The sequence below is a fragment of the Notamacropus eugenii genome, chromosome 6 (assembly GCF_028372415.1).
Source record: "Notamacropus eugenii isolate mMacEug1 chromosome 6, mMacEug1.pri_v2, whole genome shotgun sequence".
NCBI classification, from domain to species: domain Eukaryota; kingdom Metazoa; phylum Chordata; class Mammalia; order Diprotodontia; family Macropodidae; genus Notamacropus; species Notamacropus eugenii.
In genome coordinates this window covers 339,326,208-339,398,296 of record NC_092877.1, presented here as the reverse complement: position 1 = coordinate 339,398,296, position 72,089 = coordinate 339,326,208, and the positions used below count along the sequence as shown (strand labels likewise).

At 38.8% G+C, this 72,089-nt stretch overlaps 1 protein-coding gene across 4 annotated transcripts; it reads right to left on the bottom strand.

Annotated features, from left to right (window-relative positions):
- Positions 1-15,230: 15,230 nt before the first annotated feature.
- TSC22D2 (TSC22 domain family member 2) lies at positions 15,231-65,608 on the bottom strand. Of its 4 annotated transcripts, XR_011969059.1 has the most exons (5): positions 63,915-65,608; positions 51,801-51,872; positions 38,655-38,814; positions 18,468-18,519; positions 15,231-16,945 (listed from the first exon to the last, which is right to left on the bottom strand). XR_011969059.1 is itself a non-coding variant. In XM_072618291.1 (4 exons), exons 1-4 carry the CDS (start codon positions 65,606-65,608, stop codon positions 16,685-16,687), a joined length of 2,079 nt encoding a protein of 692 aa, XP_072474392.1. In that variant the 3' UTR covers positions 15,231-16,684. The 4 variants fall into 4 exon arrangements, 2 of the variants coding, with proteins under 2 accessions (XP_072474392.1, XP_072474393.1); XR_011969060.1 differs by lacking the exon at positions 51,801-51,872; XM_072618291.1 differs by lacking the exon at positions 38,655-38,814.
- Positions 65,609-72,089: the final 6,481 nt, after the last annotated feature.

The following is a 72,089-nucleotide window of genomic DNA, read 5'->3' as shown; positions in this document are numbered from 1 at the left end:
GCATGCACCCACACAGAGTATGTCAAAGAGAAATATGATAGAAAATGAGGAGAAAGGGGAGAAGAGAGAGCTCAAAGTGCTCTAAGAATGTTTGAAGAAGGAGAATGCTAACAACCAGGGAAGATTAGGGAAGTCTTCACAGACCCTGAGCTGAACTTCAAAGCAACATAAGGAATCCAAAAGGAGGTGATGAGGAAGGAGTTCACTGTGGCCATGGGGAACAGCTTTACAAATACACAGAGATAAGAGATAAATTTCAGGTTTAACGAACAATTATAAACAATACCACATGATCAGAATGTAGGATATTTAAATGTGAAATAAGACTGAAAAGGTAGGGTCAATCTAGATAGTGGAGGGTCATAAATGTCAGACTTAGGAGCTTACAGTTTATCTTAGAGGCAAAAGGAAAGCCTGAAGGTTTCTGAGCAGTGCATCGAAGTGATTAATCTTGTGCACTAAAGGTTATTTTGGCAGCTATGCAAAGGAGCCCCATTAGAAGACCCATCAACAGTCCAGATGAAAGGATATAAAGACCTTGAATTAGAACAGAGGCCATGCAAGTCAAGAGAAGAGGAAATATGGTGGAATGTGTTCAAGATAAAATCAACAGGACTTGGTGATTGAATACAGAGGCTAAGGAAGAGGGATGAGTCAAAGATGACTCCAAGGTTATGAACATACTTGACTGTAAGGACTGGTGGTGACTTCAGTAGAGATAGGGGAACTCATAGAAGGAAGAATGTAGGGAGAAAGATCATAAGTTCTCTTTTAAATATGTTACGTTTGAGTTGCTAATGAGACAGTTAACTAGAAATGCCTAGCAGGGAGTTGGAATTTAGAAAAGAAATAAGGACTGGATATGGATTTCAGAGTCTTTGGAACAGTGATGGTAATTGAACAGACAGTAGTGAGACCATTCAGGAAAAGAGTGATTGTTTGGAGTAGTTCTTGTGCTTAGTGGGTGAGATGGTAGTAGAAACAGCATCGATCCTGTTCTCAAGGAGCTTACAATCTAATAGGGGAAAGACTTGTGTTAAAAAAAAAATAAGGAAAAATGGAGAATGAACAAAGGAGAAGATTGGGCAAAATGCCATGAAAAAAATTGAGGTTAAGAAAGAAAAAAAGAGCATTAAAAATGTTAATTTTTTTTTAAATACATAGAAGGGCTGCTAGGTGGTGCAGTGAGTAGAGCACCAGCCCTGGAGTTAGGAGGACCTGAGTTCAAATGTGGCCTTAGGCACATGACACACTTACTAGCTGTGTGACCTTGAGCAAGTCACTTAACCTCAATTGCCTTATCTTCCCCCCTCCAAAAGAAAATACATAGAAGAAGAAAATTCAGAAGATGATACAAAGGTAATAATTTTGTAATTACTTTGTTAAATTTAATATACACTTCACTTCCCTACTCTATGTAACAGATGTTTCATATTTCACACAAAATCCTTATTATTGTGTGTGTGTTTGTTGATGACTGTTAAGTTCATAATTTTAAAAAATGGAAGGTTGAAAAAGAGACTACTCATTTGAGAGATGGTTTCACAAGAGAGGTGGCACCTGGAGTGTCTCTGGAAGAAAGGAACCCTAACAGGCAGCTACTGAGGAGGGGAGTCCATCCATTCAAGGCATGGGAGATGGTCTGGATTCCAGAGGGGACAGGATGAGTTTGGGGGTAGGGTGGGTGCAGATAATGTTTTGACTAAAACACAGAGCTCAGGAAGGGGTAAAGATGAGTAGTAAGAGAAAGATAAAATCAAAGAATTCCAGAGGTGGGAGTAACCATCTAGTCCCACACATAACTATATCTGAAATAACTCTATAACATACCCAACATATGGTCATCCAAGACTTCTCTTGAAGAGTTCCAAAGAAGAGAAAAGTGCTATCTCCTAAGGTGGTCTGTTCCTGTTTGAAATAGCTCTAATTATTAGGACATTTTTTTTTTTACACAGAGTAGAAATCTGTCTTTAACTGACATCCATTTGCACAGTTCCTGAGCTTAGCATAGGATGTGATAAATGTGTATGATAAATATGATAAAGGGTATTATTTATCTAAAACCACCAACTAGCATTTTTATTAAGGTGTAGAAACAGTTAAGTGACTTGCTCAGGATTCCACAGCTATGAAGTATCTGAGATTGGATTTGAAATCAGATTTTCCTGACTCCATAACCAGTGCCCTATTCATTGAGCCACCTAGCTGCTTCTGAGGATATATAATATGATGGACCTAGAGAAAAAAGGGACTTCAGAGGCTATCTAGTCCAGGCTCACTTATGTACATGTGTATATAAAAACATTTATATATGTTTTTATATATTTATATGTATATACACACATACTCAAACATGTATGTGTGTTTGTGCATATAAAGAAACTGAGACTCAGGGTGGTTAAGTAGAAATTAACCAACATCTTCCTGTGAGTGTTTCCCAGGTGGGATATAAATCTCAGTATTTGGATTCAAGAACCAATACTTCTCACCATTATACTCCAGCAGCCTCCAAAGCTTTCCAGGGAGACCTTAAATCACAAAGCAGTACTATATATCTGAGAAGGACAATTGAGGACTCTGGAAGAGCTAGCAATCACTGGGATGTGAAAGTGTTGCTCTGATGTCAACTGCAATCTTGGGTTCTTGTGGAAAGGGAGCTTTGGGGCTATTGGGAAAGCTTTGTTTTCAATGTGTTCATTGGATCTGGGACAGGCAGCTACAAATGACCATTTCAATGGGTACAGAAGAACAAAAGAGGGGCATGAATTTTAAAGGATGAAATTCTGTCAAATACAACTTGTATCCCTCCCCTGCTAGCCCACTTTTGACAGCTTTTTTTGGGGGGGTTTAAGTCAAATTTAACATGGTGGTACTTATTTCTATCCCCTATTAAATTTCCTCCTACCTCATTCTCTTTCTTTCTTAGATGATTCATGGATGCTTTTTTTTCTTTTCTTTCTTTTAAAAAAATAACACAATCACCACCATTACCCAATACCACTATCAAATTCTCCCAATTTCACACTCCTCAAAAAAAATAAGAGCCCTCCTTTATAGCAAATGTGGGTGAGGTCTGAAAACGTGGCTCAATCCGGACCTTTGCCAGTGTTTGGTTTTATTTCATATCCTAAAACTTTACTGAAGTTACTAATTATTTACATTAATTGTGGACATTTTTTCTTACATAGAGTGAAAATCTGTCTTCAACTTCCATCCATTAGCACAGATCCACCACTTAGTACAGTGTATGATAAATATGGTAAACATGATAAGTGGTATTATCTATATAAAACCACCAACTAGCATCTAACTCTCTAAGGTAGCATCTTCTGCCAAAAAAAAAAAAATCATTTTTGTTTACTCTTTGCCTGTGCTTATTCTCTCATTCAACTAGGTGGTGCAGGGGATAGAGTGCTGGGTATGGAGCCAGGAAGGTTCATCTACATGAATTCAAACCTGGCCTCAGACCTTACCGGCTATGTGATCCTCGGTAAGTCATTTAATCCTTGTTTGCCTCCGTTCCTCATCTGTAAAATCAGCTGGAGAAAGAAATGGCAAAGCACTCCAGCACCTTTACCAGGAAAACCTCAAATGGGGTCATGACAGAGTTGGATACAACTGAACAACAACAATTCTCTTGATTTTTTTTTCTTTTCTAATTACTTCACTTAGTATTTCTAGAAATACCTCAAATAATAGTGGTGACAACAGTAAACTACTAATAATATTATTCAATGGTCTCTAGTGTTTCTCCATTATATATAATACTATATATAATACTACCTTTGATTTTAGATTGATACTATTTGCTATATACAGGAACAATCCATTTATTCCTATGCTTTAAAATTTTTTTAAATTCTGAATTTTTGTCAAAAGTTCTTGTGCATCTATTGACATGATCATTTGATTTCTTTGCTTTTATGGTTAAAATGATTTTTTATGTTTATAATTTTTCCAATATTCAAAAAGCCTATAGTCATGGCATAATTGAATTTGGTCAGAGTGTATAATCTTTTATAATATGTTGTTTTAACCTTTTCTCATGTTTAATCAAACATTTTTATATTGATATTCATTATGGATACTAAGCTATAGGTTTCTTTTTATATGTTCTCTTCTTGGTATAGGTATAGGAACCATAACTGTTTCATAGAATGAGTTTGCAATGAAATAATTTTACAATTATTCCTTCAGTGTTTGATAGGATATGTTTGTAAATCTATCTGGTACTCAGGTTTTCTCCTTTAGGCATTCCTTTATAGTTTTCTCAATTTCCATTTCAAGCATTAGATTATCTAAATTTTCTATTTCTTGTTCTGCTATATATATATATATGTATATATATATACACATATATATATACATATATATATATTAAAAGTATTCATCCATTTCATTCAAATTATCAGTTTTGTTGACATATGTTTGAGTAAATAGGTTTCTGTTTATTTTTTTCATTTCCCCTTTATTTTTAATGAATTTGAGAAAAAAATTATATTGGTAATTTGATTTTCCTGTCAGATTAACTAATAGTGTCTATTTTATTTATTTTCTTTTGAAACTTCTAATTTTACTTATAAATAAATTTTCTTAAAAATATCATTGATTTTCAAATTATCTGGGTTTTTTTTTGGGGGGGGGGAGGTTATTTCTTGACTTTTTTTAGTTGCATGACCATTTCATTGACTTGCTCTTTCTGTCTTTTGTTGAGGTAAATGTTTAGAGATGTAAATTTTCTTCTAGGTACTGCTTCCACTGTATCTCAAATTTCCATTATGCTTTCTCCTTGTTGTAGTTGTCTTTAATAAAATTTTCAGTTGTTTCTATGATTTCTTCTTTGGCCTGCCAATTTTTTAGGATTCAGTTATTTAGTTTGAACTCTATCTTTAAAGGTCCTTTAGTGATGATACTTTAAAATTTTCATTTATTTAATTCTAGTGAAAAATGCACTTTCTATTTGCTTTTCTGCCTGCAGTTTATGAGGTTTTGATGCCCCTATAGATGATGAGTTTTTGCAAAGGTGCCATCAGAAACATGTATATTCCTTTCCATTCCCATTCAGTAGTCACCAGAGACTTATCCTAAAATTCTGCACAAGTCCTTGACTGTTTTCCCATTGGGCATTTTTGATAGTATTGTCCAGATCCAAAAGGGGCACGCTAAGGTACCAATTATTACGGTTTTGTTGTCTATTTCTCTCTGGAATTTAACTTTTTCTTTAAGTACTCAGATGCCAAATCATTTGGTGTGCATGTGTTTATGTATATATGTATACACACACATATAATTTGGTGTTGGCATGTTTTGGTATGTATACATGTATACACATAAGTATATACACATACATGTATGATATATGTATTACATAAAACACAATTTCATTATCTGTGGTACCTTCAAGCATATTTTCTCTGCCTGTCTTTCTTAACCATATTTTTTAAATGATTGCATTCTCTGATACCAGAATTGATACCCTTACTTTTTAAAAATTTGCCTGAAGCATAATAAATTCTGCTCAGCCCTCTCATTTTAACTTGTGTGAATCTTATAAAGAACATCTTATTAGATTCTGCTTTCTAATCCATTTTGCTACATCTCTTCCTCATCCCCTAAATAGTTTATGAATGAATGCATGTTCTCTGGCAGAACTGTTAATTTGCATTTCCTTTCACTACAATCTGATTCATTTTCCTCCTTTCTTCTGTCCTCCTCTTGGTAAGGAAGAAGATGGAGAAATAGAAAGAAGCTGATAAATACAAACCATATCTAATTGATCTGCTGCTGCTTTTTTGCCCCTCCTCTCTTCAACAAACCCTGACCTTCTTCTCTCCTTACACTTTTTCTCTTACCAGTTAAAGCAGTGAATCACCTCAAGAGAAAGGCAAAATCCTCCCCTTAGATAACAATGGAGACACCCCAGAACTCTGAACCCAGACCTTCAGAATAGCAGATCGGTGCTTCTCAATCTTTTCAGAACCTTTCAACACTTAAAATGATTGGAGATTCCCCTCCTCCTTTGCTGTCAAGTTTTGGGTGATCCTGATTGTGTTCCTTGGTACTTTAATGCTTTCATTCTGGCTACTTGGAAGTATTTTTTTTTTTTTGACCCTGAAGCTCTGGATTTTGGTTATAACATTCCTCTATGTTTTTAGGTTAGGGTTTCTTTCAGATGATTGGTTAATTCTTTTTGATGTCACTTTGCCCACTAATTTAAATGGGTTTGAGCTAGTTTTTTTTTTTTGTTTGTTTGTTTTTTTTACTGTTGCTGGTTAGTGATTTCTCAAAATATAGTGTCTAGCTCTTTTGTATACTCATTGTTTTCAGAGAATCCAATAATTCTTCAACCTATTTTTGAGATTTTTTCGGGGTGATGGGGTGGGGTACATTGATAGCAGGTATTTTACATTTTCTTCCTTTTATAAATCTTTTTATTTCATCCTAATCCTGTTTCTGAAATTATTGAGTTTTCTTCATGTCATTCTAATTTTAAGAGCATCTACTGCTTGGATAATATTTTCCATCTTTTGTCCTAAGTATTTACTATACCACCATTTTTTTTTTCTTCTAGGACTTCTTTTTATCACATGAAATTTCATTTAAAAAATATCTCTTGCTTCATTTATTCCAGCTAATTCTTAGAGTCCTGGCAATCATGCTACTCCCCCAAACTACAGCCCCACTCAGCCCAAGATTACTTGACTTGTGGAATTACTATTTTGTGTTTATTGACTGTTTTTGGTTCCAGTTTTTTAATGTGTCTCCAGTGTTTTCTTCCATTTGTTACTATCTCCAGCTTCAGTTTCTCATTTAGGGTATGGTCCTGGCCTTCTGCTACTGAATTCTACTTCCCTGGGGTATCTGTGTGATTGCCCAACTGTTCTATGGTCTTTCTAGAGAGTATTGCTGCTGGTTTTAAGCCCAAAGTGCTTGCTTTCCTGAAAGAAGCCTTCTTCTACACTTACAGCTTCTAGTTGTCCTGGGATGCAGAGTCCTGGGATGGATGAAAAAGTTTATAGTTGTTTCTTTGGGGATTGATTATCACGTGATATGGCACACTTTGTAGCAGCTGAGCTATTGCCTTCTTAACCAGTATCTGCAACTGCTCTCTATCCCCTTATTTCATCCCACATGTGTAAAGTTGGTAATTTTTAACATAAGCGTAGAAGTCTAGACTTACCTCTATCCAATTTCACTATAATATTCTAACTTCTTAAGACCTTCCTGGATTATGGTTTTCAGTGTGTTAGCTGTTCCTTACTTTGTATCAATTGCAAATTTTAAGAATGTCTTTTGAGGTTTCATCTGCCATTGATAAAAATTCTGAACAGCTCTGAGCCAAAGAAAGGTCTAGGGACTCCACCATAGAATTCCTTCCAAATTTTCATTGATTCATGTATAGCTCCCTTTCTAGTTTTCACCATCTTTTCTTCAAGGATGGCATGAAAGGCACTGTCTAGTCTAGATATTCTTCTGATTTACCAGTTTCATTCCCTCTCATTATTTCTCCTCCAGGATCTATACCTTGCTATTGGATCCATACGGCTCCTGAGAAGAGAATGAAGTTGGTGACTTTGCACAGAACCTGCCTCACTTAAATCCAATTCACTTGCATGTCATGACATTACCTCCCTGATGTCATGGTTCTCTTTGAAAAGAGAACAAGTTGTCCACTTCAGCTTATTTTGTTCATTGGTTTTTAAATTTTCTTTTTCTGTGCTTTTTCTAAAAAGAATTTCTTTTCTTCATTCTTGTCATTGTTTACCATCCCTTTTGGTCTATTCTAGACTTATTCTTTGACTCATGGCCCTTATGCATAATCTTTCATTATTCTCTGTATTCTTCATGGAATTAAAAAAATGCATACTGATTTTGGGTTTCCTCTCTAACTATAGCTTTAGAAATTTGGCGCTCTGGTCCCTTTTTTTTCTGTTGTAGCCTCCTTAGAAAGCAGCGAGTCCCCCATTAAGAGGTCTCCAAGTAGGCTCCAAATTCCTGCATGAGACAGAGAAAGAGAAGTTATTGCTTCTCAGTAGGAATCTTCCTTTATCTTTCATAATGTAATTCATTAATTACCTTTAGCTTCCCCGCCTCAGAATTTGTTTGGAAATCTCTTCCTGGGTCAATACCCTCTCCCTATTTTGAGTGTTATCTTGAGGAGTTCTGATTCCCCTGATCCTGAGGCTGGATGAGTGGTCTCTCTAAGCACCAAATCCCTTGCAGATAGTACCCATTGCAAAGTACCCACCCATCTTCTTTTGTAGACTCTCTTCTCCCATAAGAACATTCATCAGTGGAACTTCCTCCTACCAATGAAGAAAAGATTTCCCCATTGCTTTTCCCCCCAATCCCCCTTCAATCTCTCTCTGCCTCATTCTTTCTCCTGTAGGCTGTCTTCTTCATGAGACATTACAGGAGTCTTTTTTTTCTTCCCCTTTAGCCTTTGACTTAGAGTAGATCACATAGCCTTTCCCCTTTCTTCATCCTCCCCTCCACCCTTTTACATGCCCTCTCATTCCAGAATTTAGTCCCTCCCACCCCTCCATCCCTGCCAAAATCACTGACACACTTCAGTTGACTTATGAGGCTTGGCATACCGTGTCAGGCCTGTTTCTCTACCATCTCTATTTGACTTTTACGTTCACTCTTGTCTCCTCACACACGCTTAGAAAGAAACCTATCAATGGTCTATTATTTTGTTGTGATCGTTGTATTTGTTTTACACTTTTGTATTTCTGTTCTCTGGGGTGTCTGAGAAACAAATGATCTTACCAAGTCTGCTTTTCTTTTTACGGATGCTTCGAACACCCATATTTCATAGTGAATGTGTCTTTTTTCATTTATGGTGAGGCTCCTATTTGCAGGGCATGTCATCATGAACTACCTTTGCCCTTCTGGTATACATTATCCAGTTCCCTCCTGTGGTTTCTAGTGGTGGTGGGGGAAAATAATCTAGTGTTATTCAGATTTCCTTTCCTTTATATTTTGAAGGTCTTTCAGTTACTTGCAGAATTTGAGGGCACTGGAACTGTTAAATTTAACTACTAAGTTATCTTAGAATTTGTAAATATGCATTCACAGAAATCTTGATAGAACCACCTCTGCTTGATCCAGATCTTCCCTATTGGCTTATCTTATGTTCAAGGTTTGAGCATAAAGTTTTCTTCCCATCTGAGATCTGTAGTAATTTTAGCTCCCCCCCCCCCCCCCCTTTCCTTGGTCCCTTCTCTTCAATGGTCATTTCCCTGGAGGTGGGATTTACAAGTCTCAGCCACCTCCCACGCTGGGCAATTCATGATTCACCAGCCTTGGTCCCTGCCCCAAATGACTTCTGGGGGAACAAAACTGGTATTAGCTGGTTGCAGGACATTTCCCCTCAGGTCTGGTGGAGTGTCACATAGTCTTCCACGTCTCCTATCCTCACGGCCTTTATTCCTCTGGCCAAGTGGAACAGAGCCTGAGCAAATTTTTGCCCTTTGGAACTTGGATCTCTGAGGCCCTGGGATGAGGTGGGTGGTTCAAGTACTTGAGTTATGTTGCAAGGGTAGACACCTGTCCTGCCCCTGTCCCCTTCCCTCTGTTCCTCCATTCTCAGGGTTAGCACTGTTGTTCCATAGAGCACTACCAAACTTCTGCCCTTTGGATCTCTGTGTTTGCCCTTCATTGCCGAAGACCATGCCGTCAGAGAAATAATGACATGACTTGCACTTGACTTTGTTTTGCATGAGGGAGAGCTGTGCAGGTCACCAGCCTCCCTTCTCCTCCAGAGCCATCTGAATCCAGTGACCAGATATTCATCATGATGACTGGTGATGACCCAGAATGAGGCAATTGGGTTTAGTGACTTGCCCAATGTTACACAGCTAGTGAGTGCCAAGTGTCTGAGATAAGATTTGAACTCAGGTCCTCCTGATTCTTGCACTGGTGCTCTATCCACTGCACCACCTAGCTGCACCATTGGATGAGTAGGGTGGAGTTGAGGTATAGAGTTGAGTTTTGTTACAAGTGTATGGGTCCCGCCTTGTCAGGAGCATGACGGATAGTAGGAGAGGTGTTGGGTGTGTTTGCTGGGGATCAGAGATTATTGGCCTTATTTACTATTCACATTTTAATCTTATTTGGGTTCTTGGTGTCTTAGATGGTATAGACAGATGAAATTGTTTTAGGGGTGCATACTTTCTATTTTAGAGAGGTCTGAGTGATCGTGAAGATCAGAGGAAATTTGTCAAATATCTTGTTGGTCACATGACCTCACATACACAACTATCCCTTTAATGATTTGTTTCAGAATTTTGGCAGGAATAAAGGTCAAGTTCATTGGCCAGGTACTTTCTAGACTGTACCACCCTGACTTTTTGCTTTTGAAAACTGGAACAACTCTTGGTCTTTCCAGTACTAAGGTACGTACTAAGGTACCTCTCTCATTCTCTCAAGAGCTTCCACAGACCAACAAAAACAGTTCATTGATCACACCTGCCAGCTCTTTCCTGGCAGACACTACCATCAGAGAACCTAATACATATTTATCAAGCAATTACAATCTGCTAGGCACTATGGTGTGTGTGTGGGGGGATTGAGGTGCAAATAAAAAGACAGTTCTTAGCCTCAGAGAACTTACAATCTAATGGGGGAAGCTGAAAAGGTAGGAGGAAGGAGAGGCCACAAATGTGTACCTAGATGTTTGTAGAGTTGAAACCAAATGGAGCTGCTAATGGAAAAAGGACAGCAGACGGGACAAGAACATAGAAAAGACAGAATGGGCAGCCATCTGGATTGCAAGAGGGGAGACTCCAATTGTTGAGATCAGATCCACTTGAGTGTTCAAAATACTTATTGGCAGCTTTGGTTGTCTAGAAGACAAGCTAGTTGAATACCCTAGAACTGAACTAAATTAATGTTAGATCCAGACGCTATGCAGGTGGGGAGATAGAATGAGTCATGAAGTATTATTTCTTGAAAATCTTTAGGACTGCACTTTTTTTGGTCTATGCCTGCTAGGAAGCTCTGGTGATTGGCAACAAGCTACATAACTGAGTTGTTCCAAAGTAGTATGGGAGTCCTCAGGAAGCAGTGGGTTCCCCTGCACACTCATTTGATGAACACACTGCAGAGAGGATTCTTCAGTTGGACTAGATCTCTGTGGAACCTGAGATTCTAAGCTTATTACTTTCCATCAAAACTTACTCCACTTTCTGATTTCTTATTTACCAATGGCACCACCATCCCTTTTGCTTTCCTCAGTGATATTGACATGTCCTTCTCCTTCACTATATGCACATATAAAATCTGTGTACACATGTATGTATATACATGCACATAAATGTGTTTAATTGCCAAATCTTGTTCCATTAACTTCCACCAAACATGTTGGAGGTTTCCTTCTCTTTCTTTCTACTGCCATGACCACAGTACAAGACCTCATTCTTACCTCCCTGGACTATTTTAGTAACTGCCTAATAAGTCTTTCCCATCTTCACTTTCTTCTTTCATCTGACCCTTCTTTCCTCATCAACATAGTTCAGACCCCAACCCTCGGCTTGGATCATTACAACTCTCATGTTTCCTTCCTCATTCCAAGCCATGCTTCCCAGCTGCTAGTGACTTTTTTTAAAGCACAAGTCTCTCACATATCACTCCCCTACTTCATTCCAATGGTTTAATGGCTTCTAGGAACAATGACAAACTCTTGTCATTTGAAGGTGTTCACAACATAGTCCCAAACTTGGAACCACTCTACAATCCAAACTTGCTTTCTTAGAGTTCCTCATAAATAACCACCATTATGGTACCTCTGCCTTCCAGGCCTGGAATGTACTCCTTCCTTATCTATGACTCTCTGAAGAACACCCATGTCCTTGAAGGTTTTATATATAGCAAAAATCTTCAGGGATTACTTATCACCTGCAAAACAGTCCAAACCTCTTTACCTGGGATTCAAGGTCTGACTAAGATCAGTATTGTTCTATTATTTTGTGTGTAAGTCATAACCCAAAATGGGGTGGAGGGAAAGGCCCCAAGGTGGGACTAATGAGGGCAGAGAGGAAGTACGGACAACGGGATGGAGAAGGTTGGTTAAGGTTGTGTTAGGACTGTTTGACAGACATTCTGCAGAATAAGTCTTAACATCCCTTAGGAAGACAGGAATGACTATAAAAGTGCTCCCCTGCTCGTAGAAGCAGACCTTTAATTATGTGTAAGTGCCTGGCTCACCTTCTCCTAGACCATCCTGCACTCTTGAGATCCCTCACTCCAACACTTCAATATACTTCTTACAAGGGTGTTTTTGGGTGGCAGTGTGGATAGAACTCGCACATCAGGGAAATGAGTTTGTGACTTTAAAATAGGCATTTAAGTACCTGCTGGGTGCCAGGCCAAATGTGAAATTCTGAGGATATGATAAAATACTTATTCTACAAAGTGGCTACCAGAAAGACAAGCCACATATCAAAAGGCAGGTGAAGTATTAGGGAGATATTTCTGTATTTATACAATTTCTCAAGAACACATTAAACTGACACGATTTTTAAATGAGATTACCCAGTCTTACCTTATAGGTGCATTATAATCCCTTATTACCTCCCAAATAAATCCAAATCGTTATATAATTTAAATTAGATTTGCTTTTAAATCGGAAGGTAGAGATATAATGGAGAATTAAGTAATTATTTTTGTGAGCGCTTTTTTCAGCATGACAAAGAAAAGACGAGGCAAAACACACAAAAATAAATTCACTCAAGTGACACAATTATATAGATCAAACACCTTCAGAATAATAAAAAGACAAGAGGACATTCTCATTCTTGGTGGGAGGTCCACAAGTGTTCTGTTGTACTTATTCAGATTTTTTTTTCAATGTAACAGTTATGCTGCCTTCTAAACTTTTTAAAAAAAATATTATATAGGATGGCTCTCTGAGAAAGGGGAAGCAGAGAGATAAAGGAAGAAACTGTTTATAATAAAACTTCACCTCAACTGAAGTTGCTTTTATTGCAACAAAATATACCATTTTTGACAGATGGCAAATAAAAATCCTAAAATCCAATTTTCTACTCAAGTATTTTTTTGGTCACATTTCAATTGGCCCAATTACACCTAGCAAGAGTTCTTACAAAGCGTTGTTAATGTGAGAGCCTGCCAGTTCCTCAAGATCAAGCAGTATTCAACTTTCATTTTGAAGATGGAAAAAGGCACAGACTATTGTTATGACTCAAAGTACTAAGATGGTACCTTCTTAGAATGTGAAAGTCAATATATTCAGCACCGTACAAACCTAATCCAGAAGAAAGTGATGAGATATTACCAACTACTGACAATATAGATGCACAGAAAAAAAAGATGTCCCTGTTATGTGGATGATAAACACAATAGCTGATTTCTGTATAGCACTTTAAACATCTTTAATATACAAGCAACATTTTAAAAGATACATTCTCATTGGACGTTCCGTTCCGTGCAGTCCCGGGGATCAGTTGGATAATGCATCCCCTTCATTTTAGTCTTACAATTTCCAGAGGGAGAAGTGAGCACAGGGCCATATGCACTTTGCATACTCAAGCACAAATCATCTGAAATCACAGAAGGCAAGGATTTTCCATTTTAGTCTAATGTTAGAGCAAGCTCTTTCATGGTAGAGATTTTTGACTTTGTATCCCCAGAAACTAGTGCAGTGACATATAAATTAGAGATCTAGTAAATGTTTTCTTGAATGTTGAAAGTTGGACCAAAGTGTTCAGAATACCTGAAATTCTGTTATTTCATGCATAAAAATATTGAATTATTTATCTAACGTTTAACTTTTTTAACAATGCAAACTCAACTAAATGCTTGAATTTCCTAGGGACTACAGGGCTTTTCCCAAGTCTATGCTCTAACAGGGGAGCCAGTATCCTGATCACACTGACAGTCAGGATGCTGTTTAGCATTACTTTCATTTTATTACATTTCATTTTACTCCAGAGATTCTCTGTGAAACATCAAATGCCACACTTTTCCTCATTCTGAAACAGACTGTGTTTGTGTCCTGTTCACATTAGTTAATTCTCTTGTCCTTAGCCATACTTAAATAACCTGGATTGCACCAACCCAGGTGAGCAGATTTTGCTTTTAAGATCCTTAGTAATTTCTCATGAAAATTTAGAGTGCTGCTAAGTAAAGATTAATTAAGCCAGCACATATATACTATGTGAAAGTCATTTTCCAAGACGCCCAGTTGACAACCAATGTGATTATCTACTGGCTTTCTTCTCTTTTCTCGAAGAACACATAGTATCAGAAGCTCAGCAGTTCTGTGATGGAACAGGGCTGTATAGTACAAGCAATTGTTCTACGGTGTGATACCTTTCCACTAGGTTCCACTGATAACTTCTGTTCGCATCCTCACAAGGAGGTCTTTGCCACACCATGCCAATCCCATTCCTTCTAAAAGAATCCTCGTTTCTCTTGTTATTTATGAATGCTCTTAATCCACAAATGGAATTATTACTACAAGAGAGAGACTGTGCTGGATAGATGACTATTCATCTAACTTCAAAGCACCAAATATTAAATAAAAAGCAAGATTATCTTTCATTTCATATAGAACATAAAACAATCTCTCTCCTCACCTCAAAGAAAACTCAAGATTATTTTACCTCTGGTTTACCACTCAAACCTTCCTAAGCCTGAGACAAGGCTAAGAAGCTAAGAATGACCTTTAGTTTTATACCAACCTCTGGGAAGAAATGGTCATAAATGCAATAATTTCAAGGGAGAATTACACTCCTGGTATGCCCTCAGGTAGGTCATAGCCTCTCCATGCCTCAGTTTCCTCAAATATAAGAGGAAGTGGTTGAGCTGGATGGTCTTCCAATGCCAACATCTATGACCCTAATGAAGGTCTCATTAATCCCATCCCAGGAAAATGGATAAAACTTCTTTTCTAGATTTCTCAATCACATACAACATTGCTAGAGCCATCCTTCTCATTCTTACAGGTACCTAGTCTTCCCACATTCAAGGAGTCATATGAAGTCAAGGCAGTCAAGGATTTTCCATTCAAGTGTGAGCAAAGTAAATATTAAAAGGCAGATTAAATTTTTTTCATAGTCCTTGAAATAAATCTGCAAGTCATTTTATACATAAAAAGGTTTTAAACTGCTATTAAATCAATTTTTATTGCCTCATTAGGGAGGAGTTTGAATTTTGTGAAATGTTAAGTCCAATTAAACTTTCAACACATGTAGAGTCAAATATTTCAACAAAACTGCAGTTTAATTTCAGAAAAAGTGTTAAAATATATATATATATTTATACATCAATTTCTGACATACACTTAATGTTAGTATACACAAAATGATGCTTTCTCTTGAAACTGTATTTTATGAAATGTACATTTTTAATTTAAATACTCAGTATACACTGCACTTAATCTGCATGTTGCATTTATTAAATACATTAAAATTTGCAATGTAACAAAACGTTTTCTGCATACGAAATTCCAAACACCACTGTAAATGAACAAAAGATGGCTCACTTCATTTTCTCCTAGTGCAGAGTGCACTAGCTCAACTCCACCCACACCAGCTGTTCGTTCTCCTTATTTGACATTGTTCACAGACTAATACACATTACAATAAGAGTGCTGGATAAAACATGAGGTACGAAAGTGGTTCAAAGAGTACAGGTCATGCAGATCATGCTAGACAGCAAAGAAAATTGTGAATGAGAAAACACTAAATAAAAATACATAAAGAATGTGCATCATAAAAAAAAAAAACTCCATTACACAGCTTTGCTTCTTTGGTTACAAAGTAGGTTGAACAATTTCACAGCTTTTTATTCCCACCCAAAAAAAAAAAAAAAAAGTCATACGAAATGTTGAAAAGCAGAGGAATCATGGCAATTTCTCTATAGAAAGTAGAAACAGAAATGAGCAAAGTTTTCTTCATCAAAATAGCCCATCAATTATTTATTATATCACAATAACTGGTGACTACCTGTACAGATGCACTATGGTCTTCATACTTACACTATACAAAATTTACATTCAAGCTGGGTCTTTACTACTGAAAATAAATACCAAAGGTAAATTGCCATTAGTGTTAGAAATATGCCAGGATTCTTTTGTTCAATTATTGCCTAAACAATTTATCTAGTAAATGCAATCCCGTCTATCAATTCCTTTACTGATACTTACATTTATTTTTTTTTAAAAAATTAAGAAAAAGTTCTGTGACATTGTTCATGTACATTATGAAAATAGCAGCCCTGTAATAAATAAAACACAAAGAAATGAAAACTAATGTAGGCAAATGTTACTTCTATTGAAAGAATGGCGGCTCTTTAGATGAATGGTTACTTATAACAAGATAGGAAGGCTCAAGGGTAATCCATGGACAATAGGAAACTGGGCGCCACCAAAGCTCTTAAAGACCCCGCCCGCTCATGCGCACCAGGTCACAGGCAGACTTTCCTGGCTTTAATAACCCTCATCTATGACTTTCCTTGTGTCCTGATGACAAACAATTGGACATCAACTGTGCGGCATGACATCTCAAAGTGAGGACTAGCTCTTGGAGAATGATTGTCTAATACTGAAAAGGCCAAACACACACGTGGCTACTTGCTTTCATATAAAGTGGAGAGAACACCAGTGGCACACAAGGACAGACTGCTTTCAGGTTTGTCTTAATGAGGCAAGAAAGCTTTACGCTGAGGACACATTCGGCTGCTGAGGAGGTTGCGTTGGCTGCGGAGGCTGTGCTATCACTGTCTGCTGTTGAGAAGTGCTACTAGGATTGGCCTGTTGGGTTGAGAGTTGGGATAATTGATCATTGTTTGAAAGAGATTTTAACAGTGCATTCTCTCGTTCAAGTAAAGAGTTTCTTTCAACTAATTCTTTTATTTGTTCCTTCAGAACTTCCACCTCTTCTCTTACTGCATACATCAAATGGCTTTTCACCAGATCCTGTAAACAGAATTAGCAATGTCAAAGAGAATCAACTCACATGAAATAAAAGATTAAGACATTTCAGCAAATCTATTCTTTGGGGAAAAGCATTTTTAAAAAAACTGACTCCTGAAAACTGATTTTCAACCTATGTTTTATAGTGTAGTCTTTATAAGGGCACAAGACAATGAAGCTTCCAACAGCATGAGAGACAACTCAGGTAATTTGAGGCACCTTCTAGAATGAGGGTAGAAAACCATAGTTTGCAAAAAGTCCTTAAAGCTAAAACCTCCAACGATGGTTTATTCCAGCAATGACATCTTGCTTACTTACTTGTCCAATGGAACAAAATGTAATGGCAGAGTTAAAAGGTGGATACAGAGATGAGATCAAGGAGGAAAGACTGGAGGTGCAGAAGAATCTGCTATGTAAGTCTAACAATGTACAACTGTTGGCAGTCTTTAAAATAAAATATTCTAAATCTCTAACAATTTCATTCTTGCTATTTTTAACACAATACTCGTTTGCAGATTAGCAAAGCATGTGTACTTCACCTAGCTTTATATCAAAAGCTGGGAATATGAGTAATTTAATCTTAAGAGTTCCCAAGAGTCCACTGAAAATATTTTAGGGGTTCCCCAAAGAAATTACATATAATTCTTATCCTTTGTGACACTCTGAGAAAGGGTCCATGGACTTCAATAACACCCACAGAATGTTTTTCAACATTACCCCTTCCTAAAACATTAAGTGGTTGAACCTGAAGCGTTTAATAAAAAGGAGGCTAATGAATTTTGTTTAACATTATTTCTGAATGATTTCTCCGCCACCTCCTCCCAAAACAAACAAACAAAAAAACCCCCAGCAACCCACAAGCCTCTTTGGTAAAACTCTATTTAAAATTTTTCTCAGTGAGATGAAAAGGGCAGAGAAGTACTATGTTGAGAGGAATGCCTCTGATACTTATTTATATGTTAGGATATTGGGTAAGGGGGTAGGCCCTTTAAGATCTACATCTATGAATCACAGACATTTAGGGCATCTCAGTTTTCTCACTGACATAAATGAAGACCTGGGATGGTTGGACTAGATAAATTTTGAAGTCCCTGCCAGCTCTAAATATAGAACTGTGATCCTGTGAATGAGAAGGCCCTGAGGCCACATAGGGTCTAGTTGTTGGTTTGGTTTTCTTCGCAAAGAGACTGCAGTGGTTTGGCTTTTCCTTCTCCAACTCATTTTACAAATGAGGAAACCAAGGCAAACAGCACTGAGTACTTGCCCTGGGTCACACACAGCTAAAACGTGTCTGAGACTAGGTTTGAATTCAGGAAGACAAAAGTCTCCTGATTCCAAGCCTGCTGCTCTGCTCACTGAGCTACTCAGCCACCAATCTAACTGTACAAGTTGAATAAAAATAAGCAATCAAAAGAATGCATTTTAATGATAAGCTAACCAAACTAATTTCTGGCAAATACCCACTTACCAATACGTTTTGGGTAACATTTAAGTATCATTCAAATTCTATGAGAATTCTACTTACCATCGCCTGCTCTATTTTGTTGTCAATGGCTACGACGCTTGCCCCAGATGCACTGGAAGAAAAGAAAAATTAAACACTTTATCAAATGGCAATTTAATAACATTTATTAAGTGCCTACTATGTCCGAGGCATTGAATTCAAGGCATTGAATTTAGCCCTCCCTCTTCTAGCTTCTAAAACAATAATAAAATTAACAATTAACAAATTGTTAATAAGTACTTTTCACGTTTTACCTAAAACAATATACTAGTTATTTGAAATTATCACATTTAATACATTTTGGGGATTTATGTAACTGTAGGTATTCAGTTTCCTCATCTGTAAGACAAAAGTGCTTGATTAGATGGTGAAGGTCTCTCTTAACATTGTAGTACAATTCCCTTTCTGATCCAAAGATTCCCATCTGATCCCATTCTGATGTAAAGATCTGCTGTTCCAGCTAGCAACTGATTCTCAGTTTCAAAAATCAACATGCTTCATTAGTTCTCTACTAGTTTTGCTGAAAGCCAGATATATAGCATCCCAGATACAAAACCTCAAGAAAAGATAGTTATTTTTAATGTAGAAATTCCAATTATCAATTAACTGTGTAGAGGAAAAAAATAACATTATAAAGTTCTTATTTTAATATCATCTTCTCAAGCCATCGGAATGATTCAGAAAACCCTACAGCAAGAGATGAGTTCTGGAGCCCTCGAGGCAGAAATGGCCTAACAAGTTTTCCTATTAGATTAGTTTTTCCTTGGAATGTTTAAAAACACTAAGTGCATTTATGTAAGTATAAATGTATATACAAGCATATGAACCACATAACAAATGAATACATACCACTGCCAGAAATTAAAATGTGAAAACTGAGAAACATTACTTCTAGCTATTGCTGCTTATAGGAGAAAATGTATACTTTCTGTATTAATGGCACCCTCGTAATGCTCAATTCTCAATACATGCCAAATAAAGGATAGGAACTGATCCACTGCAGGATGAATCACATGGTACATGTGGGAGAAGAGGGGCTTGAACTCAGTCCAGTTGCCTATCCATTGCATCATACTGCCCTTTTCATCAAGATTCACTGCCAGTTACATTCTGAAAATTTTTCTAAAAGTATTAATGAAAATGACCTGGGCCACATTTTATCAGATTTCAAAAAGAAGTCTACAATACAAGAGGCATTTAAATTCAACGTTTGCCTCAGAACTCTGGGTCAGAGGACCTTCCATATTTTTTTCTATTTTTAAAATTTCCACATGTCAAGACTGAAACCATTTCTAAACAATTTCATGACTTGAAACTCCAGTTAATTCCCAATTAGCCAAACATTTATTTTAAATGCTACCTTTAAATGACTATTTAAGAGTATGAACTTGAACAAGTGACATTTTTAAAAAGGAAAATGTGACTTTGGATAAAACACAACTCCTATTACAAGGTAGTCCTACCATCCTACTATGTGCAAGGCACAAGCTACTTTGGGGGGGAAATAGAAAGGCAAAAACAGTCCCTGTTCAAGGAGTTAGTTCATAGTCTGATGGGGGAATTGATGTGAAAATTGTGAAGTACCAAGACATTTTTAAGATAAAGGGAAGCACTGAGGGGACTGGGAAAGGTTTCTTAGAGAAGTTGGGATTCTAGCTGAGACCTGAAGGAAGCCAGGAAACAGAGATAATGGAGATGATGCCAACGTGGGAGAAGGCATGCAGTCTGTCTTAAGTCAGGGGGTAAAGTGACTTGTTAAAGAGTACAGTGGCCCGAGATCCAGGGGTAAGAGGGTACCCCTGAGTTTGAGGGGTAACAGGGTGAAGGGTGGAGGGCCAATGATATAGGCCTCTTGTCATGAAGGTACTTGATACTACCTCTACTTCTCTGCTTTGACATTTACAGAGCATCCCTGGAGAACCCCATTTTACAGGGCTGAGAGTTTTTGTGCATTACTACAACAAGCAAGGAAATCATGCAACTTCACAGTCAAATCAGAAGCTTTTCCACTGTCAAAGATTATCTTCTCCAACCCATAAGTGTCTTTACAGAACAACCCCCAAAAGAATAGTGATGATGGGGAACTCGCTATTTTCCTGAAAAGCTTAAAACCTATCTTTGTAAATGCAAGGATTACTTTTACAAAGATGACTCCCCAATTTACTGTGAGGCTAAAAGACTTGTCTATGTCACATTTAACACTTTTAGAGGCAAGGAAGGTTTAATCCTAAGCATATCTAATTTAGGAAAAGAATTCAAACTTGGCTAGTTGCAAGTCTTACTATAAAACCACGAAGAATTGACAAATATAGCTGAAGGAAACAGGGCTTCATACAGGCTCTCCCCTTTCTACTCAAAGGAAAATAAAAGATACACAGTCAACAATTTTAGGCCCCCAAATTAAAAAGTTAACTTGGTGCTACTATAGCTTAAAATTGCACTAAGATTTCTGTGACACCCTGTATTAACTTCTACACAGCAGAATCTTCTCCTCTCTTGGAGCTTGCCTTAGGCAAGAGTGAAAGAAGAAATGAACTTGAATTTACTGTGAAAATAAGCTAAAAAAAAAATCACACTTTATAACTCTGCCAAAGGAGACTTCTGGCTGCTCCAAAAATTAATTACCCCATCTTTCACCTCCATATATTCAATATGCCTCATCTCTGTATCTTAGTCACTGCTCAATTTCAGTGTTCCCCCCTGCCCCCAAGCATACTCTGATCCCCTTAAGTGCCCCAGCCTTTCAATTTTCTTATACTATATTTGTGTTGCATTCTCTTTAGCAGACTCTAAGTTCTTTACGGGGCAGAATTGGTTTCACTGATGTCTGCATCACTCATAATATGTACTTAATATCTGCTAAAAGGGTGAGGATGTGACATGGTAAAAAAGCACTAGAGATATTCAATAACATCTATATAATTGCTTCCTAAATAGTCTTTTAGAGAAGCAGCCTTTATTTTCCTATTAGGTTAAAAAAATGCTACTGCTCAAAACTAGAAAAAGAGTCTGCAGCGTAACCCAAAGTGATGTGGTTTATTTTCCCCTTTGGGGGTGGGAGCTCGGAAGGGATTTATTCTCTCCAAGTATAACTGGTCACATGACATCGACTATGTTCCTCTCTCATCTTTCCATCCAATCAAATCCCATAGTGTCTAAACATCCATTTTTCTGAACAACAACAAATTCATTTGTTCCTTCAGATGGAACTCTTGGTTCTGCATTTACAACTTTCATCACACGAATGACCACTCTCTGACTTCAACAACAGGAGTCAAATGATGTTTGTTTTAATGGTACTTCTTGCTTTAATTTTCTCTAGAACCAAATGGCAAATTTGGTTTTGCTGGATTAAATCAATGATACTTTAAGATATTTATGTTTATTTGATTCAAAGTCTCCAAATAGCTTTGAATGTAATCCTCCAAAGATATAAAAGCAAACTCTTGATTAATTTAATTGGTATACATGGGAAACAGGAGGTTCTGGTTAACTGAATTTTCTGATAAATTAGGGACCGTGTTCCATAATCCTTTCCATTTTAATCTCTGCATTAAAAACCTAAAGCATTAGTATTGGCTTGAAATAAGAGCAGAGGCCAGAAGAACGGAGTTCAGTTGCCATTTCTGGAGAATGAACCTGGACATCTCAGTTAATGGACTTCAGTTTCCATTTCCCTAATGTAAGGATTAATAAATGACTGACCTTATAAAGCAGTAAGATGTTACAATAAAATGGCTATGAAAAGTACCACACACATCTGTGAAGGGTTACAGTGAATCAACGAATGAGCGTCCTCTGCCTGCCAGGTATAGTGGCGGGCATTAAGGACCCAAAGACAAACATTCTACAGGTGATAGGAAGGATGTGCTCAGAAGTGTGGTGCAAACCAAGAAAAAAAGCTGGAGATCTGAAGAGGTCAAAGTAGAGGAACCAGTGGGGACAGCCTGGACTCAAATCAACAAGCACCTATCATAGTCTGGGCAATAAGGATACAAAGATGAAAATGAAATAAGTGATAGAAGAAGTCTGAGTCTGGCCATATGATTTTATTATCTAGAGCATTCCCAAAGTGGGAGACAGCACCATCTGGGGGAAGCTGGAGGCCTCAGGTGCAATCAGGGGATGCTGAATAAAAATAAGGGGGCAATGGAGGCATAATGAAAGAGAAGAAAACTGAAAAACTTCACACAGGTTTCATCTGTTGTGTAACAAAGTCATAGTGATATTATTTTCCAAATAAACACACAAAATGCAAAGTCTGAACAAGTATTGGCAGCAGAGCAGGTCACACATTTAGGCTTAGGGTTATGCAACAGCAGGAATATGAACATGTAATGCTTTGTTTATGATACAATATTATATGGTTATATGATGCAATATTGTGTTATCAAAATTTCAATGCAAGAAAAACCCCACAAGTTTACAATAAATTATCAAATCTAAGATGCATCATTCAAAAAAAATTTATATATATTTTTTAAAAAGTTAAAGGGTCAAAGAAAGTAGATTTTGGGTGGGAGGGAGAAAAAGAGGGGGGATTGTATAATTTTTTTTTTTTTTGAAAAGAGGATGGTAGGCCAAATAAGTTTGGAAACCTGGACTAAGAGATTCCCAGTATGAAGGATTTTGACTTGAACTCAGGTCTTCCTGTCTCTAAACCTGTTCTAGTTAGCCTTTCTAAATACTTAACAAAGTCATTTGGGATGGGTGGCAGGGGGAGGAAAAATTATCCTGTTGTATTGCATCCATTTATAAGGGCTACAAAATATTTTTTTTCTCTTCTCACCATTTTACATATGAAGACACCAAATCCCACAGAGGCTAAATAAAGGCCTTCTGAAGGGTCACATAGATGAAAAATCATTGTCAGATCTTGAGAACTTGGAAATCCATCTAGTCGACCTTCTAAGGTAAAACCTAGCTACAAGTGGCAGATGTAGAACACCTTACTCATTATTCCGATTCTAAATCCAACTGTTCTGGCTCTTGGATGATCGTTGGCAACATTGGTTATCTTAAGGTGATAACCCCAATCTATTCTTTTCTGTTTTACTCCCCTTCAGGGCACAACAAAGCTGTGGGCTCCACCCTCCAGTCTTTGTGTCTCATCTATCCCTATCTATCGGTTCCATTCTTAACTGTCCTTTCTCTGCCATACCCTGAAATTCTTCCTCATGTACTAACTAGGCTAGTGGCCTTCATGTCTCACAGTCTGGCTTCTGACCCTGTTTCTCTTCTGAAATCACTCCAAGGTCACCAATCACGGCAGAAGAATCAAATTCAGTGGTCTCTTTCTAGTTCAAGTTGTCTGAAACATCTGAAACTTGTGAGCAAACCAACCTTGTTGGCTCCATATATGGATGTTTTTACTATTCTTTCACTGAATTCATTATTCACCTCTATGCTTCCTCCTCCTCCTCTCTATACCTCTTCCCTCTAACTCCCAAAATTACATACAAAATTATATACCTCTTACCTCTCCCTTAAGCTCCTGGTATATCTACTTATTATCTATTAGCCTATATCCTATTAGTCACTCACATTCCAAAGATGATCTTTCCCATTTCTGACTTTCATTTTCTTTATAATCTTCACACATGTGCAAAGCCTGGGAAAGCATGCTTGGCTCCTCTCAAACAATATCAACTCACTTGTTAAGAATCTGCAATTCTACCCTTGTCATTATCCTAGATCAGGGGCCTCATTATTTCTTGCATAGAAATCACTACAATCACTTGTGACTGACTGGTCTCCCTACAGTCTGTCTACCTTCTCCAAGCCATATTTTACACAGCTGCAAAATAATCTTCCTAGCCATGGATCTGACTCTTATGAAACTTTTATAGCTTCCTACTGCCCACAGGCTAAAAATACCAACTTCTTAGCCTGGTATTTAACACAGGCCACACTTATTTCACACCACTCTCTCCTTTATGCATTCTAAATTTCAGACAAAATGAACTATACATTTGGTTCACCAATCTTGTCATACTCCTCTCCTCCAGCTATTAGTGATAAAGGCCATTCCATGTGCTCCCTTATCTCGTCAAAATCTTGCTCTTCTAGCAAGATCCAGACTAACATTCCTCAAAGCCTTCACTTGAATAAGGGATCTCTCCCTTCTCAAAGTTTCATCTTAGTTACGTCAGTATACTCAATAGTTTCTATGTTGCTTTTCCACTGGTTTTCCTTCCATTGATCAAAAGTGTGAGATTTGGCTACTCTCGTTCTGGACAAAGGATTTTTAAATCTGCATGGCATCATCCTCGTTTTATTCAAAGAGCCAGGGTTTTTCCCACTATACCATACTGTCTCCATGATCACCAGCACTCAATAGATTTAAAGTACGGAATGCCTAAATAAAGTCAGTGTGCAATTTTAAACCCCCCAAAATCTCTTATCCATGAAGCCTCTCACAGAACTGCCCAACTCGACTGTAAAAAAAAAAAAAAAAAAAAAAAAAAAAAAAGAGCAAGTAATAAGACTACAAACAATATTAAAGGCCTAAGTGATCTAGAACGACACAATTCCAGAACAGTTCAGGGTTTACGGTAGTAAGAAGAATACTTTGCTAGTGGTTACACAAAAACATGGATTCAAATATGAATGTAACTAATTTTTTTTCTTGTCATTTATCTTATCTTTTATATTCCCAGAAGGTTCAGCTCTGAGAATAAGGGAGGCCACTTCCTGGGAGAGGCTTTCTACTCAATGATCTTTATGTAGCAGAAGAAATATTAACATCTCTAACAGTTAGATATTAGAAAGTTGAAGACATCATAAGCCTGTGTGCAGAAGTCTAAGATAATTTACCTAACCAACATTTAATAAGTTAGGTAAAGATCAAATTGTTTTTTTTTTTTATTAAAGATAGTAACTTACTTTAATGTTTCTTAATTACTTTGCTTCATACAAATTTGAATTGTGGAAGTTGAGAGATATAGGACCATGTCCTGGCTTTGAATTCCAACTTTGTGGGGGACTAAGTTTTCTCATCAATATAGTGAGTGTGAACAAGACAGTTTCTAAGATCCTTTCTGACTCTTAAGGTTCTAAGGTTTGCTGGACTAATTAACTCAATAATCAAAGGAGCTGAAAAATCTGAACTTGACAAATTGTAGGTGGGTAAAGCAACTTAACTATTTCCATGACCCATAGAGTAAAAAGTGTTTGAGAAAGACAACTATAGACAGGGAAATGTGAAGCATTTCATTAAGTAGGCATTTTAAAAAGATTCAATGATTAATACCAACTATATGATTCCACATAGGAATTTCAAATTCAAGTGTTAGCAATTTCCTTGCCTCCCCCACCCCTAATTGGACAATTGATCTGAATGAGAATCATTTAGCACATGCATACCTACTATTTCAAACAGTGCTACAAACACCACAGAACAACAGGGTTAAAGCGCGGCCAATCCTAATTGTATACAACTAAGAAGAATGCTACGTATTCTCAAGTGCACTCTAACATCAGTATCACATAAAGAGATTAAATAACCTAAAAAGCTTTTGCGTATCTTTCATACATGTGGCCAAGAAAGTGAACTTAGAATTTACTAATTTCCAAATTAACCCGGTAACTCAATTTTTAAAAAATGTTATTACACTGCTTTGTTCCCCACAAAGTACATATCTTTATAGAGACATGTTTCATATCTTTGAAAAAAAGTATAAAAACTGTGAAATCCGCTGGTGGATGTCATTGACAATATTGGTGAGATGAAATAAGAGCAGTTCCCTTTTCTGACTGTTTAGCCTAGAATAATTTTTGTCCTAAGTACCTAGAAACAAAAGCTACTTGTAAAGCTATTCCTTGCTGTTCTCCAAATAATGAATACCACAGCTACATCAAGAATTTTTACTTCAGACTCAGAGCCTCAAAAATACTATGACACAAAATAAATCGAGCATCTACACAACTACATACAATTCTATTAGCAACGACTACTGTACTGACACTGCAGTGGTATGGCATTACAATAGGAGTACTGACAATTTTTCAATATTTGCAACGCATTTAATACACATTTCACTGGGGCCTCATACCAGCCCTGTGAGGTAAGTAGAATCCTTTCCTCTTAGTGAGACTAAGCACCTTGTCAGTGGCAACATCTGACTCCAGACCTCTCAATTCAAGACTGCCACTCACTGCATGATACACAGCACACACCACCTCAAACCAGGCCTGAGCCAGATTAAAATATAACTGGGAAATACTTAACAGAATATGACTATAATACCACACGTTAGTTTGTGGCTTTCTAAGTCAATATGCTTGCCACAGAGATCTGACCTCACTCTACTACATCATCCTGCTGTTATGGTCCCCATTCACCTTTAAACCCCTAGAAAGTGAGAGTCAAATTGGATTATAATCAAAATATAAGAGAAAATTGTTGCTGACAATGATGATCATTTCAAGATGTGGCAAGAAAATTTATTTATAATTTATAAAATATTTATTTATAATAAATTCATTTATTAATAGACATACTAAATATATCTAGTTGTAATGAAATTACATTCTGCTGAAGCTCAAATCTTAAAACAGACTATCTGAATGGAAAACACGGAATTCCAGAAATCGAGATGGCACTAACAAGATTCGGTAATGTTCAATATTTGGGCCAAGGTTCTCAAGACATACCTCGGAGCCTCATTTTCCTCATCTGTATATTGACTGTAACAAAAATGAGCTCTACATTTTCTTCTGTGTTCCCAGTTACTATTTTAAACTCTGGTGACCCTCCTTTAAAAAAAAAAAAAAGACTGACAGAATGGAATTTTTTCTGTTTTCACTTAATGAAAGTAAACAAGGAAAGTAAAAAGAGGGGGATAAAAATTAGGAAAAAATTCCTCACATGTTGAAATCTAATTCTCCCAGGTGAAATGAGCTTAAAAGAATTACGGGATTAACAAATTATATTCCCCTTACATGACTAGTTATACTTCAAGCATAAGCATTTCACATTACAAGGTAACTTTCTCCAAGTTAATTCCACGTAATTAGCCAGCATGATACAGTTAAGAGAACTGAACTGTGGAATCGAAAGACTCCAAACTGGGTTTGAAATCCAGAGCTGCCACTTAATAACTGTGGGCCTTGGACAGTCACTTTCCCAACCTAGGCTTCAATTTGTTCATCTTGTAACATGAGGGAACTGAACTAGATTATCTGTATTATCAAAATTTAGCCTCATGACATATGCAATGTTGTGTATTAGTATCAACAGGGAAAACTGTAAAAATAGTACGCTATGAAAATTGTCTAGATTATCCCGAACACCCCAATTTTTCCTCACGTTAACCGACTTGTATGGTTTTAGGAAATCAGGAAAACTACGTTACTGGACTGTGAAATGAGCACAACGGCAACATTCTACTATTAAAGCCAAAAATGATGCAATCAATTATAATCTTTTCTATTGTTTGAGTTAATAAAATCTGCTGCTAGTTATGGAACACAAGGAAACAAAATGTAGCTATTACACCAAGTGAATCCATTCATTCCAGCATATAACTTGTCAGCTGTTTTTTGAGAACGTTGGTAACCTAACATAGCATGATGACAGGATGAAGAGACATTTCCTTCCTCTGAGTCAAGAGTGTGAGAAAAGGGTAGGAAGGAAGTACTTTATTAATAATATTGGAGTTTATGCTGCAACATTAGAAATACAGCTTGAAAGTTAAATCTGATTACATTTAAATAGTAATCACTAAGCAATACCTAGGGTGATTTACATAAAGCCATCTCTTTCACTTTTTAGGCATAAAGTGCTAGGCCCAGAGTCAAGAAAACCCATCTTCAGACACTTACTAGTTGTGTTACTCTGGATAAGTCAGTTAACCATATTTGCCTCAGTTTCCTCATCTGTAAAATGAGCTAGAACAGGAAATGGCAAACCATTCTAGCATCTCTGGCAAGAAAACTCCAAATGAGGTCACTTAAGAGTAGGACATGGTTGAAAAATGACCGCACAAAAAAAAAAAAATAAAGGTCAATTCTCTAGGTTTTATCAGGCCTCAAATTTAATGACATTTTGTGGCGTGCTTTCTCATAACACTTTCTGGAGACTAAGTTTAAGGTCTTTCTTACATACTAGATGCCATCGTATTGGTTAAAATTTAGTTCAGTCTTTCCACCCTGCTCTCGTCAGCAACTAAGAGGCATAAAAACAACCTGTTAAGATTCTAATGCTGAAATAACAGCTATATCCATTTAAATTTTTTTAGTTCATTTCTCGAGCATGTTTTAGACAGATGTTGATAAGTCAGCTATGAATTCCTCAAAGACCAACCTGGACAATGGCGAGATGGTCTGTAGAGAAGGCCTGGGGTAGTTTACATTGGCATCCATCTTATTAAAAGAATTTTCTAGAATTTTTTAATCTCCAATTTACAGATGAGCAAACATGGATATGTGAAGGCTCTTACCTATGGTCTACACAACTATGAAGGGTCTGTCTGAGAGGAATCCAGTGATCCAACTACTCTACTCCACGGATACAGTTTACAGCGGAGAGAGAGCATCAGGGTAGGCGGTTTTTATAACCAGGATACAAAGCCTTAGTTACTGATCCTCCATGAACTCTCCAATACTGTAAGGTACTGTTAATATTTACGACACTCCTCAAACAGCTCTACTTTGGGAAGCTAGGACTAAACTGGAGCCAAGAACATTTTAAGTATGTGATTTCCAAACCTTAACTTGAAAGGATGCTATTACACAAGAATAACAGGTTGTTAGTCCTACTACAAAAATTTGGGATGCAAGCAAAATCCAAGGGTGGGGAGCCTAAGGCCTCAAGACCACATGTGGCTCTCGAGGTTCTCAAGTATGGTCCTCTGACTGAATCCAAACTTCAAAGAACAAATTCCCCCTAAGATAAAAAGATTTGTTCCGTAAAACTTGAACTCAGTTAAAAGGCCATTCCCAAAGACCTAGAAGGTCACAGGTTCCCCACCCTTGGGCCACAGTAAAGAAAAAAGTACAGTGGATTTAGAAACCTGGGCTCAAATTCCAATCTTTCTCTTAATTGTATGAAGTCTTAAGTCAAATTGTTTGGGGAAAAATACTTGTATATCCTGTCATGCTGTGAGTCCATATGCAAGAAGGCACATAAAGGGCTATGTAAATCCTGACTTGCCATACGCACTTAATGTCAGCTATTACTATTAAATTATCTAAATTCCTTCCAATTACGAATAGGAATTGTCAGAGCATGCAGTGATTTGAGAATGTGGCTTTACTAACCTCTAGGCATTAGCTAATTTTGAGTTGTAATTGCTTCCATTAAAAACAGTGGCAGAATTGATTTTTAAAGAGATTAATAAAATTATATCTCAAAGAAATAAGCTTATCAGAATAATTACAGATAGTACCATCTTAAGCATCTAGAAAATACAGTTGTCTTTTTTAAAAAAGAAAGATAAATGAAGGTGAGAGACAAAAATAGTCTTAAGGAATTTTTAAAGCAAAATACCTAATACAGTGTGAGTTCAAAATACTTAAGCAAGGAAAACAGGGTAGAAATTTTTTTTAAAAAGCTTTCAAAAAATGTTCAACAATTTCTTTGATTTAGATCACTAACATTTAAAGACTTCGGAAAAAATTTCCTTCTAAAGCTCTATAAGTAGAATTAATCTTGTACTCTGTTAGTTTGACATTTTTAAAAATGCCTCTAGAAAATATATGAAACATGCTAGATAAAGAATATAAAAATCAAAAAAATCAAAACACATCATCTAATTCTATGGTAAAAATTAATAAGCAGAGAATGAGATTCTGCCCAGCAGGACAAAACAATTCTTATAAACTACATATATTAAAGCCCCTAATAAAAATTTCAAAGTGAGTCAACTCATTTAAAAATCATACCGAGTAAGCATTTTACTAAAACTTTAAATTACCGTACATAAGCATTTGCATAATGTTCCAAAATACTACAACAGGTTAAATGAATCTTAGAAATTGAGAAATGGTCCATCTTGACTTGAAATGAATCTTCACCAGCATATGAGAAGTAGTCCTTGAACATTTTGGATGGTATATGGAATGTTCATAGGGGACTAGGAAGACTAGGACCTCAGTGTGTTTGTCGAGATATTTTCAGGGCTGTTCATTTATCTGTGTCCATCTCACACTCCATTCTTATCTTTGGCTCCAAGAAATGGTAGCATATAAGAGAGCCACACCATGGTAAACCATCTCTGCAGGTGGGCTAAACAAGGTTGAGGGTACCCAATAGGCTTCCACGTGAGTTAGGGAGATGTCTACCCCAAACATGTGAAGATATCCCCCAGTAGAATGTGTGGATAAGAATAATTTGTTCCAACAACCATGAAGCAGGTGCTATGGAACACTGACAGCTTGGTCAAACATTGAAGATACCAAGGTCATTCATTGCATCCTGGGCCATCGCTAGTCATCTTGCCATTTTGTCTTGCCATTGGACTTCTGACTCTGGAAGAGAGTAAGGCTTTGTGCAACTCTGCCTCACCAACAAATCAAGACATCCCATGAGCGGTACTTTTCAGAAACAAAGAACCACCACCAAGAACAGATACTCCTCTTCACCAGGCTAGCTATCTTCACTGCAAGGTGAAAGCAAAGGTATCCTCTCTCCACTTGATGGTCTCTAGGTTATCAACATCAGTGTTCTTCAGTACGTCCAGAACTAAACACAACACCTTGGTTGAGAGATGATGAAAGCATGGTACTATTTATTATCACCTCTAGGCCAAAATGGACAAGTTAGGTGGTGCAATGGATAAGAGTGCTGGGCCCAGTCAGGAAGACCTGAGTTTAAATCCACTCTTAGTTACTTCCTTGCTGTGTAACCCAGAATAAGTCACTTTCCTGTTTGCCTCAGCTTCCTCATCTGTAAATTCAAGTGGAGAAAGAAATAACAAACCACTCCAATATTTTTGCCAAGAAAACCCCAAAAGGGGCCACAAAGAGTTGGACATAATTGAAAACAATAACTAGGCCAAGACCATATGTGGTTTTTCTGCTGCTAAATCTCACACTGCTGATTTATATTGAGCCTGCAGTCCACTAACACCACTAGATCATTTTCAGACAAAATACTACCTTGCTAAGCTTCCCTAATCTCAGACTTGTGAAGGTGATTTTTGCTGACCAATTTTAAGACGTATGTTCCTCTTCCAAATTGAATTTTAACTTATTAGATTCCACTAGATACACTAGTCTGTCAAGATGCATGAAAGTGTGTAAAGCTTTCCCTTCCAGAAAATCTGCAGGTTTGACAACAAGATGGGAAACAAGCACAATTACCCGAGCTATACTCATTAATAACAATGCTGAGTTTGGTCACTGAACAATTTCTAAAATCATCTACTTTTATTATTTTATTATCAGATCATCCAGATCTTTATTTATAATTCTCTTAAGTAGACAGAGAGAGCTATAATGAAATAAATTTTACGAAGAGTTTTGTTAAGTAAATTATATTTGTGTTCTCCTCCTCCTCTACCAGTTCAGTAACCGTGCCAAAAAAGTCAAAGCTAGTCTGCAAAGAAGAGTTCTTGATGAAACCATGCTGAAGCTCTGTAATCACCATTTCCCTTCCCAAAGTTCACTAGTCACCTCCTTTAATGATTCTAGAATTTTTCCAGGAACTGAAGTCAAGCTCACTTGACTGTATATAATTTGAAACAATCCAATCTGGAGGTTCACCCTTCTCATTTTTCATGATCTTCCAAACATCACCAACAAAACTGTTTGACAACAAGTACATATTTTAGTTCCTTTCTGCACCTGAGGATGTAGTTCACCAGGACCAAGTGACTTGAATTCAATAAGAGCAACTAGTTGCCCTTTATTTGCCTGGGATATCAATTTCCTGTTAAATCATTGTTGTCAAATTCCCTCTGGCAGAGGAAAACAAGCCAAGTGAGTAGTGGGCAGCTTCCTTTAGCATGGAATGTGCAGTGAGCGCAAACAGAGGCCCTTTATTTAACTTTTGCACTTGGTGCTATCTGTACAAGACTGCACCACTCTCATGTTCTGCTCCTCTGATCATCAGAACATCCAGGACAGTTCCTTGTTTCGTCTTCATAGTTTCTCTTCCATCGTCATTAACTTCATTCATGGCCCTGAGAGAGTAGGCCCCATTTACTTCTCTTTCACAAACTCCAGAAGGGGTGGACTCTTGCTCAATTATCATGAAGGTATCATCATTTCCACCCCAGATCCAAGAAGAAAATACTCCTTTGGGTTTCTCCACCTTTTGAAAGATTAAGTCAAGACATTATTAAACTCTTCTGCTCTTTGAAGAGAGCGAATTCCAGAAGGAGCCTGGATAAGTGATGTCTCTGCCACTACTAACATGTCCTAATAGGCAGCTTACAGAACTCAATTCTCTTTCCTTTCTGTTAAGGGGCTAAAGTACACTGAAGTAAATGGCTGCTTCTCTCCCTTCATTGGTCACCACCATACTTACCCCTGCTTTGGTGACTAAAATGTCTTCACGTAAACATGCTTTCTGAATAAGATTCTCTACACACCTTTACCTCTCTTGTTGCTTTTGGATAAGCATACCCATACAGAACATACTAGTCATGGTTTTCATCTGATCAAGTTTCAGTGCCACCTAATGAAATAAAATCTGCCTCTTAGTGTTAGGACTTCTTGTTCCACTTGCTTATTGTTTAAACTTGGTGGACTTGATCACTTTTTAATTTCTCATAATATCTGCTAGCATTTTCCACAAAACAATTGCACAGTCCTAACCTTCCAATCTTCCTGGGTTTCTGGGGCTATTTTTTTGAAAGCTTGGGAGTAGTGGTTAAGGGTGTGATTTCATATGTTTAAGTTAAGTTCTCTTTTACCTCTGGTCTATCCCTAGGGACTGGGATGGGCTAATTATTCTAGCTCTTATCTGCCTTCTTAAAAACCACTGGCAAAGTTTGGCTTACATAGGTCCAGTCCTGGTCCTAGAGCAAACAAACAACTGATGATGCTATCTCCAAAGGTAGCTTCAGCTTAGGAAATAGAAACAGCATGCTGGACTTCCTAAACTTCACCTCTGTGGGAACATCCATGTACAAGTCACTTAAACTGTTTCCTCATCTGTAAAATAGGGATTTAGAAATGCTTGTGTGATACTCTTGAATGACAATAGAAAGAAAATGCTCTGCTTAGAAACACCATGGTATGGTTGAGGGGGAAAAGCACCAGATTTAGAGTCAAAGGGTCTTTGCCCTTCAGCAAATCATGGTCTAGATGACTTCTGAGGTTTCTGCTACAGAAGCCACAGCTATGATGAGAATCCTACAACTATACATAAAGTGCTTTACATTTTTCAGAAACATGCACTAAAACTATCTAGAATTCACACAGTAAACAATACTTACAACATTTATACGTATAAACTGAGTTTTTAACTTGGGTCTCTTCTCTTTGTACAGACTTTTTTATGATACTTTCAGAATAGTAATGACCCCAATTCTTGGTTAGTCATTCTAATGGATAAGAACAGGGAAATAATTAAAATAATTAAAAACAGTGTTTAATCTAAAATCACTTATACTTGGCTTTAGGAAGGTTTTTGCACTTATGTTTCTAAAGAAGGGAAATCAGTTCTAAGGATCAAATAAGATAACAGATGCAGAGTACTCTTTAATTACAAGTTGCTCTTTTATATCACATAATATGCTCTTCAAATAATATATCAGACCAGAGGAGACCAGAGATCTGGAAAGTTGTCTAAGTTGCCCTACTGGTCCTACCCCACTCAACATCTGGCCCTTATTTCATGCTCGGGACACACATCGTAATATTTTAGCCCCATCATACGTAAAGGAAGAGGCATTCCTTCTTAACTCCTTCTCCTGGTTACTTCCTAATTCAAAATAAAATGTAATTTTAAGCATGTAAATTTACAAATATAAATTGTAAGCAATACCCTGAATGTTTTAGTAAAAAAATGGTAGTGACAAAAGCAACTTAAAACTACCCCTAACGTTAAAAACTAAATTCCTTTATTTTCTATAAAATCACTTGATTCCTTATACCTCGTTTCTAATGAGGAAGGAATATTTAGATTGATGAATTTCTCATGAGAATACAAATATAACTATTACATGTTAACACAAAGTAAAACAGAAAATTCAATGACATAACATTTACAGGGTCCTAAGGAAGTACTAAGAGAATCTTGAATTTTCAGTTTTAAATATATATCCTTTAAGAATGGTTCAGCAAGGCAAGCCCAACAAAACCCATTACCAAAAGCTGAGTTCAACTTAGTAATCTTTTTTTTTTCACAAAAACTTTAAATGGGGCTCCGAATGGCTAGGGCAAAAAAAGGCGTAAGATACCAATAATACAATAATAACAACCATAGTTGTTAAAGAGTAAAAAGCCTTTCCTCTTTTTTATTATTTCCTCTCAGGAGTATTGTAGAGAAAAAGAAGCAAGCTCATTTTAGTGACAACTACAGTTGGGGAAACTTTTCTGCTACATCTAACAATGAATAACCATTTAGATTAGAGGCAGCCAGCTGCCAAAAAGAGCTGTGGATCTGGAGTACAAATCTGACCTCGGACATTCCCTAGCTGTCTGCCTCAGATTCCTCTTCTGTAAAATGGAGGGGACTCACTACACCCTTCTTCTAGAATCGTTGTGAGGATTAAATGAGAAACTTGGAAAGTGCTTGCAAACCTGAAAATGCTACATAAATGCTAGTTGCTATTATTATTATTATATTCTACTTCTCTGAATATTTCTCAAGGAGACGGTGTTATGATTTAGGTGTGTTGGATGACAGTACTTTATACATAATGTATATTGATTCTTGGCTTAAAGGGTGACTTAATTTTTGTAGGTCCAATCTCAACCCTGAAGGAATCTCCCTGTATTAAGAAGCTGTACTCCCTGTGCAGTAGCAAATCATGAATTCTGAAGATACTGATTTGAGTTCCAGTTCCACAATTTGCTATCTGCATGTCACCTTTCTGAACTTCAACTTTCTTAGTTGTGAAATTTGTGCAATTACACTACTCTACAGCGATGTTGGGAGCATAGTGTTTTGCCAACTTCTATGGTCTAATATGGCATCCTTTTGAAGATCTTTGAACTAACTCCAGCAGTTTTGAAAAAAATTTCATGTACTTGTAATCAGTCTTTTTTTTTTAACCATTTCTTCTATTCAACAATAAACTTGATGGAAAAAAACAAAGTCCCTTAAGTTCTCTGGGCCTCAGATTCTCTCATCCGTAAAATGAAAGGAGCTGGAATAAATGATTTTTAACACCCCTGATTTTAGCCATATATCCATAGTCCTAACATACAGTGCATATAGGTATGGTAAAAAGACATGAAGGTATTTTTTGTTCCTCAAAGGCACTTTCTATAAAATAATCCAGAACTTGATCAATAAAGAATAATAGCATCGGGTATATGGTCGCTTTACGTAATTATAAGATGATGTGGGACTGTGAAAGTTAAATTTTACAAAGTGAAAAGATTAAAATCTCCAACAAAATGGATCAAGTAGGGCTTAGTAAAATAGGAATTCTGGGCAGAGTCAATTTTGTTGAACCATTTTACATATTAACTGAGTTAACAGTTTTTCAGTTCAGCTGAATTTATATTTCATGTGTTATACCAACTCAAATTTTCTTACATTAGGTATCATTTGACATATAAGTTCAATGATATCACATAATACATGCTAGTACCCTACTCAAAGAACTATTCATTTTAGGGTACAATTAGTTGTAAGGGTCCATAATGTGGTTAAAATATCATAAGGACCTTTGTACATAGTAAGCACCCAAATGACAGAGTCATTCAATAATAAATGTTAAAAGGGCATCATATTAGAGAAAACTATGAAAAACGAGGTAAGTAAGAGGAGGGAAATATTTGATTCCATACAGTGAAGAGGGATTCTTTTTACTCAATAGATCTTCCAGCATGTTCTAGGTTTCAAAATTATTAGCTGCTTTTTCCTACACTTTGTAGCTACATTTGTAAACACCTCCTTCTCATTAAAGGTTAATGGCTACACTCAGTACAAGTGCATAGGAAAAGTCTGACACTACTAAACTGAAACATTTTTCCCCTTCCATTCAGAATTGCAGTTTACATTTATACAGTACCTCAATTCATGAAAGTAGTTTCCCTCAAAACAACCAACTGTCAAAAGGCCCCAATTTTTAAAGATCTGCAATGTTGTTTTTCAGACAGACTACCCCCTGGAGAGGTAAGCTCCATAACAAGAACATGACTGACTGATTTGGTATGTTTGTGTATGTGTAGAAATTTAGGGCTCTACATTCACTTAAAAAAAAAAAAAAAAGATAAAAATCCCAATGGGAGATATGGTAGAATATGCCTACTAATACTAAAAATTGCAACACAATAAAGGACCACTCTGCATATATCACATATGACTGATGGTAGACAGGTATTTGTTAAAACTGACTTATCCCTGTCAACCACATCTTATAAGGGGAAAATCTCTAATTAAAGTCCTAATTGAAAATGTTCAAGTATTTTACTGGTTAACCTTGAGTTTTTAATTAATGTTTTTCAAATACTAAGATATGAAAACTAAAATTAAACCAAAAGGATGTTAAAAAAATAATGGTTACAAAAAGGTAAGACACTCTTTTGGCTATAAAAGGTGAGGGCACTTTATTATTATCCCTATTAAGCACCGTATTTACAATTTGTCAAGGAAGCCCATTAAAATTACTTTTAGAAAACATAAAGCCATGGAATAATATAAAAATGAACATAGATTATTCTAAAGGCAGGAAATGTCAGCTTCTTCAGCTTAAAACAAATGCTATATTAGCTTAATTGCTACTGACTGATTAAATGTTTACTAAAAATTGTCTCATCCTTGTTATTTTTTCCTAAAGAAAAACTGATGTGCCTGGGAAATTTTTATCTATTTTTAAAAATAATTTGGCTATTTATGATAGAGACAGCATGATTTCAATTTTATCACAGACACAGCATGATTTCAAGGAAAGATCAGTCAGAGTCAGAGACCTGACTTTTGGTTCCTATTCTGTTACTTATGTGACACTAGGGCCACATTCTTCACTTTCAAAAATGAAGAGAAACTAGACAGAAATCAACATTTCCAAAGTAATCTGCTTATAAAACAGCCTGGGTTTTAAATGCCCTGGGAGATTTGGGGGGAAGAGATGGAATATTGTGTATGGAATACTCCCAGAATAAAAGAAGGTTAAGGAAATTTTACTGCAAAATAAATTTTCATAGTGAAAACTGTTACAGGTAATAAAATATGATACATAATTTCACATTCAGTATTTCAGAAGAATTACTGTCACAAAAATACTAATGGAACCCGTGTTATTCTGTCTGTGTCTCCATCATTCCAGGCTCCATGGAACTATTTCAGAACTCTGGTCTAAATTCTGTAGTTCTGAAGAGTTTCATACCAAAATACAAACAAGATGAAACACTATTTATATATGACAAGACTGTCTTTTGTGGAAAAATGAAAATTACTTTGGGGGGAATTTCTAAATTTACATCTGAAACTCTATGTAAACTCATAAACTAGGGGAAGAGAACAAGATAAACAAGATTCCTTCAAGTCTCCTACTCATCAGTCATTTCATATTCATATGAAGCACCTCAGGGGTTCTCAATGTAAGAAAATCCGCTGGGCTTTCTTCATTTCAGACTTGAAATACCTACCCATTGGGGGGGGGGGGGGGACCTCTGAGATCACACAGTAATAAATAAAGGAACTTAAAGTAGACCCAAAGAAGAAAATGGAATCATACACGAAGTGATTTTTAAAAAGCTGTGTATGCTTTAAAAACTATTTTTTTATAAATAGGATTCCTAGGCTAAAGCAATTATCTGGGGATGTTTCACTGTGTTTTATTTAAGTTATCTCCAGTGAATGTGATGGTGACATTTTAAAAACCAGTTGCTAATACAGTGTTTTACTTATTTTTACTTCTTTGATGCACATTACATAACTCTCCAAACAAAAATACTGTCTCCAGTCTCATAAAACAAAGGATCAAATACCCCAAATATTCAAATTATTTTTCAAAAGTTTTTAATTTAAATCTAATACTATATTCTTAGTTATACCGTAGGTTCAGTTTGTTCATAAAAAGTCATCTCAATACAATAACATCAGGTATAATACATAAAATCTAATCCATTATGTCTTACCAATTTTATGACCTGATGAGACACTCTTGTGGACAACATTCAGTCCTTAGAAGCTAGAATAACCCTCCAACCATGTGAGGGCATCACAACTTTTAAACTTTCGGCTTTCGATCATTATTATGTCACATTCCTCCTCCGATGCTGAACTCTAAAAAAAATTCTAGCAAAGAGTTTAAGTAAATAAATGTTTTAGTCAAATAGCTTTAAAATATTTTATATAGCAATGGTTTTATGTTTAACATGGTTACACAACTGACATTTAACTTATCTTTTAAAATGTAAAATAATTTCATATTTGACCTGGAAACAATTCAGAATTTCAACACGGACCTAGAATACTAGTCAGTACATATGCAAGTAGAAACCGAACTGTTGCCAAAGTTCTAGGCTCATGATTCTGATATTATTTATTGGATGCAATGCTGTTCATTGGCCATAGCCAGCTCTACAGTCCAGTAAAAAAGGCATTTCAGTTATAATGGGTGAACTGGACTACAGCACAAATGACTTGTATTTCAATTCACACTGATCATTAGGATGGGCAGAATGAGTACTTCATGAACTATACATTACAGATCATTCTGTTTACATGGGCACACCACTGCTAGCTTTTTAAAAAAGAAAGCTTAATGGTGAGACAAATAACATAGATCTACTTGATTCCTGCATGTATGTTTTAGGTTTCAAGATATGATCTCACCAGTGTAGGTACACTTCACTAAGGTAAGCTCACAAGCCTTCTTTGCTTTAAAGGCTCTTGTTGAAGCAAACATTGGCTAAAACAGAACACCTACCACCCGGTGGCCAACATTCTAGTGATAAGCCTAAATAAAATATTCAGGCCAGACCACAGATGGACTTGTATAACTTGTCAGAGGGCACTCTTCCATTAGCATAGCCTTGAAGACTGCAGTCACCTCCATGCTATGATGACTTACAGGTGGCCTTTAGGAAAGGTGTCTATATGAGGGATGTAAAAAAACACCACTAAATGCTTTAATGCATGTTTTCATCATTTACATAATTTAAAATCTTGTCACTACAGGCACATGTTTACACTGATTATTAGGTAGTGTCATTACCAAGTGAGGTGTTTTAGGGGACTTAATTTAGGTGATATCTTAATTTTTAAAAGTTATTTTATAAAAACATCTTATCTTCAACAGGGCATTTTCTCCACAATCCTTGAAGGATCCATTAATAAGTTTCCCATCAAGTCACATTCAATTTTGGTTGCAAATAATCCATGTGTATATAAAATCCATTAAAATTTGCAGGCTTTTATAATCTAGGCTGAAAAAGATGGAGTCAGTAATACTGTAATTCAATTGTAATAACAGATCCAAAAGCACTCTGACATGGGAGAATAGGGAACAAGGGGATAGGGGCCGGGGAAGGGAAAGGGAATGCAAGAATTACTGAATTTGGGTATAAAGCAATAACCACTTAGTGACTATTATAAAAAGAGACTTTGTAGTCATCTCAGATCTGAAACACTGGAAGTGGTCAGGGCTTGTATGTAGATTTTAACTTGTAACTGGATTCTTCTGTTAAATCTGTTCTCAGAGATAAAGCTCAAGCAGAAGTCTATTTTACCACCTAAAAATAGCTTTTCTCAATGTAATCTCATAACACATCCGAGTTCAATGAATAAATTTGTACAAGTATACAACTTTACTCTGCCCTCTAACGAAGCAAAGTCAAGTAATGTGGTCACCTGGTGAAGGCAAAAATCCATAACCTGATGTGGATACAATTTTCTAAGTTGTGGTCAGTGTTGTGGAATCAACATTCTCCCACGTGTGCCTGAAAAGAGACTAGTTCAAAGTCTGTTTGCTACAAACCAAAATTACACCCTTGAGAAAAAGGCTTATTTTAATCTATTCCTGTATGGAATGTCCCATGAGGTACAAACCCAGCCATATTCACGAAGGTGAACTCACACATCCTGAAATATGTTTAATGTTGGTAATTTGCTTGTCAGCAGGGCTTTGATGAACTGGTCATCTAAAAAGGGCAGACTGGCTGACCCTTTGCTAAAAAGGCCTCTCAACAAAGAAAAGCATTGTTCTGATAAATGCTTAGGAAGCCTTTGGAAGGCAAACAGAACAGAATAGCCTTGTAAAGCAAATTGAGTGGTTCTGTGTATTGGAGGGAAAAATTCTAGTCACCAATCCAATGGGCCTTGCATATGTCAAGATTAATTTAAATTCTTTAAGTTATATGTAAATTATTTGAAAATTGTTTGCCAGTGTGTACTTTGAAATTAGTTTCTTTATGTGAATCATATTTAAGATTTTTTTTTTTTTTTACAATTTTAAGCATTTTTACCAGATAAAGTAAGCTCTCATCACTTTGGAAGCTGAGGATGAAACTTAAGTGCTTGAGAATGGAGCATTATAGTTAACTGAAAATTAACTAAAAACCCCTTTTTATTTCAACCCTCATAGCTTAGAAAAAAATTAGCTTTTCTTTCAATATCCTGAAATCAAGATATTACAATTTTACAAGGTCAGTATATAGCCTGAAAAATTACTTTTACTTGTATATCAATTCACATTGATCATAAAGATAGGTAAAAATGAACACTTTATTAACTATACATTACAGTTCATTCCATTGACAAGGGCACACCATAGCCAGTTTTTTTTATTTTAAAAAGAAAAGCTTAATGGTGAAACAAAGAAAATAGATTTGGTTCTGGTATTTGTTTTAGACTTCAAGATATGATTTCACTAGTGTATTTAAGTGGAGGGTGAGTCTTCTCAAAGGCTAGTAAATAGGGGAGGTGAAAGCAAAGATTAACTCTTCTATTTACTGTTTGTGCCAGTGGGGGTCCAATTAACCAAGACTTCATAATAAAGGGGGGTTCAGCTTACCTTTACTTAGCCAAATTCTTCAGTTAATAAAAACGGTGATCAATGTAAGTTAACTGAAGGACTATTTCAGGAAAAGATTTAAAACTGACTGTTGCTCAGTAGTTTTTCAGTTGCTTCTGACTCTTCATAACCCCAATTATGGGTTTTCTTGGCAAAGACACTGAAGTGGGCTGTGATTTCCTTCTCCAACTCATTTTATAGATGAGGAAACTGAGTCAAACAGGGTTAAGTGACTTTCCCAGGGTCACAAAGCTAATAAGTGTCTGAGGCCACATTTGAACTCAAAAAGATAAATCCTCCAGACTCCAGACCTGGCACTTTATCCACTGAGCCACTTAGCTGTCCTGGTCCTGCCTCTTCCCAATGCCTAATGGAACACATCCCATCTCCACAAATTCTTGCTTAATGGGTATTTCTTTGAGAATCAGATAGTTTATAATCAAATACAATTGTTTTTAAAATTTTTTATAATTTGGAAGTTTCTACATAAATTCTACAATTTAACTTGTCTTTAAATAGATGAGAAAGAATACCCAAGCTCCCAAACAAGCTTTTGATAATGAACTGGTTTTTCAGACGTCACTGGAAAAATTGAAATACTAAAGGTTTCAATTTATGTAACAATATTTTTCCAGTTCAAATACCCATTGAAGATTAATAGGGGCAAGCAATTAAAAGAAATGCAGATACACACAGGTGTGTAAAAGAAAACCCAGTGAGATTTTTGATTGATTTTAAGATGCCAGGAAGGTAGGATGAAATAGATGCTCACAACATAATCATCATTTAACACCTCCTGGAAGACCATTGCAAAAATATTTTTTTTATGAATTTTACTGATCGTGACCTTTATAAGGACCTTCGCAAAAGGTAAACTGGAAGTGTTGCTTAGCTAACACTAGAATACAATGCACAATAAGACTTAATTTTTAAAATATAAAGTACGTTATGATTCTAGAAACAATTATCAATGTTTTTGGACTCTATTACTGAATAGGGATGGCTATTGTAAAAGGAAATACTTAAAACTGACGGGTGCTGGGTAGATTTCATCCTCCAGATGGTTTGAAGCCCTGGTGTTAGCATAGATATTTAAGACTGAAGAAAAATCACCCTGTGACCAGGACACAGTCAACTCTCCCTACCACTGGTGGATGTGGCAAAATCACTCACTGTTTCTGAATAATTTAGACTCATACCCTTTAATACTCTACTATGGAATTTCACTATTTACCTGTGCCAAAAATAAAACAGAAACCTATTTTTGAGGCAGTTGTCTTTCTAACTAACTTAACAGCCATTTTATTACAAAAGAACTTTTAAGTTTTGAAAATTTTCAGCTACTGGGAACTAAGCTGGTATAATATAAACTTTGTTTCTTGAGGTTATTTAAATTCCACAAACACTGATATCAGCTTATCTGCATTAAGCATGTAAAACTGTTTAAGTTTAGCCAACAGATAATTTAAAACTATGACATGAGGTTTGGGTCACTTAAATCCTGCACTGATCACAAAATAAACTGCAACTTGATTTGCAGGATTCCAAGTACTGGACAAATATTCAGAAAATGAGAAGGCTTGTTAAGACATTCAATCGTTGCAAGTCAGTATCTACCATTTTTATTCAATTCCCATTCCTGGTCCCTGATGTTCTTCCCACATCCAATCCCCCAAAACCCAAAGTCTAAGAGACATGGATCTCTTTCCTTTCCAAATGTTTTCTATGGTACTAATTTTCAGTAGCAGCAGTCTTGAACTGAGAGCAGTAGAAGAAGTGTGACCTTTAAATTATAGGACTGGAACACAAAGGTGAGAATACTTGGGATATTTCAGCTGATTTTAGAAAATATAAATTTTGTTCCAGTCCTGAACTGGTGCATTTGGGTTTTGTTTTTTTGTTTTAGGTTCCTTAATTTTTGCCCTCCACCCATATTAAATATTCTTAAAACTGAACATAAGGTTAGGTTTAGTTCCAACATTAGTTTAAAAAAGACACATATCCCTGAAACTGAGACTGTGGCACAGGAAGAATATAGTGTGTACTCACTTTCTGGTTCACAGCTCTGATCAAATCCTTGTTTTAAGACTATTTGCAGCTGGTCCACACCTTTTCAGCTGAACTCAGCTCTAGGAAGAACGCTAATTATTATTACTGGAGAAATTCTGCTGTCTAGAAAACACAATGGGCTGGCCAGAGCACACCTGCCAGCCCTCACTCTCATTTACTTAATGGGCAAGTAGAGTAGCTGCTGCTTCTGAAGAGACATCCTTGAATGGGGACACTTCATTGGCATGGAACACCCACATGAGTCAACTCCCTCTCCCAATGCAAGTCTGCATTCTCTTTCACAGTGCTTTAGAGATAAAGAAGAGTCACCAAATAACCAATTTATGTCAGACATAGGACACAGATTCGAGTCTTCCTGGTTGACTCTCCCCTCTTTAAGTGTGTGAATTGTCCAACAGGGTCTTTTTTTTGTCAATTCTTAAGGCTGAGAAGATTGTGGAGGAGGGGGGAGATTAAGCCCCCAAAATACCTACTGTGTTAAGTACTTTACAAATAATCTCAATTGATCCGTAGAATCATGGGATGTAGGTGATATTATGCCCAGTTTACAGTGGAAGAAACTGAGGCAAACAAAAGTTAAATGATCTGCCTAGGGTCACACAGCTTGTAAGTGTCTGAGGGATAGATCTGAACTCAGGTATTCCTGACTTCAGACCCAGAGATTTATCCACTATGTGGCCTAACTGCCAACTATGCAGACTACGTAAGATGTCAAAACCTAACTTCAATGTGGCATGGTTATCTATGAAACAGTCCTCCTTAGGATCCTAAAAGTAAAAGAATGACTTTTTAAAGCAAAATGTTACACAGCAGCAAATCTACTAAAAATCACCCATAAATCTTTAGTCATATGCAGATAGTAATCATTATACTAAGCACACTGAAATACAAGGATACCTTGCTTAATATAATGGTTCCACAAAAATATGGTAGGTGCTATAGATGGCTCTGATATTACAAAATTAGGTAAAGGCAGAGAGCTTCCCAAGGTAAGACAGTGTGGAAAAGTTGTGGGTAATCAAATAATTGTAAAAGCATGTGTTGGGGGAGGCGGGGGCGGGTGGTAGGAGTCATCAAGTCTTAATGAGTTCAACAGGCAATGCAAGCTGATTTACGGTGGTGGTCATTTGATTGAAAAGGAGATGAAGCTAATATTGTGGGGAAATAGTTTATCATGTATGAATTTGCCTAAAAGCCTTTCACTTCCATCAAGTGACCATCACTCTAAGATTTGAATTCCAAGGTACAGGGAGAAGGGAGAATAAGTCATTTGCCTAAGGTCACCAGTGATTTGAACCAGGGTCCTTAGACTTCCGCTCCCATGATACTTAATCTACTCAAAGTCTTTCTGGGTCTTAAATTACCTTGTTAGTACTTTTGGAAATTCAACTATTTAACACTACTGCCAGGTCTTAAAAACAACCAAATACAGAAGCGGGGTCAATGCTAGTGGACACACCCTTTTGTTTCCTCTAAGTTAATTTCAATAATGCTTCTTGGTGGTCCAGCCATTCTAGAAATCAATTTAGAAACTGTGTGCCATCCTACCTCCAAAATCTATTAAATTATGTGATTCCCTTTGACTCCAGAAAGAAAAGAAGAGGAAAAGGCCCCCATATATACAAAAATATCTGTAGCAGCTCTTTCATCGTTAATGGGCATCCCCTTAAATCTTATTTCTTTGCCAATTAGAAATAGTTAATGATTGTGATGATGAATGGGATGGTTTAAGTCAAACCTGGGAAGACTTATAATGAACTGATGCAGTGACAGCAGTATTTTAAAGATCAACTATCAAAGACTTAAGACTTAGCAACTTTGATTACTACAATGATCAAATTCCAAAGAATGCATGATGAGGCATGCTACTCACCTGCAGATAGGAAATAGAAAATTTTTCTTGTGTAAGTGTAGGGGTGTGGGGGTATGGGGACTGGATTAATGCATAAATCTGTTTTGCATGACTGTACATATTGTTAATGAATTGTTTTTTGGGCCTTCTCCATAGGTGAGAAGGGACAAAATTCAGAACTGAAGAAATATTAAACTGAACTGTTAAAAAAAAAAAATCAACTAGTGATGAAATTAAGAACTTTATATACATTGGAGGAAAAAAGATTCCAGGATGACAATCTTACTAGCTGATTACACACTGGGATTCCAATGTTGTCTCAGGAGTGCCTGCTTCCCATAAAAGTGTTGGAATGTGGGATATTATTAAAGTGGATGTAGTTTAAAAAAACAAAAAATAAAAAAGAATCTTTGGCGTTTCATTAAACATGTTTCATTAAAACTTTAGATGACTGATCTAAGGGAGAAGTTTTTATTTTGGGTTACCAATTCTCAGTGACCTTTCTTAGCTTGGAGCTTCAAATGGTAGTGGATAAAGTTATGTTTACTGAATTGCTTTAATTAAAAAATTACAATGGTAGGATCCTGAAAATCTTTTAAAATAACTTCCCCCAAAAATATCAGACTTAAAAAGAATACCTTTAGGTGACAGATCAAACTTTATACAATTATGAAATACCTTGCTGGTGATCAAAATCCTTCACCCTACCTTTCCTGCAGCTATACAAACTATATTACCTTGTTGTCACATCTACTCTGGGCCTCATTTTCCTCATTTGTGAACCAAATGGGTTGGATGAGTTTTAAGGTCCAATACTTATGACCACTACACTCTGGCTAAGATAAAATTTTCTTTCCCTCAAATATCTTGTAAAATTTCCATCCTTTGCTCAATTTGTTCCCAAAGCATTCTAGCCCCAGTTTGATGATCTTTATCTTCCTTTAAAATCCAGCTCCAATCCCCACCTACTCAAAGAAAAAGAATTTACTTGATTTCTCCCCTCCAAGTGTTTTAACAGTTTTACCCCAGAAGTCCTACAATGCACTTGGACTTGTGTTTGCTTTATCACCCTGCTGACAGAACGGAGGGCTAGGGTTAGATTCTACTCAAGCTCCTTGAGGTCACAGATTCTTATTTAAGCTTCCAGGCTTTGCCAGGCAGGCATTCAACTACTGAACTAAAAATACTCAAAAGTTTTAACTACATCTCTTAAAAGGAGATTTCCCTCCCAAATGTCAGGCCAAGAGCATGTTAGAGCTAGAAGTTAACTTAAGAGTTATATGTGTGTATGGCGGGGAGGGGAAAGTGGGGAGCAGGGCAGACTTTTTAGAGAGACACTAAAATGAACATCAAACCATTTCCTAAACAAAGTACTTAATTAACAATGATTTGATCTAAGCCTTCTAGCTTGGCTTGTAGTATTAGAGACACACTAAGCTGAAATATAGTCTATGATAGTTCTGGGGTTCCATCCGATCAACTGCTTACTTCTCAAGCAGGTTCTAATCATTTTCACTCCTTATTACCTTCTGGAAAACATAAACCACATCTTTCCTCCAGTGGGTTTATCTAGGGCCCAGTGCTGGGGCCCCCAGCTTGATGTTCACAATCTTCTGGCACTAAGGATTCCCTATCATAATGGCTGGTCTCATCTCATCCAGAAACTCTTTCTCAACCAACGTGGATTCAAATTTCTGGCCCAATACACCTTTTCTTATCCTTGATTTCAATATATATTGAGCTACTGGAGGAAAGTAAGACCTTCACAATATCTTTGAAAATTACTTATTTTATATGTGAAAAGTTTTTTTTAAGGAAACTGAAGCAACTGAGAAGCGCCTGGCTATGTATACTACGCTGTATATATGTACAGAGGTTATGGCTCACAATTAGATCAAAACATTAAGCTCTTATAGGAAAGGCTCATACTAAAATTATCTTTAATTTTTGGCTGTTAAAAATGCCAACAATAACATTTTGCTATCTGAGCCAAACAACAGTACTATCTCCAGTGTATTTAACCTCCAGGTCCTAAGATATTGGCATCCACATCACCAAAACTATCACTGATAATGGTATCTTTAGAAAAACTGGGTTGAGAAAATGTTCTAAAAGTTGATCTCCTATAAGACTAGCCTGCCATGTGGCTTAATGTGGACCATTTATTTATTTTTTTCCCTAAATTTATAGAAGGGCAAAAATGATTAGATACTAGTTAGGCACCTACAGTGTGCAAAGTACTAAGCACTGTGGGCAAAATTTAGTATATAAGCAAGGATTCTCCCACCTTAAGAAATTTACAATCTAGATGGGGAGTGTATTTAAATATTTTGAAAAATTAGATAAACTTAATACTGTGCTATAATATTTGTCCTTTAGCCAATGCCAACAGTAACCATTAAAGGTAATATTTCTTTCTAATAGCATTTGCTTCAAGTAGGATATATGATGCACATGCATATGTACAACAGATGACTGAGCCCTTGATTACTACACCAGAGGGTTTAATATATGCTAGTGAGTGCCAAAGGCAAGTTCAAGCAGCTGGCACTCATAACACAAATTGCCTATCCCTGCTTGATGTAAAAAAATATGTATTCTAACATATGGAGAATAGCCAGCAGATTAGTTCATGGTTAATGCTGAAAGAATACTCTAATATTTAGTAACATGTTTCAAATTACCTAGAATACATTTTATTTAATAATAATATCTAAAGTAATAAATGTTAGAGAAACAAAACCCACCATTAACACTGATGGAAACCACTAACTGAACTGTACAAAATTAAGTTCAACAGATTTAATCCAAAATTTGTAATATACCCATTAAAGTCGTTTTGTTGCTTCATTTAGATATAAGTGGACTATACCAGTGACACAAGTGATATAATTTTTCAGACACAGCCAACTTAACTATGACAAGGTTGTGATCTGTCAGCAAGGAGTGTAGTAGAAATATAGGCACAATTATTAAAGTTTAAGGTATACCACTATCCCCGTAGGCTTCTCTTCAGACATTTGTGCAAGCAACCTACTTCTGAATTTCACTGATGAACATTCTTCAGAGAAGCATCAACAACTCTTTGTTCATGAGGCAAAATAATTCTAATGTACCTAAAGTATTCTTACAGCTTAACTATGATATTTTACAAACCAAGTATCTTCTTGTTCACAACACAACCTTATGTTCAGTTTCACCTTCTAAGGGCTCCCAAATAGGGCTTTGTTCCTAGAATTTTAAATTACTTCTGAAAAATAGAAAGTAAATCTAAGATAGCATCTTGGAAATCAAATCCAATAAAATATTGATAAGAAACCAATAGGCTTGAGCATCACTGCAGAAATTTGACTTTTTCAAGAACTCTAGTCTCCCAGAGAATAGGCAATCCTACCAGTTCATCACTGCAACAGAAGACCTTCCTGACTGGGTGCAGATAATGATTTTTTTAAAAAATTAATTTATTTTTATTTATCAACATTCATTTCCATGAGATAAAGCTTTTTAATGAAGAATCAATGTAATATACAAAGTACTGGGCCTGGAGTCAGGAAGACTCATCTTCCTGAATTCAAATCTGGCCTTGGACACTTACTAATTGTGACCCTGGGCAAGTCCCTTAAACTGTTTCCTCAGTTTTCTCATCTGTAAAATAAGCTGGAGAGGAAAAAGGCAAACCCCTCCAGTATTTTTGCTAAGAAAAACCCCAAATCGGGTCAGAGGCCAACAGGGCTGAAAAGTAACTGAACAACAAATTCTTTAGTGGTTTTTGTTTGACTAACAACCTCACCTAAGTCCGTCTCTCAAGGTGAAGGGCCTTTCCAAGTATTTGAATTAAGGGGAAAAGAACAGGCTTAACATATGAAAATGAGAGGCTCTATAGAAGGTACAAAGCCATCTTAGAACCCTGGAAAATAGCACAGTTGTGGAAGAGCAGTAGTTAGAGATACAGGAAGCAGCTGAGAGCAGACCACAAGAAGGTGGCCTCTCAACTTGAGCATTCTAGGTGTGCTCTTAACAAAAAACCAGAGGAAGCCTTCATAAAGAAGGGTGGGGGGAGAGGAGGAAGAGGAAAGTTAATTTTGGTAACTTTGAGTTATTAAAAGTGAAATGCCAACAAAGGAAAGTCTGGTTTTAAAAAGGTGATCCTGTCCAAATAGCTTAAGCCAGGTTTGACTGCTTAAGATATAACAATGAGTAAAAAAATCATTTCAGAAGATCACAGTCCTATCTCAATGTTAATATGAAAATGTGACAGGAGAGAATCTGGGAAGAAAATTCATTACTCACCAAATTTATTCCAGCTCAATATGGGTTAAAAGAGAACAGTCAAATTTTTTCTGTAATTGTATTTACCTAGTGGAACACCTCTTCCTAATACCACAGAACATTTTAAAAGTTCATGAAGATTTCAAATATTAAAAATGTGATAAGTAGTTTGAGTTGTTTAAGAAAATGTTAAGTGTATGTAGGCTCCACTAAGTCAGGGATCCTCTCCCCCACTTAACTAGCACACAGTAGGCACTTATTGTATGTTAAAGGGAATAAAAATTTGGGTATGACAAGATGAAAATCAAAACTATGTAGGAACAAAAAAGTGACATATATAGAACCAAGAAATGGCAGGCAGATCAGGAATATAATAACCTGTAGACACTTATAAAGAAATGAATCTTACTGTTATTGGGCCCAAAGTTCATTTAAAAAAGAGACTCAAAACTTTTTAGGAATGGAATTTATTTAACAAATCAGTCACCATCACTGATTTTTACAATACTGATTTACCAATTAATTCAACTGTTGTCACATAGTTAAAATGACTGAAATTCAGAGCAGGATGGGACCTCAGAAATCTATTCTAGACATTCATTACAGAGCTGGGGAAACTGAGGCCCAACTAACTTGCCCAAGGTTACATAGCTAATAAGTAACACAATAGTGACTGTACTTGAATGAAAATTTTAAAATATTAGCCTTTGAAGATTAGTAATAATCTGATCCACATTTAATACTTTATTAAATCTAAGACTTTAAAAGATGAAAAGGTTGGCAAAAAAAATGCAGTAATCTTTTAAATGGAGAGCTCCTTCCTAATTTACATTTCAAAGATAACATGCTTTAAGAAGCAATCACTAAAATACAGGATTCTATATTATTGAGTTAGAAGAGATATATAATGTTCTTTCCAGTCCTAACAGTGTTATTTAATTTATCAATTTTACATACAAACAAGACTTACAAAAATACTAGATAGCTCTTCTAAAAAAGCAAAACATGAGAAACACACAAACACAAGCAAATCAAGCCAAAAAATTGAAACCAAGAGGACAAAATGCTATTGTCATATTTTCTAGGCAGCAAATAACATATCTTAATGTGATGGGCACACATACTTATCTAGGGTTTTGTATGATGAAAGAGATGGTGCTGAATCCAAATTACACCAGAATTCACACAAATGTGCTTGTTGCCAGGCACACCTTGAAGAATTCATTAAAGCTTTGTGCAAGTTTTGAAAAGATCATTTGCCCTCAACCTCTTGTAATTAAACACAAGATTGATGTAAAGCTAATCAATATTCAGCAAAAAAACACAGCATAACCCCCCCCCCCAAGTGTATTAAAGCAGAGAGATACAAAGACAAGCACCTTTTGCCATAAAAGAAATTCACTACTTCATTCCACGTTAAAAAAAAAAAAAAGAAAGAAAAAAAGAAAAAGAAGAAAACCAAAACCTGTCACATTCCTGTGAGAAAGCGGCTGGCTGCAGTTTACAAATTAGTAATGCATTTCTAGTGATTTTCAGCAATCACATTGGATGATGTTAAGAGTTTCTCGCCATAAATAGCTCAGACTACTTTGATACCCTTGTCTTGTTCCATCTCAAATTTCTCAATTTGAAATGTTTTGCAGTAAACCACCTTATGACAAGAATTTAGTGCAATAAACTGATACAAAAGAGAAAGATTTTTAGATTAACTCCATATATTTGGTGTACAATACCTTTACAAAATAGCATTAAAATGTGTCGATTTTCAAAGATATGAATTAACAGATTAATCTGCAAATTCAGTTTAATGCAGTGGAAGAGAACTCCTGAGCATAAATTGGATTTACATTGTATACAATTTGACGGTTAAAAAAAAATCAAATTTTATTGAGATGATTTAATTTTGTTTTGATTCCCTCTATGCCATTCTAACCACCATGTGAGTAATTAAGCTCCCTCCCAGTTCAAATAAATTACATAATTAAGACCATGTGTAATGACGAGAAACTAGCAGAGTGCAAAGCAGTTCATGCATACAATTTTGCATGTATGCATTCCATACTGAAGCATTCATACCTATCCCAGAGGGTCTTTGATTCCTGTAACTTGTTCAAATGGAACGCTTGGTAGAAAGCAGTTGAAGGATTCCTGCGAGATCCAAGAATCAAATGTAAATGATGTTGAGAATGTACACAAATCATTTTTAAAACATAAAGATGAAGGAATTTAGGCATGTAATTGCTTTCATTTTTTTTTTTTTTAAACAAAAGCTGCTTGCTTAAAAACATGGGTGTGAAATTTGAAATAAAAACTAGCTAACTTTAACCTGGCTCTTCATCACAGTAATAGCTGTTAAGGATCATTATTTCACCAATTCTGACTGAATATTATTGTTATTATCTAGTTATAAGCATATAGAAACCAATTCACATTCTAGTAAACAGTCTGCATTAACACTATCCTTGCTGGTTTAAAGAAAATTGAATTTAACATGACATTATGAATATCAAGGTTATTTCCCAAATCCATATCCATTTGACAATCTGACAAATAGTCCTAGTACAGTCTATGTATCAAAACCTATATGTTAAACATTCTAAGTAAAATCTGATATATTTCAATAACATCTAGTCTGTTTGATCAGGTTATTTCTTTTCTTTGTTGAAACTATTTCCTGACTGTTAACGTGCAAGCTAGTAAAAGTATGACAAGATGCCTATTTGCAGAATCTATCTAAGTGCCTGAGTACCTACAAGATACACTCTCAGGACTGTTGAGTGTTCATCTACCAATGTCAACTTCTTCCCACCTTCTTCACCCTATTCTCACTTTCTACTGAAATTCTGACACTGGATCCAAGATTCATCCTTATATATATTGAAGCCTGGTAGCCCAAGCACAAGACATCATCAGAAAACAGACACATATTCTCAATCTCTCCCAGTTCAAAACAGCACCCTGAAAACTGTCAATTTTGACCAAGAACATCTTGTAGCTCAAAGAGTAATATCACAATAAACACTGAATAAAATGATACTGTACATAACAGCAGTTTGAAAAGCATAAAATTATTACAAATCACGACATACTTCTCCTGGGAACCAAAACCAATCTTTAAGACATCTCTTTTTCATCACCTGTCCTTTTCATTTGTTGTTTACAAACATTCACTTCATGTGCAAAAATAAGATAAATAGCATATTCTTTCTGTATAGTACAGTACAAGGTTCAGTGACCTGACATGCAGGTCAAAAGTAGTACACAAAGTGATTGGTATAGGCAGAAACGGGGCACAAATGTACAATGGGAGTGTGGGTGGCAATCTATTCCAGTACCTTTTTTGTTTCAATCTACAGATATGTGTGTGGGAGCCATCTTACGACTTGAAGTATCCTACCTCTTTAAAGAAACCCTCAAGATAGCTTCTTATAGGGTTGATGCACTATTTCCATCCTAATCCCTGCCCTCTGAGAAACACTGCTTATCTTTCCCTCATGCGGAGAATAAATGAAGAGTTGACATTTCAAGAAATCTATTGCCACCCCACTCCCCCCAATAGCTGGATTTTGATTTAAATTTGGTTGACATACAATATGCTAATTTTATGAGGTCATGGTGTGCGGAGGTTTGGGTTTTTCCCATTGATATAGGGAACTACTGATGGAGGAAACTCCCTGTACCCTTGGAGATGGAGACCTGCTCTGCAACTTCAAGGTTACCAGGAGCACTGATACATTCCTAACCCTGCCTAAGGTCACACACTAAAAATGAGATTCTATCTGGCATGGCCTCCTGTCCCTACCTCTATACTGCCATGCCAAGTCATTTTATATAAAACTTACTGTCCTTTCTTATCAAGCTAGCTGACTTTCAAAAGATGAAGTCACTGGGAATCTTTGCTGATAAGTAATGTAAGCTGAGTGTTGGTCATGGAAGTCTGGAAGACCTGGATTCAAAACCCCCCTCCCCCACTTTTAACCATTTACTAGTGTGTGTGATACTAGCCAAGCCACTAAACCAGGCCAAGCCCAAGTGCCCTCCTCTGGAACCAAAGACCCCTAAGTGATACTGTGATTTTGAGAGCCATTCTCTCTCCTTAGAGCTTGGCCCTATGGCTGGCAGCAGCAATGAGTGCAGAGTAAGTGCCATGCCATGGCTGTCACACGAAAAGCAGTCATTTTTGGTCCAATTTAAGTGGCAGTTCTCTCTCCTGAATCTTGTTAATAGCACCCAAGGGGAAAAAAAAGCTACTTAACACAGACTGAAGACAAAGATGTGAAAGAACCTCTGATTCCAGGTGTAATGTGAGAGGATCGCTATTGGTCTTCTCAGTGAATCCTCTAGCTAACAGAACTTTTAAAAATTGCATGGAAGTCTATTTGGTTTTAAGAAATATGTTGTTCCTAGACATCTCAGAATCATAAAAGGATCAGTTGCCTATCTTAAAAGCTCTTTGGAAGATTTAGGTCTATCATGGTAAGTTTTTCAAAAAAAAATTAAAAAATACAAAAACACTAAGTTAAGTTATCAAATCTGAAAAGCCCAAATTCACCAAAATGGTGTGCTAAGTAATGTACTTGAAAATAGGAAGTGATCTCCTTGAAGGCAGGAACTTATTTGTTTCATTTCTAATATTCCTAGCATCTCACATACCTCTTTCAATTCAACAGGGGAAAAAGACCACAATATTTTTTTCTTGGAGAAATTTAAAAATTTAAGTCTTAACTTCATAGAAATGAAATGTTACCAAATATGTTGGTTTTAAATCATGACATTTCAAAAGCTCAGTTTCTGCACACATGAATTTCTATATAGTTCAAAATATCTGAAGTAAATAAATTAAAACTGTATTTAGAGGTACAGTAAAAGCACCCAAGACATTAAATACTATACATTTTAAGACTTCAGAACACAAGCACATTTAATTTGGGGAAATGTTATAGTCATACTGAAGAAACCAAGCCATAATGCTATAGCTATGTGGGTGTGAATCTTCTATGTGGTGCAGCAGTTTTAAGAAGAAAAAAAACAGGAAAAAAAGCATCACAAAGATGAAGCCAATCTTCTTTAGTAACACAAGCAGAAACCTATATGATACTTCTTTTCTGAACCTTGAATTAGAATAACACCTAAAGCTGAAGGGTTTAGATTCCTTGTCACAAAAATTGATTTATATGAAGAGATTAAAGGAGTTATCTCTGTGGAGCCTAGCTAAACAAGAACTGCAGGGAGAAAGGGGAAATGCTAGCTATTTATAAATGCTGAAAGGTCCCAAAATCAAAGACTATTTTGTTTCAGAGTGACAAAGTTTAAAAAAAGTAAAATAGGGGGAAAATGGTATTACCGGCAAGCATTTCAAGGCTATAAACAGCCAAGACATCAGCAGGTGACCCATTAAGAAAACAAACTACTGGAAAGAAAATTTGGATGTAGGGTAGCTTTGTTCACAAATTCTCATCTCCTGCAAGAAGAGGGTTTGAAACCAGTTTTGCAACAACCTATATCAGCCTTTACCATCAAAAGCTTCTGTTCAATTTTCTTCAAAATGTCAATAAAGGCTACTAGTTTAAATAATTCAGTAAAAAAAAAAATTTAGAAAAGTAGTTTCTTTTTATTATCTACATTTAATTGTCATCTGATCAAAAATGGTTATTTTCCTATAGATCACTTGCAGATATTTCTGCTGTACCAGTTAACTATTCCCTGCACACATGCCAAATACTGGTTTCATGCCATTTCCAGGCCCCTGAAAGTGGCACAGCAGGAAGTGACTCAAAGCCCAGATAACACATCCACCTTTTCTTTAGCAAGAGAATCTTTGTTTGAAAAGTAGCTATGATACAGGAAGAAAAGAAAACCCAGACTGAATAAAAAGGGGAAGAAAAAAACCAACCATCCTGAAAGCTTAAAATGAGATAAAGGAACCATGAATCAAATAAAGGGGTTGGTAAGACAAACTATCCACACAAGTTCTCACTCAAATGCTTATGTCTATGTCTCTCCACGCTACTTTAAAAGGTTCTTCCTGGAATACAAACTAGGAAAATTATTAGCCCTGAAAATAAATGCATTTCTGAACACCTGAGGGGGGTGGGGGTGGGAGTGGAGCACAAGTTACTCTTGCTATACTGAAGGATTTACAGAAGGCACTCTTTAAACTGATCAGAATGTGTGCACATAAGGTCTATTACTTCAGGGAAGTAGTTAGACAGAAATACACTAGCAACATGTGCCTGATAATTTCTTAAATTGTTCCCTTCCAAAAGGGCTGGTTCCTATACCTAAAAGAAGCTGATGACTTCACTTTTTCTTTCTTCCATTTCCCCACAGCAGCTCACTTGGGGTGAGATTACTTGCCACCAATAAATTTCTATTTTTAATTTCAGGGATACAGCAGAAAATCCCAGAAGGCTAACACTAAAAGACCATCAAAAGTCTATGGAAACTCAACCACATACAAGTTAACAGACCAAACTCAACTCAGAGGGTAGTGAACAGACCTCTCTCCAAATCATACCACTCTGGAAGGACCAAATATGAGGTCCAGATTGAGCTGTGAAAATATCAGGACACAAAAGACAGGAGCCAGACATCCCTGGCCTCTCCCCCCTAAGTGAGGAGTCCAACACTGGAAGAAGGCTGGAAAAATGAGCAAACAAAAAAAGAATCAACCATGAAAAGCTACTATAGTCCCAGGGGAAGATCAAAACGATATATAGTGAGTAAAACACTGATACTATAACAACCTTTGTCATTACTTTTAACTATGTTTTCAGAAACGTGAATTCTGAATTCACTTAGAACAAAATGCAGTGTTTCTGTCTAACAGTACTTTCCTGAAGTAATAGACCTTAAGTGCACACACTCTGATCAGTTTAAAGAATGCCTATAGTAAATCCTTTAGTATAGCAAGAGTAACTCATTCTCTGCTCCCCCACCCCACCTACACTACTACTACTACACCCCCACTATCACAGAGTTATTCAGAGCAAGGTAAACTCTTGCACTTTAATCAATACTAACAAAACCTAGTCTCCTATGGGTTTAAAAAAAGTTAGGTTTTTATTGTCTTGACTCTAGGAAGACTCAACTCTTCCCTGGTCCCTACTTAACTCAATGTGTTCACAATGAGGCCGTCAATTCAATTACTGGAAAAAGCACTATAAAAATTACAAGGTATTGTATAGGATTTAAAGCTCCAAGATATACCCACGGAAGAAAAACTTAACTGTTTCCAAGAGCTTGACAAGTGTCTACAACACATCTCCAATGCCTAGAATATTTATAAACCAGTTTTCATTTTGACAGTGCTCATGAAATAATGGTCTAGTGAAAAATCAAAGGGAAAACAGTCAACTTTCCCTAGCTTCTCTAGCCCAATTTTTTTGGCTCCAGATAATAACTGTACAACACATTTGGGCTTTTGCCTTGCCTTGTGTTATTCTCTAACTGCTTCATGTGTCTTGTCCTAACAAAATAAGTCCTCTGTGGGCAGGAGGCGTGCCACATACTGAAGAGTTTCCCAACTTGGTGAGTGAGCCGAAAAAGATATTGAAAAGTCGACCCTAAGACCAAAAGGAGCTAAAAGTACCAAAATAACTTATCAATAATATTCCTTTCAAAACAAATTCTTAATCTTTTTTTGTTAGTTATCAACCCGTTAGTCTGATTAGATCGTTTCTCAGAATGTTTTTCAATGCATAAAATACAGTAAGATTACAAAGGAATCAATTATAATGAAAGAGTTATCAATTTTTTTTAAAAAGAAAACTCAAAGGTAGGAGGGCCAATTTACCATTTATTTCAAAAGGAAGCTAGACCTTCTTTAGGTGTTTTGGTAAGTTAATTAATCTCCAACTCAGGAAGCTGTTTAGATTAATCTCTGCTTAGGAAATCTCTTTCTTCACAAGACACAGAATACATATAAAGCATGAGACTTGAGAAAATGTTTAAAAATACTTTAAGACAAACTACAAATAATCTCCCTTATGTATAAAGGGGATAGTTTCCCCCTTAGGACTTTTCTATAATATTTACTTTTATTCATTGTACACACTTAAGCTTGATAAAACTGTTTTCTGTTTGTAAAATAAGATGATTAAAAAATACTCTCATTGGTTATTTTATCAATCAGTTGATTTTCAGTTATTTTTATTTAATCTAACTAAATTGACATCAACCAGAAGACAGAATAACTTAAAAGATGAATTCATTCTTTTAAAACAAATGTTAAATATAGCTCCAAAACTTGTCTTCAAATTTTACAAATGGAACCAATATGCAAATATTTTAAACTTAATCTTGCTTAAGACCACAAGTTTCCACAATCTCAGTGGAGTCTAGAGTCTGGTTTGGGAAGCAGGGATTGTTAAAAGACTATTTGTTAGTCAGGAGGAAGCCTTGTGCAGTACACTCTGCTTCTGTCACTTTCTAGCAGGGTCTACCTAGGGCAGATCATGAGCCTTCTTGAGGCCTCATTAACCTCATCTGGAAAATGAGTAGTTTGCACCTACTTCTCAGGGTGGTTGGGAGGCTCACACAACTCCACATCTACACAAAAACGTAACTACTACTTAAAGCTATTGCAGAGAAATAATTACTGCAATACTTAAGTTGTAAATTGTCATTTCCAGAAGAACAGGAAAAGCCCAAGAGTGTATCTACATAGAAAGGAGAAACATGACAGTGGTCTCTCATGGTAAATGGCAAGTTAGAAAGTTCAGGTATGCTCTCTGAGAAACCGTGAAGGGACCAACCACACAGAACAGAGGCAAGATTTTAACCTGAGGACAGCTGGAGACAGCAGCTGGGCACAACATCCACGGAAAAATGACCTTGGTGAGCAGTTGTCCTGATGTGGACAAAGTCTGATATTACCTGAGGAATCATTACTGATAGGAAGTGTGTACAATAATGCACATCATAATAAAGTTTTAGGGAATGCTGCTTAATAAGCAATAGAAGCTGTATACTTTGGAAAGTAGCGATAGAAACATCAAGCTGCTCAATTCGAGGGATATTAAGTTAATATGTGCAACTCACTCAATTTATTATAGCTTTATTAATGAGGTAACTTAAAGATTTAAATTGTTAATCAGGTTAGGCTGGACTGAATTATACAATCTCAAAAATGTGAAGATGTGCAAACTGGGCAGTTTTGAAAGGCAAATTCCCCTCCTTCCCCTCAAGGTTGAAAACACAATCACAATTCGAGCTTCTAAGGAGCTAGGCAAAAGTTTTAATTATTTTCATATAATTTCTTCAAAGTAAAAAATTTGCTCTTCCACTAAATCATTTAAAAAGCAGCAACAAAAAGTTGTATGGAGGCAACATTATTCAGTTACAAATTCATAAACAGATCTATTGGCAAAGTAAAGTAGTAACCAGCATCGGTGAAAGCCTATGGCCAAACCAATCACAACCAAAGCTACAAAGTCAAGGTATTGCTGAGAAGAATTTAACGTCCTTTTTGTGACTACAAACCATATTTCTTTAATTCAACATCTTTTCTTCTGTCAATTCAAGATTCACTAATCATTTCCTCTATTAGAAAAAGTAATTCATCTTGGCATTCATTCCTATCTGTGGCCCTTTGTCACCGAACACTGACATAAAGCAATCATTTGCCATGGATCAGAAGGCTGCCTAACTATTCCCAATCTTTTGGTTCAGCAAAAAGCAGGAGCCTTCATTCCAAAGGAACAAGTTACAGACTCACTAAATCCACTCCTATTTATTATCACTATTTTCAGATGATCCCTACCCAAAACACTAGAATTAATATCACCTTTTAATCTCAGGACAATACATGCAAATGACTTGCTACTAGGACTTTTCAACAAACTCCTTCACAAAGAAGAGGGAGTTAAAAATGCATTTGTATAAACCGATGCACACATATTTTAGTTTTTAACTTTTTCTTAGTGTTCTGCCCAATCAGGTCCCAAATCCCATTGAAAGTATACAATCTATTAAGCAAAGGAGGCATGCCCACTACGACCGCTTTCTTGTACTGTGTGTATCTACTAATTCTAGAAGCAGTTTAAGTAATCAAAGGAGAGGTGTCACTCCCACTCCCCTAGAAAAACCAGGATCCCTGAAGTCATTTGGTGTTAGGGGTGGCCGAATGCACAACAAAAGTAGGTTTTTTAACAGGGGAGGTCACTCAACTATCTGAAATTCTACACATATCAATGTTGCGCTAATTATCCATGAGCAGTAACTTGCAGTCTCTCCAAGAAATCCGAAGAGGCTGGAGGCATCTTCAGTGCTTGACAGCATCAGCTATAATTCCCGGTCAAAGTTACACATGAGCTAATATAAACAAGCAAAGAATGAGCAATGCTTCCATAACACCAAGGGATTTAAACATGCAGTTTCTCTTTCTCCCTTCAAAAGAGTAAATCCACTAAGATTTCTGTTCACTTCAGATATAGAAATTCCTGCAGACTTCAAAACAAGCAACTCTACAATCTCAATCTTACACTTTGGAATCTTTTTGCTTTTCCATCTCAATAAAAGGAACAGAATATGGCACTAAGCAATGGAGACCTAAAATATTAATTTGAGTCCTTCTGATAGGTGCCAGGATCTAACTCCTCAGTCCTACAATTCATACTACCTCTTCAATGGTTCTTAACTTTCTATAAATAAAATCATTTAACACAATTCAGGAATGGGTGCCATGAAGGTTTCCTTACAATCAGGTTTTCAACAGTCTTGCTGCAGTTGACAGTTCACAACTGCAGCCATTCATTAGAGTTCCTGGAATGTAGCTTGAAGAGGTCAGCTATCTGTACTCTGCTCCTTTTCTAATAGGTCAGTTTAAGATTTTGCACCTCCCCAACCCCTGTACCCCCCTCCTAAAAAAGAAAAACGAGTCTTTCAAACATCAGGAAGTTTCAGCAAACTTTGCTAGCAACATTCATCCAACACGATTCACAAATTTTTATAAGACCTATTTCAAGCCACCTCATACAGCATTCTACATTAAAAGGTTTTTACCAAAATGACTCCTTAAATTTTAGAGAGATCATAACTAATTCTAGCATGTCTTACCTATATTGCAGTATATGTACGGTATCTACTTCACAGCAAATGATGCTAAGCTTGATGAACTATAAAAGACCTCCTAGGATATACTGGTATATAACCATTTTATTATCCTGCATTTATTGGGTATCAAGAGCTCAGTCACTCAAGTTTCTCTGAGGTAGTGTGATATTGTGAATAAAAAAGGTCAGGCCTTGGACTCAGGATAACTTATATTAGCTATGTGACCACTGGCAAATCACCTAACCTCTCAGTGCCCACAGGCAACTCTCCAAGACTTTGTAAATTGTAGGTTGAGTTATCAGATTGCAACAGGGAAGGGAGTTTCCACACCAGGAGTACCCCACAATAAGAAAATATAGTAAAACTTGTTTAATGCAAACATTTTGTAGTAGGACTTCATATTAAGTTTGTTTTAGGTAAAGGTATCAGCCCCATATCATTTTATCTATTTCTCCTCCTTTAAAATACTTCCTATTATCAAACATGTTTCCCATAAGCCCTCAAGATTTTAGGTAGCTTCAGTGTTATAAAAGCCACAAAAATTAAGATGCTATACCTATTGTAAAAGTCTAGTGAAATTATTTACGAAACCATAATTATTCACCTTTCCCTACATTTATTCCATTTTTGATATGAAGTACAAATTATATTCTCTGCCATTTTAAAATTGTAAATGCCACATATGCAAGTCATAAAATTCCTCAAAAATGTTATGCCAAAAATTAACCTTGAAAACACTCCTACTTTATATTTTATAAACCACCCCCCATTCCTCTACACTGAGGGAGGGGAAGAAGTCAGTACTGAACCTACTTAATGGATTTGTTCCTTCACCAGGGTAACCATGTAGATACAATAAAATATTCAAATGTGTTAGATTACAATTTTACTTAATTTTTTCATTATTACAGTGAATTTAAAACTCAGAAGCTGAAAACAATGGCCTGAAATTTGGAATGAACATAATTCATAATTGTTCCAAGGAATGCTAAGTGAAAAACTTATTAGTGGAAAAAAGTGCCAACTATGTATTTTAAAACACACATATATCAAAATTACTGGGCCTTCCTACATATAAATTAGAAATACCTATACTGGTTTAAATGATAGTGACTAACACTAGTACTACTACTATTACTTACTACTGCTACTACCATGAAGTACAATCCAGATACATCTAAAGAGATTATTTTTTGGAACACTTCAAAATTTTAAAAGTATTCAATTTATTTTTATGCTTGGTGAGATTTTTTAAAAATGACTGATAGAAGATATTTTAAGAGGAGAGAGGGACAGGTGAAATAGACCATATACTCTAGTAAGGAATAAATTCTAGAGTTGCCTTATTCATGTGTTCTTTTTCTTATTGACTCATAATCATTCATAAAACTAAATTAAAGAGTGTCCTTATAAAACCTGCTAAATCAAAGGGGGAGTGGGGCAGAGCAAAATGAAAAGTTTTTTTCCAGTTATGTACTAAAAAAATATGATTAATCCACCTGTCTCCTATTGAGCTGATCAGTGGGATGGGAACAGAAGCAGACAGGTGCCAAAATGATCCTGCATCTCCCACAAAGAAATGACTGGGTGGAGGCAACCCAAAAGGACCTATGTCTATTACAGAGTACCAATTGTTACTGGGAAATTGAGTACCCAAACCTGCATTTCTGATCTGTGTGACTATAAAAAAGTAATGTTACTGATGTTCCTATGGTTTAATGAATCAGTCCCATTACTTTATATTCAGACTTCATAAATATACTGAATAACATAGCTAAGTTATGGGCAGATAGTAAGTCCCTAATTCTGAAGAATTGGAGAATTTTTGAACAGCTGCAAGTCATTTTCAAAAATATTAGGAATATAAAGTTGACCTTAGAAATGAATGCATTTCAGGAACACTGTTCATACTTAATGAAACTGTGCTGTGTTAGCGGAGAAAATTGAAGACATACTAATTGTATAGAGGAAAGTGGAGAGAAGGATGGGAAGGGGCTAAGAGGAAACAGGGAGAGAAAGCTTAAAAAATAAAGAGCAAAATCGTGTTCCTCTACACACCATAATATGTTAGAGAAATCCTTTGGAAATGATTCAAGTGTCTGACAACTCTTAAAAAAAAAAAAATCAAAGAGTACTTTAATGTCTTTTCTGATCCTCTAAATTACCTGCAATTTTCTATGTGAATTAACAGCATATTTTTGTACAGTTTGTAACCATAATCCAATTTTTAGAAAAGTAATTTGTACAGAAAGATAATAAATCCAATTTTCATTTTGAATTCCCTCTAAACCTACCAAAAAATGTTTAATATTCAACCAAAAGGCAGCTATTAATGTGACAGTATTCACTAATTTTCAGTTAGCCTCTTTTAAAAGCTTCCCTTAAAAAGGGTAAGGGGGAGAAGGGAAGCTAACAACCTTTACAATTTAGCATTTAAATTCCTCTAAATTCAAAATCAGACACACAACTTAAAAAAAAAAACAAAACCCCAAACCTATATTTCATGCCTTTTCCCCCACAGCAGAAAGGGGAGCCTCTTTTAAGCATCCTTCTCTTTTAAAAACGTAACATTTCATTTAAAAAGCCAGGTGAAGCTTTTTTCCTTCCTGATTTTCTAAGGAATGAGTTCTTGCAGTTCTATCTGACCCCCACCAGCCCTGCTCCCTGGAGAAGCCGCCTAATAAGTTTATTTCCTATTAGATGTTTAATTCCAGCCACCTATATAACTTTTCCTCTCTAAATGATCTTTAAAAAAATAAACCTTGAAAGTGACATTAGGGAAGCTCATTTTTTCCCATAAGTTGACGAGGAAACATTAGAAAGAACTACCATGGAAGACCACTATTTCAAACTGTGTTATCAAATGTAATTGTGATGAATAGCCTAAAACTTCTGTTCTTAATATACAGACTCTGAAAGTTGTGGCTAGAACAAGTCATTTGCTGTAGTTTTTAGGTAGGGTTTTTAAATGACCTAAAATGAGTATCTCTTCGTGTCTCTGTAAATCCATTTTGAAAACGTAGCAAGTATGTTTAAAGGACATTCTGCTCAGTGCCCCAGAATACTTCTAAAAAGAAATCAGAAAGCCCAAAATAAAAATAACATTTTAAACGTTTAAAATGAAAAGTTCCATACCTATCTTCATCACCATCGACAGGAATGGAAATACCGAAGACAGAGCTGGCCAGGGTGTTCATAGGAGTCGTTGCGGGCAAAAGGGGGTTTGCGAGGGCATCCTGAATGGGAGGCTTCACCAGAGGCTTATTTTCAGCAATGAGAGAAAGTGGTGGCTGAGGTAGGGGTTCTGATTTTCTTCTAGTCTCATCAACCTGTCCGGCCAAAGGTTGCGTCTGAGTCTGAAACTGGCTGAGGCTGGCCTGGGGCAGACTGGCCGGGGCATTCGACGTGCCTGGCATTAAGGGAAGTCCGCTGGAACTTCTGCTGCCGCTCAGCTGGGTCTGGACCAGAGTAACAGGGACATTTGGCATAGTAACAGAAGCGGCAGGCACACTAGGCACGCCGGGAGCCGGCACGGCCGCAGGCCCCGCGGCCCCCTGGCTGCTGCCGCCGCCCATCGGAAGCTGAGTCACGGACTTGGGGGGCGCCCCGGCCCCGGGCTGCGGGACGGCAGCCGGGCCGCTCGCTTCTCCAGACTGGGAGGGGGGGTTCTGGCCGCCGCCCTGGCCCCCAGGAAGACTGGACGTCCCGGCGCCGCTAACAGGGACCGCGCCGGCTGGCTGGGCAGCTCCTTGGGACTGAATCGCTGCCATGTGCTGCATGTAGTCGGTCTGGCCGGAGGGCTGGGCCGGCAGCAGAAGCCCCGCAGCCAGGGGAGGCTGGGGATACGCGGCAAACGGCTGGGGCGGGGTCCCGGGCGCCCCGGGGGGCTGCACCTGCTGCGGGCCTTTCCCATTGTGTCCCACCGACAGGACGGCGGGCGCAGGCCCCGGGGACGGGCTCTGCTGCGGGGGCCCCGCGGCGGCCGGGCCGGGGTAGAGCGGCTGCGCCGAGCTCGGGGGCACGGCCCCACCTACGGGCGGCTGCCCGACCACGAAATGCGGGGACTGCGGCGCGGGCGGGGGGTGCGCCTTCTCGGGCGGCAGCGCCGGGGCCGCGGCGGCCGAGGAGCCGTCGCCGCCGGGGTCGGAGCCCTGCGTGGCCTGCACGGCCGAGACCACCACCACGGAGCCCCCGGTGGCGCCCAGGCCGCTGTCCCTGTCGGCGCTGGGCTCGAAGGTGGCGCTGTGCCGAATGCAGTCCCCGGTGCGGGCGAGCACGGCGCTGTCCGAGTCGCGGTCATAGTACTCCATACACGTCCATCGGCCGCGTCTATAGGGCTCTCCGGAGCCGTGGTCCAGCTTGATGACCCGGAAGCGGGAACTGCAGGCGGCCGTTGTCTGGGTCGCGGCCCCGCTGACCAGCCCCGCGGCCGAGGAGGACGCGTGGGGGGCCGCGGCCGCCGGGCCCGGGGGGGCGGCCACGTTCCGGAGGTTAACAGCTGCGCCCCCGTTGGCGGGGGCCCCCCCCGCCGCCGCCGCCGCCGCGGCCAACTGCCCGTCCAGGAGGAGGTTGGGCGACACGGTGCCAGGGGTCTCGGCGTCGCCCACGTTGTTGAGGGTCTCCTCGGACGAGCTGCGCTCGCACACCTCCTCCGGGCCGTAGTCCGTGGCTCGGGAGACGTCGAAGATCTCGGACGACACGTCCTCCGTGCGCGACTCGTCCGGGTCGTCCAGGCTCTCCGTGTCCTCGGTGATGCTGCTGGCCACCTGCGCCGTGGTGACGCTGGTGATCTGGAAGCAGCTCTTCTTCTTGGCCGGCATCTTGGACATGGCGGGGGCTCTGAGGCCGGGGGGCGCGGGGGCGCCCGGATCCCGCCCACGCCGAGGGCCCGAGTCTGGGGGAGGGTCGGGAACCCGCGCCGGGCGCGTCAGGGGCAGAGCCGGGCCCGGTCGGGGGTCGGACACATCCCCCTCGGGCTCTCCCCGCCGCCCTCCGGGGGCCGATCGAGCGCTCCCGGGGCTGCGAGGCGCCGCCGAGGCTCCGGGTCGGTCCGCAGGCCCCGGGGCGCGGGCGGAGGGCGGGGCGGCTCGCGGCTCTAGCCGGAGCCCCGCAGGGCCATGCCGGCCCGCAGGCCTGCAGCCCAGGCGGGCGGCTGCGGCCCGGACGGAGGCCCCGCCCGGCTGGCGCTCGGGGGCGCGGGCCCGCCCGGCCGCTCGGTGCCCCGGGGTCGGCGGGCGGCGCGGCGCGGAGTTCGGCCGGAACTCAAATTCAAACTGCTGCGGCTGCTGCTCTGGCGGCGGCAGCTCCCTCCCCTCGGCCAAGATGGGGACGGGACGGCCGCGCCAGGGATGCTGGGAGGAGGAGCGGTCGCGCCGCCGCCGCCGGGCCGGGCCCCGCCGCCGCCGGTGGGGAGAGAAGCAGCGGAACGGAGATCGAGGACGAGGACGAGAAGGAGGAGAAGGAGGAGGATGCTGCTGCTGCCGCCGCCGCCGCCGCCGCCGCTGCTGCCGCTGACACCGCCGCGCCGCTGCTACTCCGGCCGCCGCTGCCCCGTGACGCGCCAGCGTCGTGACGTCACCGCCCCGCCCCCCCCCCCCCCCCCCTCCCCCGCCCGGCCGGCTTCCTGCGGCGCTGGGAGAGGGCTTCGCGTGGAGCTCGGCGGAGCCCAGAAGTGGGCGGTGCCGGCGTGCGGCCGTGGAGGGGGTGGGGCGGGGGGCGGGGAGGACGCCTCTGCAGCGTTGTCTCTGCGCATCCCTGCCCTGAGAGCGCGACCCTCGGGCGCCGCGGCCGGAGGAGACGTGTACGCACATGCGTACGCCGCCAGGGGCTCGGGGCGCGAGGCCTGCCGCGGGCCGCCTCTCGGCGCTGTCCCGGCGCGGCGGGTCGGGCTGTCGGGGGTCCCGCGGGGAGGGGCTCGGACCCTGGGAGGACTGAAAGGAGCCCGGGTTCGCGGCCTCTCGGGACCCCGGGGACAGGCTAGGGCAATGGGCGCTTTTGTCGGGGCGGGACGACCTCTGAGGTCACCTTCCAGCTCGGAGGTTCTGCGTCACGTGCGGCGGCGGCGTCACCCGCTGGTAGGCACCAGATAAGGCCGGGGCCGCCGGGAGCACCCCTGGGGCGCGGGGCGCAGGGCCCGGTCACCCGCTCAGGCACCAGGTAGCACTGTAGGTGTAGGGGAGCACTCCGGGGGCGCGGGGCGCAGGGCCCGGTCACCCATTCAGGCACCAGGTAACGCTATTAGGTGTAGGGGAGCACTCCGGGGGCATGGGGTGCAGGGCCCGGTCACCTGCTCAGGCACCAGGTAGCACTGTAGGTGTAGGGGAGCACCCCTGGGGCACGGGGCGCAGGGCCCCGTCACCCGCTCAGGCACCAGGTAACGCTATTAGGTGTAGGGGAGCACTCCGGGGGCGCGGGGCGCAGGGCCCGGTCACCCATTCAGGCACCAGGTAACGCTATTAGGTGTAGGGGAGCACTCCGGGGGCACGGGGCGCAGGGCCCGGTCACCCATTCAGGCACCAGGTAACGCTATTAGGTGTAGGGGAGCACTCCGGGGGCACGGGGTGCAGGGCCCATGTCCCCGCTCAGGCACCAGGTAGCGCTGTAGGTGTAGGGGAGCACTCCGGGGGCACGGGGTGCAGGGCCCATGTCCCCGCTCAGGCACCAGGTAGCGCTGTAGGTGTAGGGGAGCACTCCGGGGGCACGGGGTGCAGGGCCCATGTCCCCGCTCAGGCACCAGGTAGCACTGTAGGTGTAGGGGAGCACTCCGGGGGCACGGGGCGCAGGGCCCGGTCACCCGCTCAGGCACCAGGTAGCACTGTAGGTGTAGGGGAGCACTCCAGGGGCGCGGGGCGCAGGGCCCGGTCACCCATTCAGGCACCAGGTAACGCTATTAGGTGTAGGGGAGCACTCCGGGGGCACGGGGTGCAGGGCCCCGTCACCTGCTCAGGCACCAGGTAACGCTATTAGGTGTAGGGGAGCACTCCGGGGGCACGGGGTGCAGGGCCCCGTCACCCGCTCAGGCACCAGGTAACGCTATTAGGTGTAGGGGAGCACTCCGGGGGCATGGGGCGCAGGGCCCCGTCACCCGCTCAGGCACCAGGTAACGCTATTAGGTGTAGGGGAGCACTCCGGGGGCATGGGGCGCAGGGCCCTGGTCACCTGCTCCGGCACCAGGTAGCACTGTAGGTGTAGGGGAGCACTCCGGGGGCACGGGGTGCAGGGCCCCGTCACCCGCTCAGGCACCAGGTAACGCTATTAGGTGTAGGGGAGCACTCCGGGGGCACGGGGTGCAGGGCCCCGTCACCCGCTCAGGCACCAGGTAACGCTATTAGGTGTAGGGGAGCACTCCGGGGGCACGGGGTGCAGGGCCCCGTCACCTGCTCAGGCACCAGGTAACGCTATTAGGTGTAGGGGAGCACTCCGGGGGCACGGGGTGCAGGGCCCCGTCACCCGCTCAGGCACCAGGTAACACTATTAGGTGTAGGGGAGCACTCCGGGGGCACGGGGCGCAGGGCCCTGGTCACCTGCTCAGGCACCAGGTAACGCTATTAGGTGTAGAGAACAGGGAGCAATCAGAGGGAAGGGGTGCAGGCCCAAATCACTGGCTCACAGTAACCAGTTAACGTTATAGGTGTAGGAGAGAAGGAGAAATCAGGTGTCAGAAATTGGGCCAGCTGGAGGGACCAACTGGTTGCAAATATTGATCAGGGAAATAGACTGTTTTGTATATATGTATATATGTATGTGCATGTACGTACGTGAACATTTACATATATGTATATATGTGTACACATACACTTTAGCACTTTAAAGTTGGCAACAGTTTTCACAAATTTCTCATTTTTAGCACAGTACCTAGCACGTAATAGGTACTTAATTAATAATTGTTTATTGACTGACTGAAAATCAGGAAACCTTGGATTTTAGGAGGTAGTGCAGTAGAAAGGGATAAGCAGTTCTGGGAGTCCAAGGACCCCTGTTCAGTTTAACACTGAAGCCCCCAAACTTGCATGGAGTCTATTTAATGCTTCTTTTCTAGAAAAAGGTAGAGGGAACGTTATCTTTAAAATTTTTAGCATTTTATTTTAAAAGTCTTGTGAAGCTGTTTTCCTTCCAAGTTTTACAAGGACTGCGTTTCAAAGCTTGGTTTGACAGGGCCATCCCTCTCTTCTTTAGACTTTGAAAATATACTAGAGAAGCCTCCAAACCATTGCAATTCAAATTCCACCTCTGAATGTTGATTGTGTTTGACCTGTGCAAGTCACTTAACCTCTCGAGACCTCAGTTTCCTTAACTGTAAGAAGAGGGGATTGGACTAGATATCATCTGAGGTCCCAACTCTATATTGGTGATCCTAGTTAGACAAGCCCCGAGTGGTAGTGGGAAATGTCTCTGCCCCTCGGTGCCCCAGGGAATTCTTCAAGACCAGTAAATGAGAGAGAGAGAGAGAGAGTGTTGGGGAGGAGTAGAGGGTGTGATGGCTGTGAATTATTTGTTGAGGGTGGGGAATCTGGGAAAGGGGAGAAGCAAAGAAGTACAGTCTCTAGGAGACAATAACTTTACAACAAAGGAATAATCTGCCAAAATTTATGAAGTGCCTACTATGTGCCAGGCTGAGGATACAAAAAGAAGTAAAAGACAGTCTTTCAAAGCTCACAGTTACAGCTAATAGCTAACGTTTATATAGTAATACAGGCTAATATATAGTATATACTATATTGTATAATATAGTCATGATAGCTAACATTTATATAGCCTAAAATGTGCCAAGCACAGTACTACATGCCTTATAGTTATTACCTTATTTGACCCTCACAGCAATCCTGCAGGTAGGCAGTATTATCAGCCTCATTTTACAGATGAGGCAACTAAGATAAGAGACTTGCCCAGGGTCACACAGCTAGTAAGTGGCTGAGGCCAAATTTGAACTCATGTCTTCCTGACTCTAGACCCAATACTCCATCTAGGAGGACACTTAGCTTTCTGATACTTCAAATCAAATGAGGCGACAGCAACCATTTATACGGTACTTACTACACTAAGCACTTTACAATTATTGTCTCATTTGGTAATGCTTTAAAGCTTTTTGAAAACCTTAAAAGACTTTATAAACATCAGCTATTAATATTCTTCAAGACTTCTCAATTCCAGAATATTGCAATGATAGCAGTCTGGTATAATGTAATATGATGGCAAGTGCACAAAAGGACTACAAAATGCTATTTGAGGTCAGACGGAAGAAAGGGAATTTAGAATTGGGATGCTTCAATTAGATTCCATTTAGCAGGCCCGAATGACAAGACATAGTTTATGTGGGTGTTAAGTAGAGTGATGTAAGGACAGAAAGAAAAACCCTTCTCTTCCATTCTCCCCTTCTGGTACATCCAGGTAAATGGATCAGTTCAGGTTAGTTTAAAGATGCAGTCACAACTAGGGAGTCAGAAAGGCTTCCTGTCAGGGAAGTACATGGATGGAGATTGGCATTATAAAAGCATAGGGGAATAGGACCACTCAAGGGAATCCATATGAGCAACCCCTCAAACCAAGGCACAGGAGGAGGAAATGGAATGTTTGGAGTAACTGGAGGTCAAGGAGCATTTTATTAATTAAGTGCCTATACTACATGCTAGGCATGGTGCTAAGAAGTGGTGATCCAAAGGGAAAAAAAGCTGTTCCTGCCCTTAAGGAGCTTTCATCTCCACACTGGCTTTCCCATGAGCATGTGAAAGAAAAAGATGTGAAATTCAAGTCAACAAGCATTGAGCTTGTTGAGCTTCTACTATTTGACCAGCCGTAGCACTAAGCACTGAGGATTGAGACAGAAAACAAATATGGTGCCTGTCATCAAGGTACTTACATTCTCATGGGAGAAAATAACATGGACTTGGATCAGGATAAAGAAAATGGAGAGAAAGTAGTTTGTGGTGGTATGGTTTAATGGAAGGGTATCTGCATTTGTTTCCTGTGTGCCCATAGGCAAGTCCTTTATTTGCTCTGGTTCTTTGTTTATTCTTCTCTGTAAAATGAGGGGTTTGGACCAGATAGCTTCTCAGGTTTCTTGGAGCTTTAAAGCTATTTATGCTACAACCTGGTGAACCACGGTGGGGTAGAGCAGGCATTAAGGGCTTTGAAGAGATGGGGGGAAGAGATCAGACAAGGTCTCCTTAAGAGGTGGCACCTGAACTGTGTTTTGAAAGAAGCTAGGGGGCTCTGCTATTGGGAGAGAAGGGAGGGCATTCCAGGTATGGGGCACAGCCTAAGCAAAGGAACAGGGACCAGAGATAGCTCTTCCTCCTTAGTATAAATCAGTTCCACTTGCTTCCTTCTAACCTTGATCAGAAGGGAGGTGTGGAGAAGCAGATCTGCCCCGGAAGGAGCTGGTCATTAGTGTTAATTCATGTGGATGATTTGGAGCCATTCAATAGTGATGAATAGGACATCAGTTTTCCCCATGGGTGGGTTAGCCTGAACCCTAATTCTCCTGAATAACACCACTAGTGCCCATAATTCTCAAAGGGAGAGAGCCTTTAATAACTGCACATTCCCTGTGCTAGCTCACTCTGGATTATTAAAGAAAGCAAACACAGCAAAATTCCTTAGTATTTTCCCACTGCCTGGATGGGGGAAGGTATTTAATCTGAGGATCCTTTCCTTTGTTTTATGGGCAAGCTTAGGGAAGGGCCTGGCTGAAAGCTGCACAGGACCACCGGCAGGCATGGATAGGTTGGGATCTGCATTGTCACAGGGAACTTCCAAATGAATGAGATCACAAAGCCACTTGAGTCTCCTTTCCTTGGGTGATGCTAAAATAGTCACTATTGTCTTCTGACCATGACTCCCCAAACATTCCTTTTAAAGGCATTATATTGTGAGAAAATAGCTCCTAAATATCTCCTCTGATCCTTCTTCCCATAGAACAGTGGCTGGCACTTTGTAGGTGCCTAATAAATGCTTATAATAATGTGACAAGGCTGGCCAGTTTGCTCCCAAGTCCCAACTGCCATAGCTCAAGGCCAGACAGTTCTTTGCCTTCATCTCTTAGCTCCCAAATCTCTCTCATTGAGCTTCATAGGGGTGTCCCATGGATGAGTCTAGAAAGAAGATAGTGATGAAGGCACCTGCCCTCCTATTCTTCGCTAGGTATAAAGCCAAAGGAAAGGGAATTGATTACACAGAAAGCTGCTCCTGTTAGTAGGGGGTGGGGGGGCCTGCCAGTGTTCTGCTCCCCTCCATCCAAAAAAGACAGAGGACATCTAAGTATGAGTCCTGACTGTCATTTACTACCTTTATTACCTCAGGCATTCATGGAAC

Excerpts from the sequence above, each read along its gene's own strand:
- TSC22D2 (XM_072618291.1), bottom strand. The coding sequence starts at position 65,608 with ATGTCCAAGATGCCGGCCAAGAAGAAGAGCTGCTTCCAGATCACCAGC. Across the intron at positions 51,873-63,914 it reads GTCGATGGTGATGAAGATAG|GAATCCTTCAACTGCTTTCT; the intron begins GTATGGAACTTT and ends TGGATCTCGCAG. Across the intron at positions 16,946-18,467 it reads ACAAAATAGAGCAGGCGATG|GATCTGGTGAAAAGCCATTT; the intron begins GTAAGTAGAATT and ends TTCTGTTTACAG.